Source organism: Lactuca virosa, chromosome 8, assembly GCF_052849685.1.
Source record: "Lactuca virosa cultivar CGN04683 chromosome 8, Lactuca_virosa_CGN04683_v6, whole genome shotgun sequence".
Taxonomy (NCBI): Eukaryota; Viridiplantae; Streptophyta; class Magnoliopsida; order Asterales; family Asteraceae; genus Lactuca; species Lactuca virosa.
In genome coordinates this window covers 229,538,782-229,610,870 of record NC_136433.1, presented here as the reverse complement: position 1 = coordinate 229,610,870, position 72,089 = coordinate 229,538,782, and the positions used below count along the sequence as shown (strand labels likewise).

The following is a 72,089-nucleotide window of genomic DNA, read 5'->3' as shown; positions in this document are numbered from 1 at the left end:
ATTGCCTAGGGCTAACCCCCGGTCTTCCTATCATACATAATAACATACTATGTGCCAGGAGCCTCCTCCTGGTCTTTCATGCATGATGCCTAGGGCTAACGCCCGGGTCTTCCTACCATACATAAAATAAATGGGCCGGCATTGTGGCCGTAGACCCATACAAACAGTGAGGAGACTCACCTCGCACTGCTGAAGACTAGCTGAAACACTTCTGACTGCAACCGACAACTTCTGAACTACTGATCCTTCGGCTCTCCGAACAGAAAATGATGAGATTGAGAAGCTACTTCTGGATCCACAAGCTTTTCCTTGAGCCTTCCAGTTCCCTCTTCTTCTTCTTCTTCCTCTTCAAGAGCAATCAAACACACAAAGGTGGCTCAAACACTCACAAGGTGCACTAGGGTTTCGTGGGTGATGGTTTGGGGTCTGGAGGCTGAAGATGAGGCTGAGGGAATGAGAATATGATGCTTAAATAGGGCACCAAGTCCCAAAATTAGGGTTTCCCAACCCAGATCAGACTCACCGAGTCAGTCCCCGGACTCGCCGAGTCGGCCACTTAATCCGCGACATGGAACTCGCTCCGACTCGTCGAGTTCTTCCTTGGACTTGACGAGTTGACTCATTGACTTAGGGTTTTTCCTTCCTTTCCAGGTCTTCTGAATTCGGGGTGTTACAACTCTCCCCCACTTAAACTAGACTTCGTCCTCGAAGTCCGCCACTGTCAACTACCTTAAAATCCCCTTACAGCTTTACCACTAGTTACACACTTCGCCCGTTCGGTTCAATCCTTGGAAATATCATCTTCAGAACAATGCAATTATTACTACCCTCGAGTACAACGCTCTTACTCAACCGGTAACCCTACCGGTACTTCCCGAGCACCCACATTTGACGTACAAGGGGTTTACCCTTTTACCCTGCGTTGGCAATGGCCTCCCCAAGGAAACTCGACCTAAGCAACAAACCTCTCCTATCATCATCAAGACCAACATTTTGCTGAAACTGCAATCCCGACCACTCCTAGTGCCGACCATCACGCCAATACTCGCTGAATAATTCCACTTACTATGCTTTAAAGATAAAAACTCCCGCCCAGCGGGTGAATCAGATAATTCTTCGAGTAGCAGATCCCTCTCTGCTACGGTTGAGACTCAAATGAGGGCTACATAACAGAGCCAAATCATTTACTCTGACCCCTCCTGGCCAACATAATCTACCACAAAGGGCGAATGCTACTCGAATCGTTGTAGTCTTATATCACACCTGGTCTCCCACGACCTATCACTTTCCGAATCCGATCATACTAAGGCCTTCTTACCTTCGCACGGCTGCCCCACTGTATCTTAACCCTCTGAAGGAATCCGTGAGCGAATCACGCAACTGCCATGTTCTTACTTCCGAACTAGGGTCGACGAATGCTACGAGCCACCTCGCAGTCTTACGCTTCCTAAATAACTGACCTCTAATGAGTGTTATGGGCCACCCCGTAGTCTTACTGTACCAATATACTAACGGCTAACTGACGAGTGCTACGGGCCACCCCGCAGTCTTACAATACCAATATACTACTGGCTAACTAATGAGTGCTATGGGCCACCCCGCAGTCTTACAATATCAATGCTACGGTCCACCCCGCAGTCTTACTATACTAATGCTACGGGTCACACCACAGTCTAACTATACTAATATACAAATGCTACGGGCCACACCATAGTCTTACAACGTCCTTACGCTATCTGCCAACTAATGAACGCTACAGGCCACCCCATAGTCTTACAACACTCCTACATTCTCTGCTAACCATTGCTACGGGCCACCCCGCAATGTTGCCACATTTCTCCTGCTATCTGGCCTCTGGCGAATGCTACGGCTAACCCACAGTCTTCAACACTTCCCACGCTGACCGGCTACTAGTGAATGCTACGGTTATCCTGCAGTCTTATATCACTTTCCTTACTACTCAAATGCTGACCATGGTCTTTCGATGCCTACTAATCCGAACTCACTCCAAGGTCGAGCATACATGTACGATCTATTATCCCAAGCTGAACTCATGTCCTGACTGAAATCCCCATCCTGATTTCTTAAGACCTGCTATCAACCATTACGAGAGCGAGACCTCAATGTTGGCAGGTTTTCTGAACTTCCAACTCATACTACCCTTACTCCATACAGCTGCTCGGGGCTGCCGTGCTTCCTGGCATGAATGCGAAACGTATCCCAATTTCAAAACCGCTTCTGCTTCTGAATCCCTGGGCGATTCTCCCCCACTTAGATTCGACTAAATCCTTAAAATATGCGTGACTTGGAGGATCCTCATTCCTTTCTTCCTTACACGATAGGCATGCTAACTACCAACGTCTCAACCTTGCTAGCGATCCGACACTAGCCCACCCCAAATTCCGCACGATTACCGAATACTAGATGAACACTTTCTGCATCCCCAATACTAATAATCCCCTGAGTTCAAACTGACGTCCTTAAGGTCCGAATAACTAATGCTCAGAGCAACCTCTTCAGTGATAGACCACTTCCTTTGATGCTTCCAAAAGCCATCCCAAACACCAAGACTAAAACCACCGAATCCTGACGATGGTTGATGACCGATCCATGGACCCTGACCACGGACCCCCACGTAATACCCCGGAACCGATTTCGGCTGTAACCGAGATAACACTAGACACTTCAAACCATAAGTGAGAAATGACCCTACACCAGCTACTAATAATTCCTGGTATGCAATTGGCATGTGACAATTTCGAAAATACAATCTGAATACAAGCGGAGAGATAACTCATACATACTATCACCTGAGACCGAGGTAAGAACAATCATAATGCATATAGAATCGAAAATAGCCATCGATACATACCTGCAACATTCCCTGCTGTAATCCGGATCCCCCTCGTCTGTCACTGCAAGGCCCTACCCTCTCGCCCATCCGTAATCCTCAAGGTAGTCGGGGCAGACGCACTCCCTGCTCCTCCCTTCATTGCCGGGCAGTCGGCCTTCTTGGGGCCCACCTGATTGCAGTGAAAACATAATGGGCTTGCCCCCTGAGGGCAGTCCCTGCTGACATGACCATCACTGCCACACTTGTAGCAGCCTGAACCCCTGTAACGACAAACTCCCTCGTGCAGTTTCCCGCACGTGTTGCACTGACTTCGGCCCTGCCGACCTACCAATCGCTAATCTGAAGTCTTGGGTATCTTCCCGGGACCCTCCAAAGTATACATCTAATCTGACCTCCTCTTCGTAATGTGCTCCAAATCAATCTCCCTTTCCCGCGCCCTGGCAATCATAGAGTCCAAGGTCGGGCATGTTGAGAAGCTGACATGCTCCCGAATATCAGCTCTAAACATGTCATGATAGCGGGTCCTCCGCATCTCCTCATCCCCTACATACTGAGGCACCAATAAAGCCCTCTCCCGAAACTTGGCGGTAATCTCCGCCACCGATTCTGTCGTCTGTCTCATGTCTAGGAACTCCCTGGCCAGCTGCTGAAGCTCCACAGTCGGCGCAAACTCCGCCCTAAACCTGGTCACAAAGTCGGACCAGGTCATATCCTCAATGGCCGAGGCTCCCAAGGAATCACCAACTGACTCCCACCAGTCTCTAGCTCTGTCCCTTAAGCATCCTGCAACAAATCGAACCTTCGACCCCTTAGGACAGAAGCTCGTCAACTGTGCAGACTCAATGTCTGCAATCCATCTCCTGGCAACAATGAAGTCCTTCACCCCGTGGAAGTCTGGCGCGCCACTCCCCCTGAAGTCCTTGAATGACAGTGTGCGCGATCCTGACTGGCTGGATGTCATATCACTCCGGAACGCCCTAAGGCGGTCCTCCATCAACTCGATAATCCCTTCCTTGATCGACCCGAAAATCGCTGGGGTCGCCTCAAGAATGCCTCTCGTGATCTCCGACGCGATAAACTTGCGCAAACCCTCATCAACCGGTTCGGATCCCGAACCTGAACCTGATCCTGATCCTCCTGCTCCGTGTCGCGTAATCATCACCATTCTGAAACGAAACACATAATCGCCAGGGTCGTACGTAACCTCAGAAGGTCTCACTTACTACAAGTTTCCTGGTTCTATCTTGGCCCTCCTTGACTCGAGTACGAATCATCTGCTTTCAGTAGTACGGGCCCATACTACCTTCCACATCTATCCGTACTTTCCTCAAGGATTGCTTCGACTTCACCAAGTCCCTTCTACTTCCGTTGCACTCTGCTACTCTCCTCCTAGGCTTTCCTAGGTTTCCGAACCCACCCAGTCCTCAGCTGCTAAAAGACTCTTCATGATGCCAATTAACCACTACATGAATACCATCACATGTGACGAGGCTCGGATAATCCTTCGAGTAAAGGACTCATCCCTACAACGGTTAGACTCAGACAAGAGCTGCGCAATAGAGTCAAGTCCAACACTCTGAGATTATTCAACCCTGATCACATATGACTTAACGTATTCATCTAGTAGCCAACTCCCATCACTTGAAGTCCTACAAAGCAGAAAGCAAGCAACATTCAGACAAACGAAAAATCTAACCAAACAAGCCATTCTATCCTCTTATTAGGAATCTACAGTAGCATGCAATTCAAGGGCTCATACAATCAGGCATAACCTAAATAGACCATCCTACTAATGGCTGATCAGTTCTAGCATGCAATTCTACAAGTTCACATAAGCATACAAAGGCATCTCTCCTAGATCCTTAGCCATAATCTAGCATGCGAATCACATAATCATATCATATCACATATCAAACATGTATTGGTATTTGGGGAACCACTTACTTAAGTTCGGTCGATTGCACGCATCACACACCTTGTTCTTTTCAAAGTTCTTTTCTCTTTTCAAATACTTTTCAAGTTCCTTTTGAAAATTTTCATATCAAGTCCTCAGTTTGAGTCCAGACACACCCGAGAGTGTGCCCGAATCCCCCAAACCAAGGCTCTGATACCAACTTGTAACATCCCAAAATTCAAGACCAAAAATTTTGTTTTGATTAATTAAAAACGGCTTAATAAATTTTGCTCAATCATTTAATAGCATTCTTAATAAAACAATCATCAGAGTTTTAAATCCCAAAGATCATCTAGTGCGGAAAACATGGTGTGATACGCAACGATCGCCCCAAGCTCCTTCCTTGGAAAAACATTAGTACCTGAAACAAATAGCTGAAAGCCGTAAGCACGAAGCTTAGTGAGTTCCACAGATACCACATACCATACATATCAACTGATCCATACATGTCATACATAACCATGAGCCATACATATATCATACCAAATAAAATGCTATGTGCCAAAACATAGTCTTGCCATAATGCCACGGGCCGCCACGTGGTCTTTCTTGCCAAGCCGGGGGCCACTCCCTGGGTCTTACAGACATGTGTCAAGGGCCACCCCCTGGTCTTCCATACAAGCATCACAAAGACAACTAGCATACATACTACTCTACTTGGCTAATCAGCATACAGTGTGCCAGGAGCCACCCCCTGGTCTTTCATACAAAATAGCATACAGTGTGCCAGGAGCCACCTCCTGGTCTTTCATACATATTGCCTAGGGCTAACCCCCGGGTCTTCCTATCATACATAATAACATACTGTGTTCCAGGAGCCTCCTCCTGGTCTTTCATGCATGATGCCTAGGGCTAACGCCTGGGTCTTCCTACCATACATAAACTAAATGGGCCGGCATTATGGTCGTAGACCCATACAAACAGTGAGGAGTGTGACAACCGTCAAATTTCGGTCAAGGCAAAGTCAAACTAAGTCAACAAGTCAAACCGGTCAACTCCCTTAACCCTTGTATGTTAGGGTTTACGTTATGTAATAACTGTACAATTCGCTACTTTAATGAGAAAACATCATTTGGAAAATTCGTGTGTTTGATTTTCCTTAGCCTTTACAGTGCTAAACAACATTGGAAATTTAATAAACCCTACTCAAGATTACTTGACGCTAATAGGATCAAAACCCATACACTACGATATAAATTGACGTTAATAGCAACATAGTATAGTACAACGTTATAACTATAATCCAATTAAATTATGATACCATATTAAAATCAAATCAAAGTATAATGCTCTAATTAAATTAAAAGAATCAAACTTGAATGCTATAATTAAACTTCAAATAAAGTAGATTGTTATAATCAAATAATAACCTATCTTTTATAAAACTCTATTTTTATAAACTTTACATTAAATTTTATAAAACTCTTATATTAATTATGTAAAAGATGCTTGTGTTAGTGGGAAATTATGAAGACCACCAAAAGCAAAAAGATTATTCCCATGGTCTCCCACTCACACCTCCCATCCACTTTCCTTTCCTTTTTCTCCCAACACATTATTCTCTTCACCACTTAAACCTTCTCTATTCTTTCTCTCACTCTCAATCTCGAAATTCATCCAAGAAATACTCATATTCCAGCCAAGAACAATCTATTATACTCCAATCTTCATCCCTCTTGAAGCATTCAACAAGGTATGTTGTTAAAAGTTTCAAATTCATACAAGAAACAAATGAAATCCACCAAACTATCTAAAACTCATTTTATGCATAAACCTGATTTTTCTCAGAATCCCATCAATAAAATAAGAAGTTCTGGAAATTTTCAGAAAATAACTTATTTTTATTGAATTACTATAGTTATTGCAATAAAGTAGGGCAATAATTCACATAAAATACTTTTTGCATTCAATAAATTCTGAGAAAATTCTGGGATGACCCATATATTGATTAAACATAATTTATGAAGTTTCATGCATTTATATTACTGTTTACTATTATTTATGGTTTTATTGATTAATTAATAATGAAATATATAAAAAATACTTCCCATAGTCACAAATATCCGAAACTTATACACTAGGCTCTATATCATGTTATAAAACTATGGTTAATTTTACAGAATTTTTGCGAATCATTTATTATTTTTCCCGAATTTTGTTGTTGTTTAATCATTAAAGTATTAAATAAATACTAAAACAGTTCAGAAAAATATGAAAATTTTACAGTAATTAATATTGTATGAAATAATGATTTCCTAATAATTTCATAATTTTTCAATACTGTTTACTATTTAAAACCATTTTCCTAAGTATTTAAGCATGTAAAAATGCATTTTAATGATTATTTCATATAAATAATTGTTAAAATCTGTAAATAATTATAATTGGGCAAGTTATTATTTTAATAAGAAATTATTAAAATCTGGCCTAAATTGAAAATATAAATTAATTATGCAAAGTAATTAATTCAATTTAAAATTCATTTAACAAATGAATACCTTAATATTCTAATCAAAATGAATTATTGTTAATTCATCTAATATAAGAATATGTGTCTAATTATTTGTATTAGTACTCTATTCTCGTTTAGCAGTTCTAAACCAAAACTATTAATTATATTAGGTTCTACGCCATTTTGACCCGAACCGTCTATCGTATGACACACGCATGTCGTTTTGGGACTAATGTGAGTAATCTACCCCATATTTTATAATTTTCAATACTTTTGGGGTGTATCATGTGGTTCTAATATGTTCCAACTTCATTTTATTGTTTTATCACAATTGAGACATTGTTGGGACATTTATACGTGAGTCATTAATTGTATAACTATTGTTTGTTTACGCTACATGTACTTGTAGTGCATTACCATTTTTAGTCTAATCTCCATGACTATGCCCGTATTCTTGAGGTACGTTATGGACAATAATAGCGCTATTGGGTTGACCACCCCGCCTTGGGACGCTAAGGTGATTGATCGCACGTGGTTGAGTGTGTTTGATGATTAGATGCTCCATCCTATATATATATATATATTTATATATATATATATATATATATATATATATATACATATGTATATATATAGGGTGAGGACTTATTGTTGTTGTTATCATTTGTTAATCAATTTTTGATTTATAAACCGTTATCTCAAATACAATTGTTTGCCGACTTCAAAAGAAAACAAATTTCAAATTATAAATGTTTCAACTTCACAATTTTCTCTACTAAAATTAGATTACTCACCAACTCTCGTAGTTGACCTGTTTTTACCCATGATGCAGATTTGAAGAATGAAGTTGATGAAAAATAGGTTGTGCCTTAGAAATCCACAAGACTATTTAAATTTGATGTAATAAATGTTGTTCGTATTTGGATTTGTATTTGTATGTTGTGGATCTTGTTTGCATACTTAGTACTTAATTGAATCTAATCATATTATAACATAGTTGTCATGAGACTTTGAACAATATATCACGCCTTGATCGATTCCGACAAGGATCGGGGTGTGACAAGGAGACTCACCTCGCACTGCTGAAGACTAGCTGAAACACTTCTGACTGCAACCGACAACTTCTGAACTGCTGATCCTTCGGCTCTCCGAACAGAAAATGATGAGATTGAGAAGCTACTTCTGGATCCACAAGCTTTTCCTTGAGCCTTCCAGTTCCCTCTTCTTCTTCTTCCTCTTCAAGAGCACTCAAAACACACAAAGGTGGCTCAAACACTCACAAGGTGCACTAGGGTTTCGTGGGTGATGGTTTGGGGTCTGGAGGCTGAAGATGAGGCTGAGGGAATGAGAATATGATGCTTAAATAGGGCACCAAGTCCCGAAATTAGGGTTTCCCAACCCAGACCAGACTCGCCGAGTCGGCCACTTAATCCGCGACACGGAACTCGCTCCGACTCGTCGAGTTCTTCATTGGACTCGACGAGTTGACTCATTGACTTAGGGTTTTTCCTTCCTTTCCAGGTCTTCTGAATTCTGGGTGTTACAATGCATGTCCATAAAGTTTGCATTTTCGGGATCATTAGGGTCCCTAAAGTGAAACATCCCAAAAATCAAGGGTAAAATTTTTATTTTTATTTTAATAAAAACAACATTGTAACTTTATCCAAACATTTTCGAGTATTTCAAAAATAAGATAATTATCAGAGTTCATTCCCAAAGATCACACTTTGTGGAAAAATACGGGTTGATGCACTGCGATCAAGTCGGGCCCTTCCTTTTCGAATTAGAAATACCTGAAACCATAAACAAAACAGTAAGCACAAAGCTTAGTGAGTTCCCCAAATACCACATACCATACATACCAATCGAGCCATAACTATCATTCATAACATCAAGCCATACATATCATTCACATATATCACAATTAATAAAAGTGTTATGTGCCATCCATAGTCTTGCCGTTTTCCACGAGCCGCCTCGTGTTCTTCCTTGTCAGACCGGGGGCCAAAACCCTGGGTCTTACTGACAAGTGCAAAGAGCCACCTCCTGGTCTTCCATGCAAGCATCATAAAGACAACTAGTATACAATTTACAACTACTTAACTAATAACTGCTAGAGTTCAAACTCTGTTCTTGCATACAGATTGACAGGAGCCGCCTCCTGGTCTTTCATACAAAATGCCAAGGGTCGCCCCCGGGTCTTCCTACAATACATAAACCAAATGGGTCAGCATTGGTGCCTTTGACCCATAGAACGGTGAGGAGGCTCACCTCGAATATAGAAGCTCACTGAAAGAATTCCCTAGTTGCTGCCCTGACGACACCTCCAAACTACCAGATCAAAATAATACCCAATTAGCAATTGGATTCCATTCCAAGGCCTACCAACCATACTTGGGGTAAAATGACCCTTTTACCCCTGACCCAACAAGAACCAAAACTGAGGCCCAAAACCAAAAGATCCACAAAGGTCCACTAATGGCCCAATTTTCCAAATTGGGGCCCAACCCCTTATGGGCCTTATCCTAAGCCCATGATTCCAAAGCTATAAATCAGATTACCTCAACACTCCTTGGGACAAACTTGGACAAAGACCGAAGTCAAAAAGTCAAGATCCATAATCCTCAACGTCCCAACACGACGAGTTGACGAACCAACTTGTCGTGTTTCTCCATCAACTCAGAAACGGGGAAAACCAAAACAACTCGCCGAGTTTCCATGAGACCCAACAACTTAATTCATTAAGCTGCCTTCACCGGATCCAAGAACTCCAAAGCTCAAATCTCGACCAAAATGATATCTAAAAGGGTAAAGTTTCCAAATTTACCCCTAGGAACCACCTAAATGGGTCCAAACTCAAACCATAGACTTAAAAGAGTGAGGGCTTAACCATTAAGCACTTAATCATCAAAGATAACCCCCAAAATGCAGATCTGACCCCATAAGGCTAGATGGCCACATAAAATTTCCAACTTTACGTTTAAGCAAGACTAGGGGGAGCTCAAAAGCTCAAAAAGGGCTAAATGAAAGACTTAATGAATGCATGAAGCCCTTAAATCCATAAAGTTGGCACCTTTATGCCAAAAGAGCTCATGAAGACCTTAGATATGAAAGAATAATCATTTGGGACGTCCTAATCCCCAACATCCACCCAACCATGGCTAAAAAGCATAAAATCTAACCCAAGAAGAGATCTAGGCAACTAATAAGCAAGGTGAGAACTTGATACCTCAAAAACTTGGCAACTGAGACAGAGATTCTGGATCCAAGACTTCTTCTTCAAGCCAAGCAACTCCTAATTCCTTAACTCCTTCATCATGCACCAAAAATGAACACTCAAGGCTCTCCCCAACTCACACTCTTAACACTAGAAGATAATGCTCGATTTTAGGGTTTCTGGACAAAGGAGGCTGGTAAGGAGGCCAGCCAAAGAACTTAAGGCCTTTAAATATAGTGAAACACCCTAAAAATTAGGGATTCTCAATCAGCGCCTAACTCGCCGAGTTAGTCCATAAAAACGCGTGTCCCAAAAGCCTCCAACACGTCGAGTTTCCCATCATCAACTCGACATGTTGGTCCCTAGGAAAGGGGATTTATTTCCACAATTAATCTTCTAGATTCTGGGTGTTACATAAAGCCTTTCTAGAAGTTATGGATTGAATACTTCATGAATTAAGTGCTTAATGGATTATTACATGCTTTAAATTTGTCATTAAGAACCTTGGACTCGAGATCTTGACTTAGATTGATGTCTCAATGGATAAAGTTGGAAACTTTATCCATTAAGACCTTGGGGCGAATCAGATCTGAGAATTGGAGCTTGTGGAATCGATGGTAAATGGCTTAATCCATTAAGGTGGAATGTCCAACATTCACGACGTGACACCCTTAGTGTCACGACGTGAGGACTAGGGTCTTCCCCGATTATTTTGGATTGATCTCCGTCACGACGTGATGACCAGTACATCACGGCGTGACAACGAGTTAGATCGAGACTGAGTTGAGCCGAGTTAGGTTAAATCATGATTGAGTTGGGACCGGGTTGAGTCCCACCACGTGACCTTGAGCTAGTCACGACGTGAGGGTTAGCTAATGGAAGAGTTGACCGTTGACTTGTTGACATGGTTTGACTTTTGGTCAAAATGGCTAGTTTTAGAGGTTAGACTAAGGTGAAACCTTTTTTTTATTCAATAGGTGGGTCGTAGCATCGTTCGTGTGGCAGCAAGCTATGTTCTTAGTTGATTTCATGAGACAGGTGAGTTTTCTCACTATATTGTGTATGTTGCTAGTAGTTTATGTGATACTTGCATGGACGACCCCAGGGGTAGCCCCGTGACATTTGTATGAAAGGCCATAGGGGTAGCCCATGACACTTGTGTATAAGACCTTAGGGTAGCCAAGGCACTACAAGGGAAGACCATGTGGGCGACCCATAGCAATGGTATTAAAGACCATATGGGTAGCCCATGACAATGTATGTATGGTATGTGGTATTTTGGGAAACGCACTAAGCTTTGTGCTTACGGTTTATGGTTTGAATGTTTTCATGTACTTCCAGTTCTAAAGGGAAGGGCCCGGCTTGACTCCACAATATTATCCCCTGGTGATTTTCCGCATTGATGACTATTATTGTACTCTGATAATTATGATATATTTGATACTACATGGGTTTTTAGACAAATACTATGTGAATTGATAAATTAAAAATGAAAAATTTTATGTATGTTTTTTGGGACGTTGCATCGTCAGTTGAAGGTGCATAAACTAAACTATCTGACCCATGATTGAGAATTAGCAACTTCCATTCATCCTTTGAAGATATGGATTTTCTTGACTGTGTACTCATGCCTATTTGTGCTTTAGTAAGTTGACTTTTTAGAAAGATATTTGGTGTGGATCCTTCTCTCTTGTTGTTGTGTTCCCAAGGTTGTTTGCTCTTGATTCTTGATTACGTGATTGGTTGAACGGTCGCTTCCACGAATTTATGCCATAGGTTAGGCTTTACTTTATAGAGTCGTCCACCAACCTGTTTCTAAGATGGGTTGGCGTTGAGTTAGTTTCAAAGTTATGTCATGCTAAAAGAACTATTGTTTGCAACTTTGCATCAATGGGCCATTTGCTACACATCTCAACCGAAAGACTATTTCCCTTGGTGATGGCATTGTTGTACACTCAACAAGAAGTGGTCACAATGATGTTTCATAACCTTATTGGTTGCATTAGCGGGTCTACCGAAATAATTTCTCAAACTCATAACTTGCATCATGTTTTAGGTGGTTGTCATGATCTTGTAAGTACCTTATGGGTAGTCATAACGTGGTTTTAGCATACTTTTTAGCTTGCATTTTTTTTGACATATAGTCCTACAACATCTTTGAATTGATTGATATAAATTTTGTTTTAATAATTCAATATTTATTTGATGTCAAAATGTTGCATATTTAATCTTTCGAGGCATGAAAACGCTATTTCTTGTGTCATATATATAGTCATATAACATATTATGCTCGGAAAAATGTTTTTTGAACTCTTTAGTCAAAAACTCAGATGGATGTGAATTTTCGGGGAAAAAAATATGTATTACCAGAACATTACTTACTCGATAAACCTGCTAAAAATAAAAAAATAAAAAAATAAACGTTAGAATTTTTATTAAAAAATAATTTTATATTTATACCCTAAAAACATCAAAACATATGAGTTTTTTTTGTTTGTTTTTTTATTATTATTATTTTATTTTATGGAATCAACCCAATTTACATCACCAAAAATTTACATATCAAATTTATAATCACTCGGACCCATCTTTTTTATAAGATCTGAACTGAAAAATATAGTTGATATACTTAACGAACAAAAAACTTTTAGTTATTAAAGTGACATATTTAGGTAATTGTTTGTCAGAATTTGACACCACGTTTGTTTATGAAAGGTCAGAGATCTTAAGCCATGGCTTGCCTTTCTTGAAAGCAACTTTTACTATTTGCCTTTCTATAAAGCTACTTAATTAACATTTAACACCACGTTGTTTACTAAGCATCACACTCATCAATTAACAGCCGAGACTTAAAGTCTTAAACCCACCCTACCAAAAAGTCCCAAATTAGTTGACAATAGAACAGAATCACCCTTGACTGCTTAACTAATAAGGTTATAAAAGTAATTCACAATAAGGTTACAAGGATATAGCAGTCCTTTCACATTAAAGGATATAATAAATTTCACATCAGTAGTGACCTCAAAGCAAACTTCAGTTACAAACAAAAGCCTACCAGCACTCCTTCAGAAACCCACCACCATTACAAAAATATACATAAAGCATACCTGGTTGCTGCTGTTAGAACTTAGAACACCACTACCCTCTACCCTCTACCCCCTACCCCTACCACCCACCCACCCACCCCCCCAAGATATGAACCACCTTGTTCTTCTACTGTTCATTTTCTGCATACCACATCTAACCAATGGCATCGAGTTCAATTATCCAGCGGTTTTTAACTTTGGAGACTCGAATTCCGACACTGGCGACCTAGTCGCCGGTGTCGGTGATAAACTCGAGTCCCCTAACGGTCAGACTTATTTTAAAGGACCGTCAGGGAGGTTTTGTGACGGTCGTCTTATCATTGATTTCTTAAGTTAGTTCTCTATCTATATGTATATCTATATCTATATCTATATCTATATATTTTATATATCTGTATTGTATCTAAGAACATATATGGTGTTCTTGTAGTGGATGCGATGGACTTGCCTTTCCTAAACGCGTACTTGGAAGCTCTTGGTGTGCCAAATTTCCGCAAAGGATGCAATTTCGCAGCTGCTGGATCAACTATTTTACCCCCGTCCGTAAACGCCGTTAGTCCGTTTTCATTTGGGATACAAGTGGCTCAATTTTTTCGATTCAAGAGTCGGGTTCTTCAGTTGCAAGCCAAGTGTAAGTCATAATACTATACTTTCTATGGTTTGAAATTTGAAAATAGATATAAGATTTCTCTTTTATGACCGAAATTCCATATCATACATACATGCATATACGTAAATACATACATGGATAGACCAAGGAATGGACGAAATTATGAGAAAAAACGTTAATTTTTATCTCGTCCATTGGCAGCAAAAAGGTTCAACAAGTATTTACCTGATGAAGACTACTTTAGCCATGGGCTTTATATGTTCGACATAGGCCAAAATGATATTGCTGGTGCATTTTACTCAAAATCTTTCGATCAAATTGTGGCTTCGATTCCATTGGTTTTAGCCGAATTTGAAGCCGGAATCAAGGTTAGTTTCAGTTTCTTTTGACCAAATTGATATCATCCACTTACATCAATAAATAATTTCGGATTTAAAACATGATGGACTAGAAGAAATAGCAATGTATTTTCATTTATATGTGTTTTGTAACATCATAGCTTCATATCTATTTTTTGCATTCAACCCTTAAAATACCATTGCATTTTGCTCTTCTGATTGTTAAGAAATAGAAACATACTTTCATATATTTGTGCATTATCACACCAATCCTAGTTTCATTTCTTTCAATTACAACACTGTACTTTCAATAATTTTTCATAATTACAAAATTGTACTTTTAATTTTTTTCTTATTAGGACATCATACTCTGAAATTTTGGTCCATTATAGCCGTGAAAATTGTTTTGCATCCGGAGATAAAAATTGTTTTGTGTTTGGATTCTCTAGAAGCATTGTTATAATAGGAAGAAATGAAGATAGAATAGTATAATGCATAATACAATGAAAATACATTGCTATTTGTTACATTTAACAGTCAAAATACAAATATACATATGTTCACACTCGTATATATTTTTTTTTCAGAAATTATATGATGATGGTGCAAGAAACTTTTGGATTCATAACACGGGCCCACTTGGGTGCTTGGCCCAAAACATTGCAAAGTTTGGGACAGATCCCTCAAAGCTCGATTCCCTTGGTTGTGTTTCTACACACAACCAAGCGGCTAATCTATTCAATATACAACTACATGCACTTGCCACGAAATTGCAAGGGCAATATTCAGACGCAAATGTCACCCACGTCGACATCTTCAAAATTAAATCTAATCTCATTGCAAATTACTCGAAATACGGTTAGCGCTTCTCTCTCATAAATTCACGTTTAGTGTATTATTTAATAAGTGACATATATATGACAAAATACATGGTAATTAATAAAAAAAATAAGCTGATTAAAAAACCAGTTAAATCACTCCATATTCCCCCCACGTGGGAGTGTCATGGTGAAATGAAAGAAAACAAATATCGAGTCACATGGAGGATATGAAACAGTGCAAATTTCAAAAAAAGGACAAACATGTGAATATGTGATATGATTTAGTTTCTGTAGGTGATACGGATTGGTTGATATGCAAACATGATTATTATGTGATTAAGTTTATAAAAAATTACAAATTATAAGTTTATAACATAAACAACTGTTAATATTTTATATATATATATATATATATATATATATATATATATATATATATATATATATATATATACACGATAGCAGCGTAATATTAATATTTTTTATTTCATGATAGTAACATATTTTCTTTTCCTTACGATATTAACAACATACTTACAGAACATATTTAAGTTAATGTACTTACATTTTAAATAATGTATTTATAGCTTCATTTCTTTACAGATGATATAGTACAGTAATATGTAACATGATATTTTACTGCTTTTAAATTATATATTGCTATTTTTGGAAATTAAATATAAATATATTGTTATCATGTGTAAAAGATATAAATATATGAGTAAAAGATAAAGTATATTAACTATATTAAATAAGAGTAAATATGTTAATAGTTTCTATTTATAATCAAAGTTTTAGGTATAAACTTGTAGACCAAAGTATCTTTTTGTCCATACAGTATCGAATATATAGTTCAGCTACTTTATTATTAAAACGAAACGATGTAAGACACAAGATATCCATGTCAAAAGACTTAAATGCCCCTATTCAAGTAGCTTTTAACTTTTATGTAAGACCAAATTATAGTTTTGCCAAACATACTCAGTAACCTTTTTGTGTTATGTTTGAATTTGTAGGTTTTGAACAACCAACGGGTGCATGTTGTGGGTACGGCGGTCCACCACTAAACTACAACAGCCAAGTGGCGTGTGGCCAAACAAAAACCATAAACGGTACCTCGATTACAACAACAGTTTGTAATGATACCACTGAATATGTGAATTGGGATGGAATCCACTACACCGAAGCTGCAAATCAACACATTGCTTCACAAATACTCACCGGAAAGTTTTCCGATCCACCATTTGCTGATAAAATGCCGTTTCTTTTAAATCTCAAGTTTTAAAAGCTCAGATTGTAATCAAGACGTTATCAAATAAACCATAAATTTATCGAAGTTATATTTATATTTCATTTTATACAAATTGTATCATATGTTTAAGACTAACGGTCTCCCCTAGGTCCCGCATAACATGTTGTATATGTTGTACTGTGTTTGACATTAATGACATGACATGTACCATTTTTTTTGTCATGATACGACATAAGATAAGATACTGTGTCTCTTTAAAATTGCAATCCCCATTAAATTGTAATTTTTTCGCACCCAAAAAGTCCAAGGGAGAGTGACTCTCTCTCAATTTTCCATATGTGCAAAAGACATGAATGCCCTCGATCCCACTCTCACTGTCCCATTGACATCGATCTCAGTCTCGGTTCAATGCACGCCAAATGCAATAGAATTTGTTTATCATATTGTGTTTTGCATAACAAATGAGGCCTTAAAGTACATTGCTAGAGCAACTAACAACAAGTGCATTTCGGTAAACAATACAAATCCACATTTAAAATATCAATTTTCTAATTACATTCCTCACTTGTATTCCATGAACACGATTTTATACGACTAGACATGCATAAGCATAACTACTTTTTGGAGACATAGGCGTAGTATTGTGCCATAGGAACAACAAAAGCAATAGCCAACAAACCTCCGACAACAAGTGTAAACTGATCTCTTTTCTCGGCTGTCTCTTCCTTAGTTTTAAAGTTTGATTCCCTTTTGTTTTCCTTAGCTTCGGGCCCACCAGGATCCGGAAGGCCGTCGATTGCGGCAACTAGCCGTTTAGCAGTACTATAAACCGCTTCATTGTACTTTTCGTCTGTCGCCAACACTACAAATCATACAAAAATGTCAGAAATAGCAACGTACTTTACTCTTCATGCCTAAAATCTTCACAATTTCAATAAAGGACAAATTTGTGGGAAATAGCAATGTACTTTACTCTCTTTGCTAATATGAATGATAAAGTAATTATAAAATAATGCAACAAAAACAGTTATTGGTATAAAACATCAAATAAGGTGCAAATGGAAGAGAATAGTTCAAACGAATATGATCGGTTAAAAAGAAGATTATATGGAAAAAAAATGTATTAGATATTTAATTTTGCTCCTGTCGTGTGATTCAAATTATATTTGATCACTTTGATATTAAATTTAGATATGATCACCATATATCATCTTTTGATTTTTTTTACTAGTCTTACTTTCTAACCAAAGGTTGAATTTTCCAGAAATATAAGTATATAAATATAAACAGACAAAGAAACATATATGCATATTTTAACGACAAATCTAGTAAGCTATATATGGGTGTTTCTTTTTAAATTAAGGCAGAAAGAACGATTTAAAGAGTAAGTTAGGGAAAAGAGGCTTTTCCCATTAAGTCCTAACTTCTTACATATTTATCCAAATAACACTTAATAGAAAAATAAAACAAAATAGGGCCTAAGTATCATTTTTTTTTCAGGGGTGTTCACATATAATTACATACATATTTTTTTAAAAGATAAAATAGACCTACTTAATATTAGAAAGTTAAAGTAAAATATTTCAAATTCACATTATCTCAAACATTAAAATTCCTGACCAACTAATCAGAAATCCCACAACTTGACTTCAAACTTTTTTCTTGCACTGAAATCCCAAAGCTCCACTAATTTTTCTTTACTCTTTTTCTTTTTGTTAGTTCAAATATAATATTAATACTAAAATAATTAGTGAAAATTACTGATTAACATGAATCAAAACAAATTCAAAGTCTTTTTGTTTTGTGTATAGACAGATTAACCCGCTAACCTAAATAAAGGTTAACCACAAAATGAGGATGAAGTTTAAAAAGCCTAACCACATTTGTGCTAAGGTTCAAGGTTCTTAAAATTTTAAGGTTATTGAACCCCAAACACCACGATTTTTTTTACCAGAAAATCGTACAAATAAGCAAATATTATTAAAACATAAGGTACAAATTCTAAAAAGGTCAAATGTTTGTTTATGCTGTATTGTTTCAACTTTTTTCCTGATTTATGCAACAAAGTGGTTGTTTCAACAAAATATGCAACCAAGTTCCATTGTCGGACAAAAATATGCAACATTTTAGTATTTTACCTTAACTTGTTTAACCTGTTAGGCGTTAGTTGCATAATTCATGTGCCAAGTGTCATAAGGTAACTGGTCCAGTTACAATGTTGCATATTTGGGTCCTAGAATGAAATGTTGTTGTATAAATGGGGAACCTCAAAATCATCATTGCATTAACAAGCATTAAACACATGAATATTTTATAGTGGAGAGAAGAATTAGATGGATACCAGGAAGGTTCTGGGATACAGTGGCATCAAGAACAGTATCACCAACAGCCTTAATGAATTCAGGGCCTCCAGACACTGCTCCTTCTTTTTGACTTGTTACAAGCACCACTATCCCTTTGTTGTTTCCCTCTTCTAGTGTTGGATACCAACGCTCCAAAACTTGGTCAGCATACTCGAATGCATCGGCTTTGCTCTGCAAACCCAATGTCAAATCATAAAAAGTTACTTCGTTTTCATACATTAGTGTTTTTGTATTTACAACACTGAATAAATCTTTGTTATGGTAGAGCGACATTCAATCGAACACTTGGTGTGCACTAACCGTGAGTTTGCGAACAGTAACGAAATTAATGCGAATTTTCTTCCGGTACTCCAAATCCGACAACAGATTCTTCAAATCCGATTTAGTTACCCTGCTAAGAACACCGGCATCATCCAGCACATAACTTTCTTTGGGAGGACCGTCATTGAGGACATCAAATTCAGATGCAAATGCAGACCCGGCAGCCAAAACAGGGGTAAAATTTAGTGCTAATGAGATCGCTAAAGCAGCTAATCCACGCTGAACATGAGAAACCCAATTGGTGGTGTTGGGTATTGCTGAAAAGGATTGAAAAACTGAATCCTTCTTGAGATTACAACAAATGGGTTTGGCGTTTGCGAGAGTGAAAGCGTTTGAGTTTGATTTGGGATTTTGTTGTTGTTGGAGAGAGGATTTAAGATTGAAAAGCGAAGAGAAGGAGTGAGGAGCTAAAATGGTTTCCATCTGCAGAGATTTGATGACAATGCGTTTGTTCTTCTCATCATCTAATACTTTTGTTGGGTGAAGTGGAGTGATTTATGAGTGGTTTGGATTTGTTTCTTATGGATTGGTTTCTTGAGCGTTTTTTGATATTGTGGATACTGGATAACGTGTTGTCTATTTTAGAAAGGGAAATTTGTGCTTATACCCCTATAGTATGGCTTAATGGCATTTATGCACCCATATTATTGTAAATTGTCAAATGGGCCCAAACCCATGGTCTTGCTCTTGAAATTCATCTACCCATGTGAGCCATTAAGGCTTTGCATGTGTAGGTTCTCGGGCTTTCCTTAGATGCTAAATCATATCAATGTATCGTTCATTTTTACCATAATAACAATGTACTTATATTTTTAATCATAAAGGTAACATATTTCATTATCAATATGGGCAATATACTTTGTTAAACATTCCTATTATCCATAAACAAATACGTAACACACCAATTTCCGAACCCAATTTACGCTATTCTAAACTTTTGAGTCTTAACTTATGACATGCCATATAATGAAATCACGTTGAAGCTAGCCCTAAAATAATCAACTTTGCATCAATTAATATTTGGGTGTCACTAAACCCAAATAATTTTCTATTATGTATATTACTTTTGACATAAAATTTTACATAGAAATAAATAGTGCTACTAGACATGTCTCTGGAAGTATAATCCTAGTATATTCGTTTGATCTTCTAGTCCAATCTTGTGACTTCTCAATCAAACTCTATTTCAACATATGATATGTGAGAAAATGAGCCCTAATTAACATAAAAACAAGACAAAACTGCAAAAATGGTCCATGTGGTTTCTCATTTTATGTGGCTACGGTCCAAACGTTTGAAAAGTTGCAGATTTGGTCCTTTTCAACAAGTTTTGTTGTGGTTTTAGTCCCTCATCCGTTAACTTTCCTAAAATGACAATTTTAACCCCAGAGACCATTTTCGCAGTTTTGACTTTTACTATACTATAATGACCATTTTTGCATACATTCTTTTTTATTTTAATGAAGTATTATATATTAATAGATATTATTTTTAATATATAATATTATATATTAATAAATATTTTTTTATTGGATTATTAATTTATTTTAGTTGGTTTTTTTTTAAAAAAATTGTTGGAGTAATTATTTTTTATTGAATTATTGTATATCAATACATATAGTTTTTAATATATAATATTTATATCATAATAAATATTATATTATTGGATTATCAAATTTTTAGTTAATTTTTGTAATTTTTAATTATTTTTTATTGTATTATTACTTTTAATTTATTATTTTCTTCATATACTAAATGTTGTTTTATTGTATTATTAATTTATTTTAGTTAATTATATTTTGTTTAATTTTTTTGTCGGAGTAATTTTTTTTATTGAATTATTATATATCAGTACATATAGTTTTTAATATATAATATTTATATCATAATAAATATTATATTATGCGATTATTATATATTACAAAGCATTATTTTATTGGATTATTAATTTCTTTTAGTTGATTCTTTTTATAATTTCTTTTTTGTTGGAGCAATTTTTTTTATTACATTATTATATATCAACAAGTATTATTTTTAATATATAATATTTACATCATATTAAATAATACATTATTGGATTATTAGTTTTTGTAATTTGTTTTTTTGAATTATTAATTTGTTGAAATATTACTTTTAATTTATTATTTTTTAATACAATAAATATTATCTTATTGGATTATTATTTTATTTTTAATGTATACTATTAATTGTTTTTAATTTTATTAGTTTCACCACAAAGTCGTCGAAATACGTAAAAGTGTCGCTTATCATCGTCAAAAATTGGCAGGATCACCTCCAAACACCTTCATTGGAGGTTCAATAGATACCATACCCTATTCCACCTAGCGTTTATGGTAGCCACATGCGACAACCTCTTCATAATCCACTGGAATCCTTCATATCCCACATAATGCGCAACAAACCCCTATAACATTTATAAGTGGTGGTGGTGATCGAGTGATGGTGGTGGTATTTTCCCTATGGTTTCTCATTATAAGCTAGATGAAATGAAAGTATTTGGCAGCGATCCTAACAATTTCGATGATGAAAGACGACGATTTTGCGTATCCCATGACTTTGTGGTGGAACCAATAAAATTAACAAGAACTATTATTATAATTACAAATAAATTAATAATCCAAAAAAATAATATTTAGTATATGAAGAAAATAATAAATTAAAAGTAATAATCCAATAAAAAATAGTTTAAAAAAAGAAATTACAAAAATTAACTAAAAGATAATAATAATCCAATAATATAATATTTATTATGATATAAATATTATATATTAAAAACTATATTTATTGATATATAATAATTCAATAAAAAATAATTACTTCGACAATTGTTTTTTTTAAAAAATAATTAACTAAAATAAATTAATAATCCAATAAAACAATATTTAGTAAATGATGAAAATAATAAATTAAATAATCCAATAAAAATAATTTAAAAAAATTAAAATATTAACTAAAAGAAATTAATAATCTAATAATATATTTATTATGATATGAATATTATATATTAAAAACTATATGTATTGATATATAATAACTCAATAAAAAGAATTACTCTAACAAAAAAAAATTTAAAAAAAATCAACTATAATAAATTAATAATCCAATAAAACAATATTTATTAATATATAATATTATATATTAAAAGTAATATTTATTAATATATAATACTTCAATAAAATAAAAAAGAATGTATGCAAAAATGGTCCTTATGGTATGGTAAAAGTCAAAACTGCGAAAATGGTCCCTGAAGGTAAAATTGTCATTTTAAAAAAATTAACAACCAACCAGTTAAACTTAACGGATGAGGGACCAAAACCACAATAAAACTTGTTGAAAAGGACCAAATCTTCAACTTTTCAAATGTTTGGACCATAACCACATAAAATAAGAAACCACGGGACCATTTTTGCAATTTTGTCTAAAAACAATCAATCTATTATACACTTCTATGATTTATATATTATATATATCCGGTGGAGAAAAGAAACGACAACATACTAAGTGCTTTTTTTTTTCCTTTGAGTTTTGAACAACTAAATTTACCAAATTGGAAATGTTTTTTTCGTCGATAAAACTATGCAGACTAAAGTTGTTTGTTCCTTTTTTGAACCAAGCCTGTGTGTTTCTTTTTTGAACCAAATGAAATGTCCACATTTAAATAAATGACTATTTTACCATCATTTAAAACATAATATTCAAAGTGAAAATTTATTGCAACAAAATAAACATTACATAATAACATAAAGGACGTGTTCAACAATCTAGTCGACAATTAGTAGCTGGAAGCCGAAATCTATAACTTTTATTTGTATATTAGTGTTAAAAAAAAGTAGTTCAAAGCTTTTAAAATATATAAAACTACCTAAAAGGACTTATCTAAAAGACATCATTGGTTTTAAAAAAAGGTAATTTAGTTAATTTGCAAAATTATAAAAAGCTTTTGTTATGCTATTTGAAGTAGCCTTTACATTTGGAGTCCTTTGTTTTAGGTAAAAGTTAGAAGCTCCTATTATCGAACAATTTTTTTTTTTTTTTCTGATTTTCTTATAAACTAAAACTAAAAACTCCAAAAACTATATGGCATGCGGAAAATGCTCAAAATCCAAAAAGAAACATCCATAAATACACCTAAGCAAACATTGATATAATGTTATAACTTTCATAATACAAATAAACAATGTACAAATCCTACTTAGCAATAGTAAGTTTTTGTACCTTTAGGTTTTTGCCATAAATCTTTAGTGACTTTGACATTTTTCGTCCTTACAGTGAAAACTTTTACATTTTGACATAAAAAACACAAAAAAAAAACCTCATTTAGACTTTTGCCATCATATTTTCCCAACTTTGGCAACTTTCACACTCTTGCCACAACATTTTTGGATTTTCTCCACCAGTGTCCCTTCTTTTGGTTGTTGTACACTTTTGGCATCTAATTTTAGGGGTTGTTGATTTTCTCCCCTATTTGTGGCGATTTACACTTTCAGCACATATCTTTTAAAGTTTGCCGATTTTTCCCATATTACCCCAAAAGCGGCATAGCTACGAGTTCTTTACTAGTTCAAATTAAATCCATTAAGTTAAAAGAAACAACATCTAATAAAAACTACACCAAAATAAAGCCTAAATATTACAATAAGAGAACCAACATGGTCCATGATAATAGAGATTACAATGAGAGAACCAACCAAACTCTATGACATTGTGTAACACCCGTTTCGAGAAGGTACATATTTAACCCTAAATTTTAAAAGATTAGCATTTTTGGTCTGTACGGCGTGCGTACTCGGCGTGTACGCATGGCGTATTCATGCATGAAGGAAGCGGGTCTTGCACGCGTACGCCCGACGTACTCCTCAGGTACGCAGCGCGTACGCTGTTCAGACCCAAAACCTTAGTTTGAGGGTTTGCACCCTATATAATCCTCTTTATGGCCCCAAGACTTTCGCCCTCATCAGCCTCCACCTAAAAATCGTCCCTCTAGCTAAACCTAAGTGAGAAGAGTGCATTTTGAGCTCATTTGTGTGTTTTGGTGGTGTTCTTGAAGAAGAAGAAGGTGGTAGAAGGACATTGGAGCTTGGAAGAAGCTTGGATCTGAGATTCTCTACTTGCTAGCAACCTCCAAGAGGTAAAAAGCTTCTAGCTTGATCATCTTTTCTCATGTATCTAGTTATTCCTTCATTTAGGGAATTTTTGGTCCCAACCTTTGTGATTCTTGAGCATGACATGCTCTTAACCAAATAAGTCGTCCTTTCAGACCCAATGAGTGGTCTTGAGTCATAAAAATGAGATCTTGATATTTAGTTCTTCCCCATGCATGCTCTAGAACGTCTTTAGGTGTTAATAAGTTAAGTTTGTTGGTATTAAGCATTTAATGGACATGCAAAGTCATAAAGTTGGAAGCTTTATGACTCTCAGTGGTATGTTGGCCTTGGATCTACAATTGGAACGTAAGAGCTTAACGCATTAAGCTCTTATTAAGGAAAAAGGATTTCGATGCGTACACAGTGTGTAACGCAACATACGTAGTGCATACGAAGTCAACCTCCCGATCCCGGTGAAGGCCCGTGTACGCCCAATGTAGGAGCTGAGTACGCCCCGCGTACTCAGTTGAGTTTGACCGAGTTGACTCGTTGACCTTGACCTTTGACCAGATTTTTGACCAAGTTGGACCTAGGGGTATTTTAGGTATTTTGAGTTGTTAAATGAGATTAGGTCCTTGGTTTTAGTTAGGTGATCGCTGAGTCAATTTTTAGGAGTAGAGATTTATTCAGTTTGCATTCAGACTGAGAGGTGAGTTTTCCTCACTGTACCTATGAGTCGAAGGCACCAATGCCGACCCACTAGATTATGTATCCTGGTTATAGGATAATTTATGTTGGTATGTGGTTGATTAGTAGATCTGTATGATTATCTGTATTTGCTGGTTTTGTGTTTATGTTTATCTGTTACATATGTCGACATCTAAGAAATGCTAAAATAAAGCCCAAAGATTACAATGAGAGAACCAACATAACTCCATGACGTTGATATATATAGAAATTACAATGAGAGAACCAACCAAACTCCATGACATTGATACATATAAATAAGAGATTACAATGAGAGAACGAGCAAAACACCCTGATACATATAAATAACTAAACAACTAATAACAATGGGTTCATCCAACTCTATTTGCAAATGTCTTGAACCAACCAAACTCCATGACATTGATACATATAAATAAGTGATTACAATGAGAGAACGAGCAAAACACAAATCTTCAATACACTAACACCAAGTTAACTTAAAGTAAACTTGGGTATCTATGCACCTTTGAGTAGCCTTAACATAATAACAAGTATGGATTGTAAGATCTTTAGGCATGCCATAAATGGGCACCAACAAAGTAAAATCCTTTTTAAGCTAATCACATTTTACTTTGCATTTATATTATATTATTGAACAAATTAAAATCATTATTTAAAATCCTTTTGAGTTGTAGTTAAGTTGAAAACTTATAGGGTTTTAAATCAATATGGTTCAAGAAAAATAGATACTACGTGAATGTCCTTGCATTGCACGTATTGAAATTCTGTACACAAATTTTTGATAAATATATTTTTGAAATTCTGTATCGAAGATTACTATGTCATTTACATTAACTATAAAATTCTTAAAACTATCTGAAATATAAAATTATATTTTTTTTAAAATGATATCATAATATAATTATGTATTAGAATCATATTGTTTAATGACATCTACCCATAAATTACATGCGAATCAAACTAAACATGAATGAGACAATGCATGTCAATACTTATGTGACAATGTTCATTAAAGTAGCAATTCTTTGTCAATTGAATATTTTTAACTCTTAGGATGTGGTCTATAAAGTTATTATTATTATTATTATTATTATTATTATTATTATTATTATTATTAAATAATATTTGAAGCACCATGGGTTTCCAAAAATAAGAAATAAACTATTCAATACTTTAAATATCTGTTATAAAAACTTGGCTATTCTCTAATTTCTTAAACATGATATTTCTTGTCAAAAAAATTATCTACAAAAATATCCTTCTAACTTATAAAATGGTCATTGTTTTAAGGGAAATTATCAGAAAAGTCTCAATATTTTTGAAAAAGTTTCATTTTAATCCCTAAATTTTTTTGAACATAAAAATCCCGACTATTTCATTTTGGCTCAAATTGATAAAAAAGTCTTTTTTTTTTCTTTTAACAAAAAATGACATATTATTATGTAAAATCAAATAATTAAGATTTTTCTGTTCAAAAAATAAAATTTGGGACTAAAGTGAAATTTAAAAAAAAAACAGTGAGATTTTTTTTTTGACAATTTCCTTTGTTTTAATAAAAAAAAACAAAAATATCTCGGAAACCAAATTACAAAACAGTCCTTATAATTTACAAGAATAAATCTCTATTCAAAGTTATTTTTATAGGAATGATCCCTATGAAACAATTACATAAATGGTCCCTTCTAATAATAAATTTAGAGAAACAATTTATATGGTTCATAAAATTATAGACGTGGTCTCTGCCTATTAATCAATTTACATAAATGGTCTAGGTATTTCAAAAAATTATAGAAATGTTTATTATTTTCATAAAATTACAGAAATAATCCATGGCAAAAGCGAAATTACACAATTTGTCCATATGTTTTACAAAACTAAAGAAATGGTTCCTCTCTAATTTAAAATTTAAGGAAATGTTTCCAATACAAGCGGAACATTAGAAAAATTTGTGTAAAAAATATAAGATTAATAACACGTTGTAAGACATCCCACTAATTTTAAACAAAAGGAAAATATACTAAAATTAATTATGAAGCAAATAAAAGAAAATATCGGTTATTCTAAATATTTTTTTTTACAAAACCGGTGTTATTTTAAACAAAAGAAAAATACTAAAATTAATCACAAGTTCATATTTTGTTTTAGGACGTAAGGGATCTTATCCTTTTTAATGGCCACTTCCAACGATGAACGATCCTTCCCTCTGATCCTCTCAAAACGCCAGTTTTCATGGCCAGATTTCTCTCTTTGACTTCACAATCACATCCCCCTAAACCTTCTTTAAACCCTTGTAATGGTATAACAAACACTATCTCTGAACATTCCTCTTCCAGAAGAGCATTTGCTTCAATTTGCACTGTATCATCCTTAATAGCGCTTGTTCAACCTCAAATTCTCGTAGCTCAAACTACTTCATCTTCTGCTACTAACACGATTCTTTCAGGCCTTACCAGCACTAAATCATGGTTTCGATTCTTCGGTAGTGGATTCGCCATCAGGATCCCGCCTGATTTTGAGGATATTATGGAGCCAGAGGTCAGATTTTCTTATCGTTTTCGTTAATTTTTCCTTTAGGCTTTCGTGATTATACTTGCAATGTAGAATCAAAGTTTGTTTAATGTTTATGAGTTAGGTTGCGGTTTTTAAACTAATTCCGTGATATTAAGTTGGCGCTGCATCATCAAGTTGTAATAATCACTTTTCATGGTGTTGTATTTGTAGAGTTCTTCTTATATAAGGAATTGATAATTGTATTTAAGTAATTTTACTCTTAACAGTTTGTAGTTTCAAATTTGGTTATTCAAAATTGATTATCTGATAGCTTCAGTTTTTCGAATTTCAGCTGAGAAATTGAACTGCATCTTTTTCAGGACATTAATGGTACTTTATTCCTGTTTTGTTTTCATAGGACTATAATGCTGGTTTATCTCTATATGGAGATAAAGCTAAACCAAAGACATTTGCAGCACGTTTTGCTACACCTGATGGGTAAAACTGTAATTTAAGTTTTATCTTTGTATTGTTTTGTGTTAATAGTTCATATGCTTTCTGCCTATCTTAGGCCCTGCTTCTTTTTCCCTATTACATCAAATGTTGTATGAATAGTAATTTGTAACAATTAGAACATAAAGCCTCGTGTTCTTGACTTACTCTATTAACTTGTTTTTTCTGCATCCATTGTAGTATAAAACTCTCCTCTTTGTATAGTTTCTTACACAACATATGAATACAAAAGCCTCTTTGATAACAAAATGGAACAAACTATTCATATCATATGTAAATACAATCTATAGTAGAACTGTAGAAATAGATTGTAAAGTTATATACCTAAGCAATATGCCTTTATTTGTTGTGAAATTGAGGTTTTGGTTTTCTACTAAATGTGAATGTTACTATATGATTATGCAGTCTCACTTGGTTAGCAATTAATACAGATCCGAAGTTTTAAGTGTTGTCATCCGCCCTTCTAATCAACTCAAGATCACATTTTTAGAGGTTTGTGAGACTTAAAAAGCTTTAGTGTTTAATAAAAACTTCCATATCTTAGAGATCCAAATTCCAATGCAATGTTGGAATGTTAATGGTATAAGGCTGGATATCTGGATCCTTCATTTTGCTACATTTGTTGAAAATCAAACCCATTGTTGGTTTGGTTTATAAGGAAATTCACATTATCCAAATCCAACCTTATACCACTAAAATTCCATCATGAAATAGTATGGTTATTTCTGTCATTTGTTATAAATATAAGATTAAATTATACCAATGCCTGGTACCTATTAGTCCCATGAATATTGCAACAATATTCTTTTTTGAATGTTAGTTGATATATACTGTTTCAGGCCAAAGATGTTTCTGATTTTGGGACCTTGAAGGAAGCAAAAAGGATTTTTGTTCCAGGTAAATTTGAATTTTGAGCATAGATTAGAGGGGAAAATTTCAATTTGTTAATGTGAAAATGGGTTGATTTGGGTTATATTAACGGGTCAAATACGTAAAAATTCAAGAACCTATCAAATTAAGAAACGGGTAAAAAGTTGTTCATGACATAATCAAGTGTTTACAACTTTTTAAAAGAATTGGATCGTTATTTTAATAATAGCTTATGTGATACAAATTTTTTTGAAGTATTTTGTCATGCTTATTAAAAGTTTATATAAATTTTGCATCTTGTTATATCTTATTTACAATTTTTCATTGGTTTTTGATAGGTGGGACAAGTTTATACTCAGCACGTGCCATAAAAATAAAGGAAGATGAAGGTTACAGGTTATATTTTGCATTTATATCATACTGTCTTTTCCCATGATATGGGGTACAAGAAAAGGTTGCATGCAAGAAATAGCAACATACTTTCATTGATTTGTTTATTATAGCATCCTATTTTCATTTCAAATTATGACAACATTATACTTTGAAAAAGTTATTCACTGTTATAATTTGGTAGAATTTTCAAAATATGTCGTGATAAAAAAAATTAAATAATAGTACAAGGTAAAAATTGGGTAAGATTTTTCCTAGTAGAATGTTGTAATAGAAAGAAACGAAAATAGAATGTTATAATACACAAATATATGAAAGTATGTTTACATTATTTGCGTTTAACCTATAATAAAATAATGAAAAAGTAATAAAACATGATTGATATTGATTCTATTCAGGTCGTATTATTTCTATGAATTTGGGAATGATGATCAGCGTGTTGCGTTAGTAGCTGCAGTCAATAGTGGAAAAGTATGTTTACTTTATTACTTACACTCACCACTCTTTTTTTTTTTTTTTTTTTTTTTTTTTTTTTTTTTGTGCTGAATGCAAGAAATAGCAACTAACTTTTATTTACTTGTTTCTTATAGCATTCCACTTAAGGAACTTTCATTTGTCTATTAAGGCACTGTACTTTGAAAAACATACCCAGTTAATAGCATTGTACTTTCAAATTTTCTATTAGGAAAAATCTTCCCAATTATATCAATGAAAGTATGTTGCTATTTCTTGCAGACAATTATTGCTGCAGCAACTGCACCTCAGTCAAAATGGGTGGATGAGGGCGTGAAGCTTCGTTCGGCTGCTGTTTCATTAACGGTTTTATGACAAAATGAAGATTTTGTTGAGGATGTTTATGAGAGAGTGTAGTAGATTTTTCAATCAAGAATCTCAAATGATGTATAGAGATTAGTTTTTGAAATGATAGGAAGGAAACAATTGTTAATGCCTTATTTTGGTTTATATTTTCTTGTAACGTTAAAAAAATCATTACTTTTGTTTTCATACCCAAATGAAGTTATGTAATTATATGTTTAATTTTTATTTCTCAAAAAAAAAAAAAAAGATAAGGTAGGTGGATGGATACATGTGATACAGTGTCCTTGTTTTAATGATAAAATTTGTTAAAGATAATTAAGTCTTTTTACATCTATGACCAAAATCGAAACAAAACAATACTGTAAAGATAGTCCGGATTTAAATAAAAAAATTAGGGACAAGTATGTAAATTATCCCAAGCCGAAGGGACTATTCATGTAACTTACTATATATGTTATTTATATAGAGACTTAAACAGATAAAACGAAAAACATATTTAAAACGATTGTTTCAATAAAAATAGTCTGGGATAATATTTTTATCTTTCTTACATTAAATGGTGGCGAATTTAATTTAATATTCTAATATGAAGAAGCTCATCATCTACCTACCTCCTTTTCCCTCATTGTTTCAGCAGACTTAAAATTTCCCAGTTTCCTGTAAAATTTGATCCAACTACCACCAATTTTCTCCGAAAATGGCGATTTCATCCACTGCTTCAAGTTTAATATCACTCTACACGCCAACAACTCCACAACGTACACCATCAACCTCTCTATTTTCGTCTTCGAATTCATCCTTCCTCACCACGACATTCAAACCCTTGAATCTCGTCCAACGACACAGATCCATTCCGGCCAACACCAAAAAAAGCGGTTTCTCTTGTACTTGTATGTTCGGACTTGGTATGCCGGAGCTGGTAGTTATCGCTGGCGTCGCCACCCTTGTTTTCGGCCCTAAGAAGCTGCCGGAGGTTGGTCGTAGCATCGGAAAAACCTTCAAGAGCTTCCAACAGGTTTGATTTCACTTTTTAATTCTTAGTTTGGTTAAGATAAGCTTCATGTTCATTCTATTTGATTCGATGGGCTCCCTCAGAACGCATAAATAAATATTTCAATCAATATGACTGCAATATGACTTCATGTTCACCTTCCTATCTTCAGATGTAAATTATCTGTCGGTTTAAAAAAAAAAAAAATTGGGTTTAAGAAGCCTGATTTGAGCTCATATACGCCAACATTTAGTGATAAAGAAGCTCGATCCAAAATCATACATCAAAACTTAACGATAAAGTAGATCTAGTTTGCTGACATTAATTTTTTCAATCAATTTCCCCAAATGTGACGTGAGCTTCTTAAATTATTTTTTAATTATTTATCTCGACATTTGCAGGCAGCAAAAGAGTTTGAAACAGAGCTGAAAAAGGAAAGTGAACCTATTGAAGAGTCGAGAACTGCTTTAAATGAGATCATTGAGCACGAAAATGGAGACGCCAATAGCACGAAGGTGAGTTTGTAGAAAGCTTCTAGATTGTTGCATGTTAGCGACTGTTAGCTTATAAAGCAAAATTTAATATTCCAATTCGACATTTTGTAACATCTTTGATCATCAAGATTCAAGAATAAACTTTACTATTTGTAGTGGCGTGAATTTATGTCAAGGTCTATAATTCAGGTGTTACTTTTAAGTGATATACAAGGGTGTTTTGGATGTGTATATCGAAAGTGATTATCTGATATTTGAATATATTTATTTTATTTGAATCCATGGTTTACAAAGTTGACTTTGTCAAAGCTTTTGACGCCATCAATTGGATTGGGGTTTCTTTCACTCGGTGATTGAGCAAATGGCTTTCGGGGACAAATAGAGGAATTAGATAAAAGGATGTCTTTGTAGTGGTGGTCTGTGGCTCTCCTACCAAGGAGTTCGAGTTCGAGATTAGTAGAGGGGTTTGAAATCGGGGAAAATAACAGCTATAGACATTTTTCGGGGTTGAATTCCAAAAAAATAGACAAAAAAAATTGGATTTTCGGGTATAGACATGGATTCCGCGGAGGTGAGCTATGAGGGCTCCGCGGAATCCAATGTAGCTCTGCGGAATGTCAAAATCGTAATTAAATCAGGAATATTAACGAAAAAAACCTCGATGAACAGTTCTACGAAGGTGCCTCTGCTGACCTCGTTAGCAGCTACGCGGAACTGTTCATCGAGTTTTTTTTTTTTTTTTTTTTTTTTGGCGTTTATACCCCTGATTAATCGTATAGGTTATAATTATTACAATCCTCCTCATTATACCAAAAGAGGGAATAATCTCATTATAATCCTCCGATATCAATAATTGATAAACCTCCTCATTATATTAATCAATTTTATAATTATTATAAAGAAAATAATAATAATAAGACATGTTGACTTAGTGGGACCAAAAGAGGGAATAATCCTCCGATCTTAATTTGGGTATTTATGAAAAAAAACTCGATGAACAGTTCCGCGGAGCTGCTAACGAGGGTCCGTGGAGGCACTTCTGCAGAACTGTTCATCGATTTTTTTTTTTTTTTTTTTTTTTTTTTTTTTTTTTTTTTGCGTTAATATCCCTGATTTAATTATGATTTTGCTATTCCGCAAAGCTACAGTGGATTCCGCGGAGCCCTAATAGCTCACCTCCGCGGAATCCATGTCTATACCCGGAAATTCGATTTTTTGTGTCTATTTTTTGGAATTCAACCTTAAAAAATGTCTATAACTGATATTTTCCTTTGAAATCGGACTATGAATTACTGAATATATATATATATATATATATATATATATATATATATATATATATATATATATATATATATATATATATATATATAGGTTCAGGTTCATCTAAGACCATGCTAATTTTGTGAGACCGTGAGACCAAATCTAAAAATAATTTTAAAATGCAAAATAAAAGGAAAAATCCAAAAATTCTTTTTTTAATTATTATTTTCGGAACTTTATTTACCTTAAAAAAAATAAAATAAAAAATAAAATAAAATAAATTACCGTTTTTTTTTGAAAAATACGTGAAATATTCTAATAAAATATTACACTGTACATATTTTAATATGATTTTTAGAATGTTTAGAATATTCTACTAGATTTGCCAGATATGTAGAATATTCTAAATATTCTACTAAAATATGTAAAAAATGTATTTTTTTGTATTTATTTTTTATTTTTTTGGTATTTTATTTATTTATTATTTTTTTTTTGGAAAATATATATTCCGAAAATAATATTGGAAAAAAAAAATTTCGAAAATTTTCAATTATTTTGCATTTTAAAAATGTTTTTGTTTTATCTAATAAATGAGTGGCTAGGATTGCGTCCAACGGTCTCATAAAATTAGGCTGTCTCACATGAACCTAACCCTATATATATATATATATATATATATATATATATATATATATATATATATATATATATATATATATATATATATATATTGTTTTTTTGATTTTTAGAAAGCTATTTTTATTGAAAAATTATTTTAAATATATCAAAATTCATAAGTTTTTATTTTCTATAAATAAACATCTATATTGATATAGTTTTAAGATAAAATAATTTTTTTTAGAGTTTCAGCTCTCGTTATTCATAAATAAATAAAAAGTCATCAGATTTCTATTACAGTACATTCGTTATTCATTTATGAATAAAACGTATGCTTAATTTTTTTTTTATAGTTTGAGTATCGTTCATATATGAATATAATACCTAATAAAATTTTATTACTTAAAATATATTTTTTACATCATTTTTTGTCATATATTATATTTATATATGAATAAAACGTGTATTAGTTGTCGTCATATTTTATATTCATGTATGAATAAAACATTTATCAGATTTTTGTTACATTTAATTTGTTATTCATATATGAATAAGTAGTATAAATGATTCTTAAACCGTAAAAAAAATTAATCATAATTTTTTATTCATAAATGAATAACGAATATATCGTAGTAAAAATCTAATGCATTTTTATTCATTTAGGGATGAGGGAGTCATTCCCTCCCAACCCACTGAACCCACTGTCACATCATTTTATCTGTTTTATTTTTTTTCATCTTTCCCAACCCCACAACACACGGAAATCCTATCTTTCTCAACCCACTCATTTAAAAAAAAATACAAAACAACTAAGATATAAGTTTTAAAACACATGATACAAGAGAAAATGAGAGAAAGAAAGTAGATAGATATGATGAAGTGGGTTGGTGAAACCAATTAAACAACCCGCTGAAGCGGGAGTGGTACCGGCGGTAACTCTAGTGCTAATTAAGATTTTACCTTGATTGTTTTGTATTTTTTTTAATTGAATGGGTTGAGTGGGTTCAAAAAAATAGGGTTTCCGTGTGTTATGGGTTGAGAAAGATAAAGAAAAATAAACAGTTCTACTTCTCTCTCTCTCTCTCTCTCTCTCTTATATATATATATATATATATATATATATATATATATATATATATATATATATATATATATATATATATATATATATATATATATATATGGGAAAAGTGAATATACCCTAGAGGGTATATAACATTAGGTACCCTATATCCAAAACGGTGTCGTTTGCTTACTGATTTCGTGTGAAAAGTTGTTACGTGAATAATTCTTAAAATAAACTACCGTATCCTTCCTAAATACTTTCGTTTGTTGATTTTTGTTGACTCCCAATTGATTAACCCTTATACGAATTGCTTGTAGTTTTTGGTTTGGATGTTCGATTAAGAATTCTGATTTCGCATGGAATGTGTGTATAGCATCTATCACTAGCCTAATTTCCTGTCCTAGTTCGTTGGTTGCACTCTTGTATTCGACTCCTTTTGTGATCATCACCGTTTTTGAAAAAAAATAGCCATATGTATTCTTCTTGGTTACGATTTCGAATTAGAACACATAAAATCTGATTTTTCAGGTGAATTCCGATTTCACATAATTCACTAAAATCCAATTAAGCATGGAGATTAATTTTATATGATTCAAGAATTCCGATTTCACTTAAATCAATAAAAAAAAGTTCAAGAAGATGAAGTTTTATGTAGATGTTGTTTGTGTATTTTTAGATCCAGATGAAAAGATTTTGGATACAAATAACGATGTGTGTGTGTGTGGGCCGGGGGATCAATAAAAAGGGTTTGTTAAATTTCCCCTGTTACTGTCATCTTGTTACATAAAATAAAATCAAGATGATGATGTTTGAGATTGGTCCCAACAAAGTTTATGATGATTGTGTGGGTTTGATAATGAAATCTGATGCAAATGATTATAGTATGAATCAGCTGATATAAATGATGACGAGAATGAAACTTCAAAAGAAGAAGATTTTGAAGATGAAAATTGATCTTGATGTGGAAATAAAAAGTTGGATAATTTTTTGTGATAAGAGATTAAAGATGTATGAAGGATTCAATGTAGTTTTGATTGGTGGCTATAAAGCTCCTCTCCAAAAATGAAGGTCTACATGGGGCTATTCGGGTCAGACGGACTGCATCAAATTATAAGATGATGCCAAACATCAACAGTAAAGATGTATTTCATTATACTATTGTGGGTAAAGATGTGTGTCGTTATACTACTGCAGTCAAATAAGGTTATAAGGCAAAATGTTTTTTGTTTAGGAACAAAGTCGCCAGTCATGCTTTGTGGGTAACCTCATGGACTGATGGTTTCTTAAAATATGTCAACATTGCATTAAGATTTTGCTGCAAAATGTGTAGTAAGTTCATGGGTCTTTGGTAAAAAAAAGGAAAAGGTTGCAACAAAAGACAAAGGAGTACATGGTTGCCTTAATTCAAAACAAGGGTATTATGGTCTTTTGAACAAAAAGCATGGTTGGGAATTTTCTAAGCTTAAATGAAGCAATCGTAAAAGGAGTATAATGGTGAAAAGATTACTCTCATCAAAAGTACATGGTGATATATCCTTTTATAAGATGCATGTGTCGTGGTTTGCAAAGGTGATGATGACTTTTTTTTCTTGAAAAAAGCTTAATTTGAGGAAGTTATACAGGTTGAGAAGTTAGTGATATCCAAAATGAGTTTAATGAAGATGAAGACAAAAGTTTAAGTGGTAAATGTATGTAATTACTTGTGGAGTTTTTCATTGTTAATTTGTTTTTCTTGAACAAAGTAATCACCTTTCTTCCTCCTATCTTCGTGTTTTTTTCTCCAACAATTTTGAGTAACTCTCAAATCCATCTTTTCCTTGAATCGTGATAAGTTTCAGTAAAAATTAAAGAATGTCTAGTATATATATGGAACAATTGAAGTTTATTAGAACAAAAATAGGTGGCATCCATATGATCAATTCTGTTGTACGATAGGCTGTTTTTTTTTTTTTTTTTTTTTTTTTTTTTTTTTTTTTTTTGGGAATGGAGATACATGTTTATTTAGAAAACATATCCAACCCACTATTGGATAAATTTTGATCAAGCACATTTGCAATATCCAACCTTTGGTTTTTCCCCTTCTTGGACGATTTTACCCCTGTCCCAAAATAAAATGACAGAGACATGGGTTTTCTTGTTGATTTATCTTAGTTGGATTGGATGTAATGAAATTAGAAAGGAGTGGAATCAATAAAGGTAATAGAACTACACCAACATCCAAATTTATATATAAGTAGACTTTGGTTAAAACTTCAAACTAATACAATTGATAATTCATAATAAAGAACATGGTTATTAATTTCTCAATTAGATGATAAATGTCACATTTCACTCACCATTCAGATGAGCAATAGACAAAAGACATGAACAGGCTAAAAAAGAAACAAGTGCCAAGTTTATATTATGATATGAAATAATAATCATATCTATGCATAAGCAGCAACACCCAAAGAAAAAAGTGTTTGTAGGTCTTCACATGGAAGAGTTTCAAGAGGTATGCCAGGTGGCGCAAAGCCTACATGATGATGTAGTGGTCCTTGGAATGCACCATGCTGACTAGGACTAAACGGGCCCACCGAAGATGCCCGCCAAGAATTACTTGGTGGTCAGAATAAGTAGTTGGACTACCCTACATCTCAGGGCCAGATAGGGTACCAATACTAGAAGAAGTGTCAAATTTGGAATCAAGAAAAGATGATGTGTTATGATCAGAGGAAGATCTTGAACTTGATTGTTGATCTTTACCGATTAGTGAAATTTCCATGGGATTTGATATAAGTTGTGAAATTATGGATGCAAGACCATGTAAAGGGGTGGTGTTAGCAGGTCTAATGATTCCAAAACCTGATGACCAACTACCTGCTAGGTGGCATTGGCAAATGGAAAAAATCAAAAATCAAATTAATAAAAATAAGGTCTTAATGATAAAGTATAAATTTTTTATAATACTAACCCGGTGGAGAGTTGATGATAGGTAAACCAACATGGTGTCATAAAGCTGGAGCTTATGGTGTCTCTTGTTTGGTGTTTCCCTGATCTGTTTGTTTTTTTGTTTTTTTTTTTTACAAAAAAGTCAAAAATTTTATTACTTTGTATAGTAATAAGAAAAATGGGTTGATTAATACTACTTGTGAGTTGTGACACCATTGATTATAGGATTCCCTGATATTGAGACTCTCAGACATTTCAACGAGCACCTTATGTGCACAACTTATCTTCTTCCCCTACTAGCCCATTTAAATTAGTAAAGTACCATAGCTGAGCAACATACACAATCAAAATTGTTTAGCCATTTGAATATCGATGCAGGTTTGGGAATATTTGTAGCCAAAATGATATGCAATCAACTAACTTTAGTGAGTTTATAGTTGTCCTTGTTGTGATTTTGGATCGATTTCAACTACTGAAGTAAAGGGACAACAACTGTTTTCTAATTTAGAGAAAACGCCATTTAAACAGTGGAGAGGGGATTAAAACAATAATAATCGGATAGGTCAGCAACAATAGGTGGAGACCGTCGACACTTGATTCTAATTCACGTTTGATAAGGCCAATTGGTCGTATAATCAATTGATTAGTAAAATCTTTTAGCAGGAAGTACAATCAACAAGGCCAAGGACTAATCAGTGGAGATTTGAGATTGAAGGAATAGGTTCGATAGAGTGCTTCAGTTTGATCGAATAGGAAGGCACCCGTACTTGTCGATAGATTTTATTTCCACCGGTATGAATTCCTGTAAAACGACATAGTTTTAACTATATGGGTACCCAATCTTATATACCCTTAAGGTATATTCACTTTTCCCTATATATATATATATATATATATATATATATATATATATATATATATATATATATATATATATATATATATATATATATATATATATATATATATATATAACAACATTTGTTATAAATGAACATATATTCATCTTTTTGTTATGAACATACCATGTTTAGAAATAAACATTGGTTATTCCATTATTGGCAACTAATGTCAAGTCCATACGGAAGTCCTGTCCAAAACACAAATACAAGTGACTATAATCGACATTGTGGAACCTTCTTCACTCGATGCTAATTATTAATGATAGCTATCATCTAAGATTACAATTGTATTTGAATGCATTTTGAATGTGCTTATCCTTATCTAGTGGTAGGACTTTTGTTACATAAATAAATACATATTGATGATTAATGTGAAAGGCAGTGAATATCGATTACCTTTATAATCCTTGTCAAAAGTAAGCCCTACGCATGCTTCAATCTTGCGTTTGGAATACATGTCATCAAAAATAATTTACAAAAGACAAAATGTCTCGTGTAAGCGTCTCCATTGAGAGATTTTGTGAGATTAAATATTAACAAACAACTTTAGAAAACGTTTTTTTATCATTAAGAGTGAATTGTTTTTTATCAATAATACCAGTCACTTTTATTCAACTAAATACTTTTTTTTAAGTTTCATTTTTGTACAATTAAGCAGACATTAATGCTCAATTTACTCACATTAACCTTCAAAGCTTTATTATTTTTTGACTAATTGTTTTTTTAATCCACAATATTGAATACTAAATTCGTAACAGATATTTTTTTTCATATTTTGTAACTATATACGTAGTGTTGTATGCGAAGATAAAAGCAAAATTTATGCTTCAGATTTAATAGTATTTATTTTAATTTTGTGTATTGTAATATATTGATTTTTATTTGACAAATATGAGGCTAAGTTAATTTAAAAAAAACATTTAAAATGGTCAATGATCGTAAAATGTTTAAATTAATATCATTTTGTTTGATAAAATTATTCAAAAAATGATATGCAAATCAAATATCTATTCATGCAGTTGATGGCAGGAGATTCTTTAAGCTCCATAGCTTTTTGACACAAAGTTATAACTTATTAATATTTAGACTAAACTGCAAATTTGGTCATTGTGGTTTGCAAAAATATGTGGATACGGTCCAAAAAGTTTCCACTTTGCATGGTTGGTCCAAAATCAAGAATTTTACATGGTTTTGGTCCCAAAATTAAGATATTCACATGGTTTTGGTCCCTGGAAAACCTGAATGGACGTTTTTGCCCTTTTAATTTCTTTTTTACATTATTTTTACAATTTTTAATGTTTTATAATTACAAAATAAAAGGAAATATACAAATACAAAAAATACACACCCACCATTACCCCACCCCCACTTCACCGTATCATCTCTCTCTCTCTCTCTCTCTCTCTCTCTCTCTCTCTCTCTCTTCTTCTTCTTCTTCAAACCTGCAAAAAACAGAAACCCACTTGAAGATTGAGTGTAAGCTTCATTGCAACCCACCATTCTTGCATCCCTATTTCTTCGTTGGAAAACCCAAACAAAAACAACCCCACCGGGGACTGCCACCTCCAACCTACAACCTGATCAAAAACACCCACACACATTAAGAATCGATCTGTCAAAAAATGAACAAAATCTTACCTTAAAAGCTTTAATTCGTCTGTGATACAACCAAATCGTCGATGGTGGTCGTCTTATGGCTCTCCAACGTACATATCTGGTGGTTATCTGAATAATGGTGGTGGTGGTGTGGCTCTCCGACGACCAAATTCTTTACCTTTGATGAACAATGGTGATGGTGATGGTGGGTTTGATTTTCTTAGTTCTTCCTGATTTTAATATTGATTTCACAACTGGGTCAAGAACAAATCAAGAGGTGCACTCGGTTCTCGAAATCCCATACTTCACTCATACATATGTCCTTATAAAAATCAGAACCCTAACCCACCCTATCACTCCACCTATAACCTAGACTGGATTAACTCCAAATCAAACAATGGATTTGTTTGATTATTTTGAAAGCACATCTAGCCATCACAAAGTGAATCGAACAAAGAGAAATCATAGGGCGTATCACACCAAATCGAGCAACAATAAGGATTAACTCCAAAATCGTAATAGGTTCGAATCAAGGGGCAGCAGAGCAGTTCGATTTTGCTACATCTGATTTTCGATTGGCTGGGTTTTCACAAAATCGCAATAGGCTCCAAAATCTTAACAACCGATCACTTCATCTTCCATGGGTTAAAGTTGTTAATAGTTAGAAGGGTTTTCTCAAAAGCTTCATGTTTTGGGTTTTTGATTTGCTTTGTCTGCATTCAAAATTTTGGGTTTCTAGAAAATCTAGTTTATCAAGAAGAAGAAGAATGGGGGGGGGGGGGGGAGGGGGGGTCCGAGTCTGGTGGGGTAGAGATATGGTGGGATTTTTTATTTTTCTTAATTCTAGAAATATAGAAATAAATATTAGAAAATATAAAAAAGAAATTAAAAGGGTATGATAGTCTTTTAACATTTGTAAGGGACCAAATCCACAAGAAAAATTTCATTTTGGACTAATGGTGCAAGTTGAAATCTCTTTGGACCTCATCCACAGTTTTTGACAAACCACAGAGACCAAATTTACAGTTTTGTCTAATATTTACTAAAACTTTTGCTTTACTTTAACACTATAACATGTTTTCATGCTTTCATGTTATTATGGAATGTAATGCAATGCATGGTTCAATCAAGCATACACTGTGAAATGTGATTTTGCATTCTGAATCATTTAGTTCTCTAGCACCATAGTGAGTAGAACAAATCAACTCACCATGAACATATCTATTATGCCTAATTGGCCTTATCCATTTATAAAATATTTATGTATGCATAATGCATGTATGTATAAAAGAAAAGGTAAGCGACAACGTGTTCACGGCTTGGGCCGAACCTGTCCCATGGCATATCACGTGGGATAAACTGTGGAACACTAATGATATTTTGGGTGTGAATGGTTTGAAACTTGAATTTTTTGTAGGAATTTACACCTCAATCGTCAGGCTCCCATCATAGGGGCTATGCATATATGTATGAATATGGGGGCTATGTATATATGTATGAATGCAGGGAGTTCGTTGATTTTGAATGCCTTATACAAAAAGTAAATATTGGCCCATAAAATTTTAGATTAGCAATAGATTAATGGCATATAAGGATGTATAGGGATACAATAGAGATAGATTAGCGACAGATTATTGACGGAACGATGATGAATTAAAATTTTGGGGCCCTCATGACACGTGCATGTGCGGTAGGGGTGATCATTTGGACATGTGGACCGGACTTGACAGATGAACCGGACCAGACAGTATTTTTGGACTCTCTGGGCCGGTTCTCGGTTCTAGGATTTGACCAAAACCGGTTCGGTTCGTCCGGTTCTAGGTAAAAACCGGTTTTGGACCGGCTTATTTAAAAAAAAATGTATTCTGTGAAATTCTTTATATAAACATATCTCATTCGTTTTAAGTCAGAATGACTTGTGGTTTTTTCCAACATATAATCTAGAGCTTGTAAATGATTTTATACTATAATTTTATTGATTTGGGTGTTATATTCGATGAGTTACAATCTTTCAAAGATGAAATATCAAAGCTGAAATAGCTTTTCAGCAAAAATTTTAAACTTTTGTATTCTGTGAAATTCTTTAAACAAACATATCTCATTCGTTTTAAGTCGGATTGAAATGCTATTTTTCCAACGTGTAATTTAGAGTTTGTAGATGATTTTTAACTATAATTTTGTTTTATATTCGATGTGTTACAATCCTTCAAAGATGAAATATCAAAGCTAAAATATATCAACAAGAAATTTACACTTTTGTATTCTGTGAAATTCTTTAAACAAACATATCTCATTTGTTTTAAGTCGGATTGACATGTGGGTTTTTCCAAAGTGTAATTTAGAGTTTATAGATGAGTTTAGACTATAATTTTATTGTTTTTGGTGTTATATTCAATAAGTTACAATCAAGGCCGACTCTATGTGTTATTGAGTTAAGTTATAGCTTAGGGCCCCATTTTTTAAAGGGCCCCACTTAACCCAAATACCTCAATGTCAATATTTCTCTTCTCCAACTCCATTTGCTGATAACTGATACGGATACCTCCTCAAAAATCAAAAGAGATATTCTGACTTCTATTCTTCTTCCTTTCTTCTCCATTCTCGATGTGGCTGATTAGGCTTCTCCAATCTCGATTTCTGGACAGTGAAAGGCTGCAGGGACCGCTAATCTCGATTCCTTCCCCATTATCGGCTTTTCTGATGAATTTCTTTGATTCTCCATTGTTGAAAAATCTCTGATGATTCATTCAACTGATTGAAGGTATGTGTAGTCACTGTTTTTACTTGATTTTTCCATTACCTGATTATCTATTAGGGTTAATAGCGGATTAAGGTTAATTTTTGCCATTATTCGTTTTTCCATTTCTCTTTGTTCATTGATTAATACTTGATTTCTTTGTTTTTGTTTGACTTTTTTTTTTACTTAGTGTACCCACTCATTTTTTGCGTTGGCTTGCTGCTTGATTTTTATGTTTCCCTTTTTAATTATAATATCATGCAACTTGAGTTCCTCTGTTTTTACATCACACCTAAGCAGACCTGAAGCTAAAAAATGTTGGTTATTGATTGATTTCTATGTGGCTTGTTCATTGATTTATGTGTTGAGTTGTGCATAGATTTGACTTAAAATAATCCTGCAAGTTTGAGTTCCTTAAAAGTTAAAGATAAATTCTCCTTTTAAGTAAAACACTGCAACTTCACTTTTATATTAGTTTTATTACAAAATATAGAATGAAGGTTGGAACGAATTTGAGTTTTTCCACTTTTGAGCTTTCTATTACCTTCTAAGGCAACAAATATTTCTATTAATCGATAATTTATTACTTCAAGTTTATTTTTTGTTCATTTGTAGTTGTATCGGTGATTGTTAATTGTTATTATTAATCAAATAATTAATAATCATGTTTAGAGAAAATATGAATCAATGGCTTTAAAAAGGGAAAGAAAATGCAACAAATATAGTAAAGACCAAATCCCCCCAAAATTTTGGTTCGCTTAGAGCCTCAAAACTGGTTGAGCCGCCCTTGGTTATAATCCTTCAAACAAATAGTATAAAGTATAAACCAGTGGCGAGTCTAGAAAGTAAAATCACATGGTTCACTAAGTGGGTTCGGTAGACAATGAATATATATATATATATATATATATATATATATATATATATATATATATATATATATATATATATATATATATATATATATATATATATATATATATATATATATATATATATATATATATATATATCAGGGGTGGCTCAACCAATTTGGGGCTCTAAGCGAACCAAAATTTTGGGGCCCTTTCGCCTTTACTATACTCCTCAATTGTATTGACATACAAGTTCACTCTTTATGTTTTCTTCATGGATAATTTTAATATGGTATAAAGGAGCTTTCCTGTTGTAATAACCTAAATTAACAACAATTTAATGAAAATTTTTATATGATTCTTATAACACCTAATATAACAAAAGTATATAACAAACTTGTTACGAAAACCTATCATTCACTGTCAAGAATTTATGTATTTAGGAGTAGATAGCTCAATCACATAGCTATATTCTAATCGAAAAAGTAATTGAAAGTGACCAGACTAACGAATCAAATCACCCCTACATTGTGCTTTCTATAAGATGTGATTTTACTCATATCCTTTTCAATAAATGATAATACATGTAAAAGACTTCTAATAGAGAATCGACAATTGATATAAAAGATACTAGAATAGATTAAGGAAAGGAAAATAGCCTGACAGTAAAATAATGTGAAAAAGAAACACATACATATGAGGATTTGAATCGAGAATCAAGATAGAAGTCAGAAGAATAGAAGATGAATGCATATTTCTTCGGACTCGTTCATTTATAAATCGGAAACGGATGAGATAATGTGTCATAGAAATCAAAATAGGTAGAAGAATGCAACGTCGTTTTAGTTTCATGAGTCTAGCGATCGTTGATTTATTCTTCCGTTTGATTTATTTTGTAGTTACCGGATTGGGTGTTATAATGGACTAAACTTTTATACTTTGGAGAATATGGGGCCCCTTAGAATTGAGGGTCCTAAGCCCTCGCTTGAAAAACTTATACATAGAGTCGGCCATGATATATATATATATATATATATATATATATATATATATATATATATATATATATATATATATATATATATATATATATATATAGAGAGAGAGAGAGAGAGAGAGAGAGAGAGAGCAAGGATCATTTGAGAACTCATATTTTCCCAACAACCTGAGAACTAAAAGTGGACCGTTAGATTAAAAAAGTTAAGGGCTAAGATCTTTGATGGCAATTTTGTAATAAATAGAAAAAAAACAAGGAAGGGTATCTTAATAAAATAAGATAAGGGCATTTAAGGGAACAGGTAATTAGCTCCCCAAATAAACATATCAGATCGTGATTAGTCTTTCTATCGCTCGTTCCCTTCTCCGATTCTTCACCGACTCCATCGACCTCCTCCCTCTTCGTCGAACCCTCCCTCCTCCCTCTAAAAACCAACCTACCTCTGTCAACAACCACCGCCTTCATTGAAGATTCTCCGATGATTGATAGATTTAACATCGCGGTGGTTGTGTCATTCTTCCCTCTCGAAGTTTCGTGCCCTAATAAATCAGCCAGAGGTCCGATCGCTCCGAACCTCCCGATTCTCCTTCGCCTCTGAGCTTCCGGTCTCTGAGCCAGAGGACGACTCGATGTTCGGAAGCAGCAACACCGTCCGTTCAATCCAGAGTCGTCACTTTCTCGCCTTCAGATCTGGATCCACAATCGATCCATATTTCGTAGTCGTTATCATCAATCGACATGGAATCCAAAATCCTCCAATGATCTAGGCTTAATTGTCGTTGATCATCAACAATTCATGCTTAATTGTTGTATGAATCGTTACTTTCTTCCAAGTTCAAACCCTACACTTCTGTCGTCGACTATCCATAAAATCGACCCTGTGAGGATTTCGAATAAGGTGATTATCTTTCAAATTGGTGCTTAGTTCTTACATTTTTATTGTTATTTGAAGGTCCGATACAATTCTGAATAAGGTCTGATGCAATTCTGATTTATAAACCCGAACCTGTAATTTCTTTTAGGCAACGACTTATGAAACCAAAACCTATCAAATGTTCTTTGTCAGGAAGAAAAAGATTACCCCTTTTTGCAGAAATATCTACAATTTCTTACCAATTTCGCCAAAACTTGAAATTCAAATTATTTTTACTTTCTAATTTCTTACCAATCAAATGTTCTTGTCAGGAAGAAAAAGGAACTAATTAAATATGGACTCTTATATATATATATATATATATATATATATATATATATATATATATATATGGAATGGGCCAAGTTCATTGAGGTTGGGCTAAGCTTTCATGGGTACTCCATGGAGCTTTTAACCCATGGATCCTATGTAAATGAAAGATCATGGGTATTAGGGTTTACATGGATGTAACCCTAATCCTCCATAATATATAAAGGGGTCCTTGGCTCACAAAATTGGCACTAGTGTGTGTAAATAAGAGTGGGCCGATTTTAGTGTGCATACATATTCTCTCAAGTTCTTCCAAGGTGCTTTGGTGATTTGTGATTCCACTTGAGGCTTCCACACTATTGGGGCTAAGCTCTTAAAGCTTGAAGACATCAAGCTACATCAAAAGGTATGTCATCTAACTAGAACTTTGTAGTATAGATGGTTCATAATATGCTAGTTAGGATGAAACCTTGGAATATTTAATATTTGCATGTATAATAGAGAAAACATAGATCCAAGGTTTATAGGGTTGCATGTACACCATAGGAGTGTTAGAATGCTCAAATCCCATTAATACTAACATCATAAACAGACAGATAAGCATTGCATGGGTTCTGTATACCCTTTCGGTATATTTCAACCGGTAACTGCCTTCGGTATCTTTCAACCGGTATCTGCCATCGGTATCTTTCAACTGGTATCCGACATCAGTATCTTTCAACAGGTAACCGGGGACTATTTCACCCCTACCACTATCATATAATAACAGGATATAATCACACAGTCAGGCATATCTGGGGTACTGACCTACCCTTCGATCCTAACGACCGAGTCAGGGAAGAACTATTCCCTGCTACTACGACTGACACACATAGCATATCACATAAGCATATCTCATAAGCATATCACATAAGCATACCAAGATAATTATCACAAAGACAATTATATACCAACTACCCCTATTGGTGGGCCGGCATTGTGGCCTTAGACCCATCCCTACTGGAAGGTAACTCACCTCACACTGCTGAAGTCCCGTACACACAATCCCACACTGCTGAAGTCCCGCAGGCTCAACCCCAGCTGCTGGATGACAGATTCTCGAACTGCCAACAACAAACATCACCCAATTAATAATTGGGTTCCACTACATAATCATAAGTACGTTCTTTGGGTAATTACCACATTACCCCTAACTTGGTTTATTCAAGCCCAAGGCCCAATCCATAGGCCCAAAGTCCATTAGGAATCAAAGCCCAACACATGACCCAATTTTCCAAATTGGGCCTAGGCCTATACATGGTCTCATTCTAAGGCCCAACATCATATAATCATTAAGGCCCAAACTATGGCCCATCTATGGCCCAATTTTCCAAATTGGGCCCAAACCCCTTATATGGGCCTTACCCTAGGCCCATTAATAACACAATAATCAAGGCCCAATAGAAGGCCCAACAATACACCCATGTGAAATTAGGGTTTCACATAAAATGACGATTAGGGTTAAGTGTTTCTCACTTAACCCATTAAGGAATTTATCCATTAAGGACTTAATCCATAAGTACATCATTCTTCTAAATAAGTCATATGGTGTGATTGGGCTTAATCACACAATTCCATTATTCCAATGGCCCAAAAGTGGGTCCTAATAAATCCAAGCCCATGAATCCAATATTAGGGTTTTTCTAAACCCTAATTAGGGTTTCCAACCCCATCTTAGCCCATTAGGCCCAATTGATATGTCTTTTAAATCAATTAAGGTTCACTAGACTCATTAAGGTTTCACTAGGCCCATTAGTCATCTGTTTGGGCTTTTAGGTCCATTAATCTTCACTAAGCCCATTAGGGTTTATTAGGCCCATTAAGCCTCATTGGGCCCATTAGGGTTTGTTAGTCCCTTTTTCCAAACATCCAAACAAGTCACGATCCAACAAGGCACACCGCCACCCGACACGGCGGCTGGTGGTGGCAGCCACCACCCTAAGGTGGTGGTTTTTAGTTTCTTTCCATTATTCAATTTGTAATTTACACTTTACAATGCTGAAACTCAAAATAAACACATACACTAAACAACATAAACACACACACATCCACCCTATGGTGGCCGGTGGTGGTAGAAGGTGGCAGCCACCACCTCATGGTGGTGGCGGTGGCCCTTTTCTTGCTTTTCCGGATATACAAATCACACCCAACACACACACTTCCACAGAAAGCACACCCACGCCTATGCCTTGCCTGGAACAGGAGCACCTCCACTCTCTTGGTGGCGTTTGGCGGCGACAGGGGTGGTTTTACGAGGACAGCCACCACCCCACGGTGGTGGCGATGATTCCTTTTTGGCCTCCAACCATTCAGCAACACAACACACGCACCCATGCGTGAAATAACCCACACATCACTGCCATGAACGGATGCAAATCGGCAGCCCACACCCGACAAAGAAAACGCAGTCGCAACCTTCTTGGCGACAAGCAACGGCCGGACGCGACAGCAGCAAGGCGGCGACGAGCGTAGGTTTGGGCAGTAGCAGAAGAGACGTGAAGAGAGAGAGTGTTCGACCACCCACGAACCGCAAAAGCACCCATAAACCATATTTCCCGATCTCGTCGTGCCTTCTTTGTCTTCGCCGACGACTGAACATGGCGGATGCTCCGATAATCCTTCAGTGGTGGCGGCTGGTGGGAGGCATAAGGGGGGTAAGGGAGTGACGGCTGCACACCTGGTCCTTAGGTTTAGGGTTACATAACCTTATATACCCGATCCCATTATAAGAGTTTTCCATAATGACCAAAATGGTCCCTCCAGCTCTAATTAATTTCGAAATAGATCCATATTTTACATTTTTAACCTCACCTATGTAAATCCCTTACAATTTAAGTACACAATTTACCAAACAGTCCCCCAATGTCTTAATTATAACATATTCCGCCCCTCCACCTCATTTCGTTTTAAAATAATTCCCGATAATTACCACGGAGCCCCTGTCTTCATAAATATTTATAAAATGAGTCCCAAACTCACGCTTTTAACCCCCAACTTCTAAAAATGTGGCAATTAACTCCTCGAACCCAACACCCTGCATATATAATTATTTATTTTAGGCTACCATTCGTCCAATAATTTATTTATTTAACTAATAAATAAACGGGTGTTACAACTCTCCCCCACTTAAATTATATTTCGTCCTCGAAATCACTCCTTACTATTTCTTATATGCCAAACCACTTCTAGTAACATGATCACCGTCTTGGGCACACCCTAGCCTTCCCAGGGTAGCTGTGACCAATCTTCGCAAAGCCCTAATATCCTTATATGAACGAATTCCTCGCAACAGCATCACATCTACTTCGTCTGAATCTACTATCTCGAGATGGTCTGATTCCATGATAGACCACTCATATTGGTTCATCATCGACGAATCCAATCCGTTTATCCCTCGACCAAGTACTCAACTTTTAATAGCTTGAAGCTCCCACTATAAAACAGGTTCATAGACCTAATTATCCCTGCAGATCACTTATTCTTGGTCGAGGCTCAGCTAATCCCGCTGGGAGTGACTTGTCACCTCCCAATCAACCAACTTTTCCGTCCGAACTTGCAACTTATACACAAATACTAATAGTGGCAATCGTTAAAACTGTCCTAACATTGAACTACCTGAAGCAGTATGTTGCCACATGGCTGCTTCCCAACATCTAACGAGACCTACCTGGTCTCAATTTGTTTGCCAATCATCTGAAATATTGGGTTCTGACCCGGCTGCGGAGCCAAAGGACTCCCACTTAGTCGCCTCACACGACTCCTGAACGAAATCCTTCTCTGAACTAGTTTCCACTAGTTATCATGTCATTGTGGCTCTAACAACCTCCTAATACAACCGATTGGGCCCATGCGTCGAATCCTGACGTCATCCAATCCAAGACTAAAAGTGATTGCTACCTAACCAATGGTAGTCTTACATCACAAACGACCTTAAGCAGTCCATTGCTTCCTTGATCTCATAACTGTAGTGGCGCTCCTACAGTCTCGTCATTGGCTCAACCAGACCTAATCCATCTGGGTAATTCCGAATCCAATCCGTGGATTTCCATATCCTCACTGCTACACCCGAACTGGTGGGTACTACTGTTCCTTCCGCGTCCTAACAACGCACTCAAGCTATCTACCAACCTAGTGAATGCTACGGCTACACCGGCAGACTTACAACACTCTATCACTATCAGGCTGCTAGTGAATGCTACGGCTACACCCGCAGACTTACAACACTCTAATATTATCTGGCTGCTAGTGAATGCTACGGCTACACCCACCGACTTACAACACTTCCCATGCTAACTGACCACTAATGAATGCTACGGCTACCCCCGTAGTCTTACAACACTTTCCATACTGGGTCGAACACGCACTCGACCTAACACACAATTGAACTTGAGTCCTAACCGGAACTCTAACCTGGTTCCCGAAACCTGCTATCACGTGACCCCATTGTATCAGTACCGTACCCATGCTCTTGATCAAAGCGTCACAGCAAACCACGAAATCATCTACACCCTATGGCAGGGTGAGAATCGGTGCCTCGCACAACCGATGTCTGAGAGTCTCGAAGGCTGCCTGCTGCTCAGGCCCCCAACGAAAGGCCACCGACTCCTTGGTCAGTCGGGTCAAAGGAACCTCAATCTCGGAGAAGTCTCGTATAAATCTCCGGTAATAACTTACTAGACCCAGGGAACTCTGAATCTCAAATGGAGACCTCAGAATCTCCCACTGCATCACGGCCTCTATCTTGGCCGGGTCAACTAGAATACCCTTCTGGTTGGCAAGGTGCCCAAGAGATTGCACCCTGCGCAACCAGAACTCACATTTGGAGAGCTTTATAAAAAGTCTCTCCCCCACTTAGATTCAACTAAGTCTTCACGGCATGCGAGAATTGAGGGATTCCCAATCCTTCTCGCTTTCTAGTATCCCAATGACGACAACCTGTGCTTACCAATGCTAGCGATCCATCAGCAAACAAACCTTAAGATTGCCCATCCTCTGAAATCTTGAAGAGTACTCTTGAAATCTGGTCCAATATGACATCTCAATCCATCTCCCATGCTGTCCACTGAAGACCTTACCCTTCACTCTGGCTGATTAATCCTCGTTCCCACTTCCACTCTTGTAGCACCACTGAACTCTAACCGAACACAGCCCATGCGAAAATACAATTCTCTTGAACATGTTATGACCAACCACTTATGCATCTAACACCCGCGACTAACACTACCCTTTTCATGTCACCAGCTCTGTCCTAGCAACAATAGTGCCTTGAACTCCAAAGTTCATCCATAGACAATTACCGACCATACATGAACAATGATAGAACCCTTGAACGCTGACTTCACTGGAGAACTATCACTTTAACCCTGACCAAGGATCTTCCAAACAATACTCCTGCACAGATCTCGACAAAGATCCGGAATGATAACGGTACGCGCGGAACCCACTCCGCAAGATGCGTCCCTCTGTGGGTTCATCAAGGACCCTTCGGCATGCAGGATGGCATATATGATCCTTGGTAACCCAAACACTAGCAGAAAAACCGACCCGAGGTCTGACTTATCCAAACTCACTCATGATTCCCAAGCGGTACGTAATCCAAACATCCACCTAATAGCATAGAAGATGACATACCCGCAACATCTGGAGGAATACTGATCCCCTTCTGCTGACATGACCAACCCCGCTACCCTGTAGCAGCCTAAACCCTTGGAGTGACAAACTCCCTCGTGTACTTTCTCGTACGCGCTGCACTGACTCAGGCCCTTTCACCCGATGATCAGAAGTCATGGGTCTCTTCTCGAGACCCTCTACTATACGCACCTGGCACGCACCTCTCTTTCCAGGATGCTCCCAAGTCGATCCCGCATCTGCAACTCTTGGAAATCATAACCTTCAGGGTCTGAAACCCTGTCACGCTCACTAACTCGCTTGCCAATAGCTAAGCTGCAACACTTGAACATCCTATGTCCCCAAACCGGGTCACAACTTCTCCCCGAAGCTTCTCAGATTCGCCAAGACTCTCACCGATTCGAGTATGGATCCTATGCTTTCAGTAGTACGGGCCCAAGACTACCTTCCACACCTATCCATACTTTCCTCAGCAATCCTCCTGAATCCTCCAAGTTACTTCCTCAAACTGGTAAACCCAAGTCTAACTGAGCCTCACTACTAACCCACTGAAACATATCCTAGGCTTTCCTAGGTTCCCGTACTCACCCAGTCCTCAACTGCTGAAAGATTCTCAGTAATGTCAACTAGCTACCTCATGAATATAGCTAGCTCACATTACTAAGATTCCCACAAAGCACAAAGCAAGCAACATTCAGACAATGGAAAATCTAGCCATTATATTCCAATCAAACCATTCTATCCTCTACTCATGGATCTGTACATGCACTTCAAAGGCTCATACAATCAGGCATAACCTAAACAGGCTATCCTATTACTGACTGGTCAGTACTAGCATGCAAGTCTACAAGCACCTACAATAGGCATATAAGGCATCCTCCTAGATCCTTAGCCCTAATCTAGCACGCACTTCTCATAATCATATCATATCATACCATAACATAACATGTAGGGGTATCTTGGGGAAAAACTTACTTGAGCTCGGCTGATTGCACGCATCACACACTTTGTTCTTCTCAAAGTTCTTTTCTCCGTCCAAATTCTTTTCAAGTTCTTTTTATAAAATGATTTTCATTCGACAATTTTCATACCAAGCCCTCAGTTTGAGTCCAGACACACCTGAGAGTGTGCCCGAATCCCTCAAACCAAGGCTCTGATACCAACTTGTAACATCCCAAAATTCAAGGTAAAAAATTTCATTTTTAAATAAGTTATTACATAAAACCATTAGTATAAAAACATTCATAATAATGTCTCATGTCAAAACCAAAGTGTTAATAATCAAATACAATATCATGAAACCATATCAGAGTGTAATACCAAGGATCTCGTGTGTGGCAAACATAGTGTGATGCGCTGCGATCGAGCCGACTCCTTTCCTTTGAAAACAAAGCACCTGAAACCAAAACTGTAAACCGTAAGCACGAAGCTTAGTGAGTTCCCCCATCATACCACATACCACATAATACCATCGGTATCTTTCAACCGGTAACTGCCATTGGTATCTTTCAACCGGTAACCGGGGACTATTTCACCCCTACCACTATCACATAGTAATATATCATAAACATACTGATCACGTACTAACATCATAAACATGTTGATCACATACTAGCATCATAAACATGTTGATCTCATACTTGTTGGATTAATGTCTAAGTCCATAACTATATTTGGTATGTACTTAACCCGACCCGACATGGTCCATTTGGGTTGCACTTCACCGGCACAATTTATATGGATAGTCTTTTGAGAATAGTATATTTATGATTTATATTAATATATTATAAGTTCTAATATATTAATATGGAATCATATTATTTAATTAGTATTGATCAAGAATTAATTTAGAATTAATTAAGTGATCAAAAGGAACTAATTAAATATGGACTCTTATATATATATATATATATATATATATATATATATGGAATGGGCCAAGTTCATTGAGGTTGGGCTAAGCTTTCATGGGTACTCCATGGAGCTTTTAACCCATGGATCCTATGTAAATGAAAGGTCATGGATATTAGGGTTTACATGGATGTAACCCTAATCCTCTATAATATACAAAGGGGTCCTTGGCTCACAAAATTGGCACTAGTGTGTGTAAATAAGAGTGGGCCGATTTTAGTGTGCATACATATTCTCTCAAGTTCTTACAAGGTGCTTTGGTGATTTGTGATTCCACTTGAGGCTTCCACACTATTGGGGCTAAGCTCTTAAAGCTTGAAGACATCAAGCTACATCAAAAGGTATGTCATCTAACTAGAACTTTGTAGTATAGATGGTTCATAATATGCTAGTTAGGATGAAACCTTGGAATATTTAATATTTGCATGTATAATAGAGAAAACACAGATATAAGGTTTATAGGGTTGCATGTACACCATAAGAGTGTTAGAATGCTCAAATCCCATCAGTGGTATCAGAGCCTAGGCTTGTTTTCTTGTTATACTTGCAAAATCTGCTTAAAAATCGAAGTTTTTTGCTGTCTGAACAGCAGACTCACCGAGTCCATAAAGGGACTCGACGAGTCCATGCCTTAAAAGTGTTCAAAACGATCCAACTCGTCGAGTTGGTTCATGCACTCGACGAGTTGGACCCCTGACAGCATATCTTCGAGTTGTTTTTGGCTAGAAATGGACTAGGAACATTACCATAAGCTGTTTTTGAACCTATAAACATGTTTTGATGTGGTAATGTTCATGCTAATCCAATTTCAAAGATAATTGTCAATAGATTCATGTTTTGTATTAGTTTAAAAGTTATGCTAATTACATGAAAAAGTTTGATCCTTGTTCATATGAGTTGCTTAGATTAATAGAAAAGTTAATTGATTATGTGTTTTCAATCCATTTTAATCTAAGAGTTGATTCTAAATTGTGTTTGTGTAACTTGTCCTCAAGTTACAAGAAATGTCACATTTAAGTTTCTTAAAACTCATAAAAGTTGGCAAATGTTACAAAATGAAGAGTCTTGTCCTCATTAAATGGTTTTATGACTCCATAACTTGTCCTCAAGTTATGGAGGTTCAAGAGTCACTTCATTAAATAATAAAAATGTGTAACCTTAATTAGTTCCATAAGTTACAAAAGAAGAAGAGTTACATTCTTTAATAGTTTAAAGTCTTCCATAACTTGTCCTCAAGTTATGGAACTTGAAGAGTTTTAATTAAAACTACTTTAAACACATAAGTTATGGAATTAAATGGTTTTGAATATTTTCAAAACTTTCCCTCAAGTTTTGGAATTTGTAAAGTTTCTCTCATGAATACTTTAATTCCAAGTTAAGCCCTTAGAATTTTAAAAGTTAAAATTCAACCCTTATACTTTATAATATTATAAGTTAGTAATATATATATATATATATATATATATATATATATATATATATATATATATATGTATAAGAGCAAGTCAGTCTTACCATTAGTAGGCCTCATTCACGAAGCCGGTCTATAAGGGGGGTATAAGGTTGTTGCCTTTAAAATGGCAGCTTAATGGGTGTCCACTCTCACCCACCGCTTCCTTGACTGGTGGAGGGTCGTTAGCTGAACAGGTAGGACAAGGAATATAATTCCCCCTTCATTAAAAGTATTAATGATAAATACTAAGTAACTAAAACTTTTATTAATTCCCAATCTTAGTTACTTAGGAAAATGTGAATAAGGTGCTAATCCATGAAATTACACTTTGCACTTTGTTTAAACCGTTAGTGGAGCGTGTGTGGTTAACCGACACACTAACCTGGACTTAACAAGGTAGGCAAATGGTAACTTAATGTTTATCATAGTATCGGTGGAGCGTGTGTGGTTAACCGGCACATCGATTGAGGGGTAAATATTAAGGGTACCAAGTATATTTGCATGGTTACTTCACACCTTTTTTTGTGATCCTCGGCATCCCAGTCATAAAACCTGAAGGGCACACTCGAGATTGAAACATGCCTTTGAATAGTTCAATGAATCTCAAAAGATCTAGGAATTTCAAAACCAAGCAAAACCTAATTAAATTATTTTGTTTTCATGGTGGAAATTGGTGAATCGTCATTCGCCTACCTTCAAATATTTTATAGCTTGGATTACGGCATCCCTCTTCCAAGTTATAAAAGTATTGTGTTGGGTCCTAGCCTTAATATCTCATATTGGGTGTTATATTAAGGACTTAAATCAACTATCTTGAATATCTCCCAAAATATGTCTAGTTCAGACATCTACGATCTTCCCAAATCTCTTGGAACTTCACTTCCTCCACCTCCTCCAATTATTCTCCCTAACCCACAAGTTCAAGGTCACTCAAGCCCTATTGGCAAGCAAGGTCTATGTGTGATCGCATCTTGGAGATGAAGTCACATATTGACAAGCCGGGAGAGTTGGGTGTCAAAGTCTTAAGAAAGTTGGATGCTCAATCACTTTCTAAGTCACATAGTAAGTTCCTTATGGAGTACCATGTAAAGGACTATGATATGACCCTTAATGATCTTATCTATTTGCTTTGGGGTGCTTAATCAGCAATGATTTGGAGCACTGGCAGAGCAAATCTGATTAGAAGATCAACTTCCCAAACCTTCAATGGACACTGACAATGGTAACATTGGATACCCAGTAAAAGCTTTCTCTTCCCAATGGAAAGGGATTGCCCATAGTCAACTCAGTTGACCAAATGGTAAAGAGAAAGTCAAGTCTGAGATAGTCCAGTGCATCATTTCCAAAGAGCCATATGTTTCTCTTGCCAAAGGAAGGGGCATTGATTGCAAAGCTTCCTGTTTACCTGAAAGATCATAAGGTTGATCAAGTCAAGAAGTTTGACTATTCTTCAGGTAAAAGTCCACTATCTAACTCTGTTAAGTTTCTATTCTGAGATTCTCATTACATGATGTGACTGGGTCACATGTTGATGTTTTAAGAATCAAAGAAAAGTGAAGAAACTTAAAGGAAGTGTATGCTGATTCTGATCACGAAGATGGATCTCGATTGCTGGTTCAGTGATCAGAATCTTGAGATTTTGCTTAGGAGTTATGATATATTTCTTAGGAATAGATAACAACAAGCTTTTCATATGCTTTTGCAGTGTAAGGATAAGTTTTTCCGTAAAGTTTTGAAATAAAATAAAAGGTTTTAATTTTATATTTATTTTAAATATCCTTACAATGGCATTTGTGAAAAATTGTTGCTTATATGATTCCATTGATAGCAATAATGGAAAATGGTTTTGATTCTTTCATTTGTGGTAGTGTCTAAATTTACCAAATAAGGAAAGCTTCTCATCACCCAAGTTTCAATTGGACCGAAACTTGGAATCATGCAAGTTGTGAGTATGATGAATGAGAATTTTTTCTTGGATAAACTAAGACTAATTACTTGTTCACATGGATGTGTGAGTCAAGTAAAGGACTAAGGGATCGAGTACACATTCTTGTGCAATGGTCAAGTCCATCACAAAAGATCGATAAGACTATTCGTCATGATTTACTAAAGCTCAATAAATATGGTTATACTTACAAGCTTAAGTATAATTCTGAGACATTGGAAAAAGTTCCAATGTATGGCAGAGCGAATAAGAAGAATCAAATTAGGCAGAAGGATAAAAGTTTCTCAAATCTAAAAAGATGGGAGAGTACTTTAGTATCATGATATATGATCATCTTAATGATTAAGAGACCCTATCACAATTCATCCTCTAAGTGCATTCTGATAGCTAAGAAGAGGAGTTATGAATTGTTGAAGTGATTAATCAAGAAGATGATTCATACTTCGTTTCAAAACAATTCTTAGAGTCATACTCAAAGATTGTAACTTGAGTGACACTTCTTAAAGAAGGTTTATTAACACTAGTCAAATGTAAGAGTAAAAGTTTTCTACTATTGTACATTTGAGTTTGGTAAGTTGTGATGTTTTGGATAAAACAAAGACCAACTAAGGCCAATTGTGTGAAGTGTTTGTCTTGATTAAGAATCCACACTACTTCTTGAATATTTGGCAAGAAAGTCTTATTGGTCAAGAAGACAGTGGGAGTCTAAAAGATCCTGAAATGGTTTCAAGAACTAATCAAGCATAAAACCTGTATTACATCACTAGCACACAACTAGAGGTTTATAACCTATCGTGTTGACATTTCTGTGCCCATTCCAGTTAAGTTGGCTATAACATTTGAGTTCTACAAGTTCTCAATTGTGTGCATAACTACTTGGACGCAATGGCAGGCCCTTGTGCTGCCAGGTGGCAAGAGGTTAAGATTGCACAAGTTCAATCCATATGAGTTAGGATCTGTCACTAACCTAGTCTTGTGATTATGGGTTTGACAAATTCACATGGATAAGAACACATACACCATAAAATCTAAGGGTCATAAGGTTTCTCTCCGATTCATGAAAATGAGGGTGAGGAAACACTTCCACCAAGTAGATTTTAAGTAAGATAGCAATTGTAATCTTTGCATATGAACCAACTCAAACAGAGACTTATGACAACTAGCAAAGATCTAAACAATTGAGACTATGATTACGGCATCCCTTTTCATAGTTATGAAATTGTTTAGACACACCTGTAAGCTATCTAAGAGAAGGTGTATGATTTTGATAAAGTCTTATAAAAGCAATCTAGTATCACGAATCTAAACTTTGGTAAGGGAGTCAATACAGTGTTGATTTCTAGAAGTCCAGCTGTTTTCTGGATACATGTCAAAGCTAGTGGGAGCATAAGTGTTATGCTGATAATCATCATGTTAGTGGGAGCATGATAATTATGACAAGTATTGCAAGATTAGCAATGTTAATTATAGAAAACAAAAGACTTTCAAATCGTGAAGTTGCAAGGGTTGGAAAAGTTGTTTTTCTATAATTAAGAGAGAGGAAATTATACTTCATTTCAATTCTAAAAGGCTTAGCTTGAGTTTTTTTAATCATTCTAAAAGGTTTAGATTGAGATTTTAATCATTTTAGTCAAGAATATATATATGAATTTCAAGTTGGGTTGGTTTAACTTAAGGAAATTCTATATATTGCGTTCTCAAAATTCGATTATGATTACGACATCCCTCTTCATAGTCAAATTTTGAGAAACATGGCAAATAAAATATTGTAGCAAAAGACTGGTCTAGAATCATGTCTTTATGTGAGACATCATGTATCGTGTCCCATTTGCTTTCGGTACAAGATCGATTACATGTGCTATAATATTTATCCTTTCTAAGTTTTCCAAATGCCTTGGGGCATTAAGGAGGGAAAATGTCTAGAATTGGATATGACTAAAGTGATTAAGCAATTGTCGAGGACAATCTAAGGTTTACCAAAGATTGGTTGCTCAGGGACAGTTGGAAGTATAGTGCTAATTTTGGAAGGACCATATTGACATATTCTGAAAAGAGGCATCTCTTGTTCAGAAGTGATAGTCAATATGAGAATATGAAGTTGTCTCCATAGGTGTAAGTTATCTGTGTAAGATTAGAAAACTTAATGCAAGAAGCATGTTCAAAGCAATGTACTTTGAATATAAGACTTAGTTTCCATGGAGTTGATCTCCATTGGAATACCTTATAATGACTGTTGACAAGTCTCTGTGACTTTGTACATATTCATTACAAGAGGGTCAGTGCATATAAGTTTAAAATCTAATCATATTTCGATAAATGATAGGAATTTGAAATTCTCACATTTTTCGATAAGGATTTGCGAGTGTGAAAAGAGAATCATTGAAAGTATGTTCAATCGATCTAGTTCACAAAGTAAGGATCATAGACAAACATAGAGTGCATACTTGGTGTATGGCAAAGCTATTGTTTTGAAAAACATAGTGTACTTGCTTGGAGCATGGGACAACTAGTGTTTTTAATTCAAGTATAAAGTTGATAAAACCGAAACAATGAATAATGAGTAATCAGTATGGTGATAAATAAAAGTGGTCTATTTATATTCATAGGGCTTGATACCATATTTGATTCATTTATTCTTGTGTTTCATTATGCATGTTTTGACTTCCAGAATAAACTAGGTCATTCTTTCCGAATGACTAAGTTATTCAAACCATCCACAGTCGGTCATATGTTGGAAGTAGATATGAATCAAGACTGTCATGAGTTGGCTTGTAGAGGTCCAAGCTGGTGGACAAAGTGGTGCTACAACACTCATGAGTGCTCATTAGTTCTGAGTATTGGATTCAATCCGCGCTCATTTGAATCACTTCATGGATTTTATCACGAGTGATCATGAGACGATAATATCGTATATTCTTCAAACCTAGAGATATGAGTTGTTACTATGAGTTGGTTATACATTGATTGCAAGAAACCGCATTCGGTAACTCGATGTTATAAAATGTGCCTTTGTGTATGATTCAACAAGTAGTAGGACAAGCCATATGAGTCGAAGTTTATCCATTCCTTTTACCTTCGGGATAAAAGCGATATCTGTGGGCCCCTCGATGATTTAGTGATGACACATGTGAGTGCTTGGCCAAGCCAGGACTGATTTGATTTGTTCAATTAGTCAGTCGTCATAAATCGGAAATCGGGAAACAACAAATGGACTGAGAGAATGATTATAATCCATGTATCAGTCCATATGATATCTAGAATGGAGGAATATATGATCGCTTATCTAATGGACAAGTCTTTGACAAGGTCAGAGTTCGACAGCGGCTTTAAGAGCTACGATTGCCAGTTAGGTTTTGAAGTCATACTCAATAATAGTTTTAGACTTATCCAAGTGGGAGACTGTTGGATTAATGTCTAAGTCCATAACTATATTTGGTATGTACTTAACCCGACCCGGCATGGTCCATTTGGGTTGCACTTCACCGGCACAATTTATATGGATAGTCTTTTGAGAATAGTATATTTATGATTTATATTAATATATTATAAGTTCTAATACATTAATATGGAATCATATTATTTAATTAGTATTGATCAAGAATTAATTTAGAATTAATTAAGTGATCAAAAGGAACTAATTAAATATGGACTCTTATATATATATATATATATATATATATATATATATATATATATATATATATATATATATATATATATATATATATATATGGAATGGGCCAAGTTCATTGAGGTTGGGCTAAGCTTTCATGGGTACTCCATGGAGCTTTTAACCCATGGATCCTATGTAAATGAAAGGTCATGGGTATTAGGGTTTACATGGATGTAACCATAATCCTCCATAATATATAAAGGGGTCATTGGCTCACAAAATTGGCACTAATGTGTGTAAATAAGAGTGGGCCGATTTTAGTGTGCATACATATTCTCTCAAGTTCTTCCAAGGTGCTTTGGTGATTTGTGATTCCACTTGAGGCTTCCACACTATTGGGGCTAAGCTCTTAAAGCTTGAAGACATCAAGCTACATCAAAAGGTATGTCATCTAACTAGAACTTTGTAGTATAGATGGTTCATAATATGCTAGTTAGGATGAAACCTTGGAATATTTAATATTTGCATGTATAATAGAGAAAACATAGATCCAAGGTTTATAGGGTTGCATGTACACCATAGGAGTGTTAGAATGCTCAAATCCCATCAATACTAACATCATAAACAGACAGATACGCATTGCATGGGTTCTGTATACCCCTTCGGTATCTTTCAACCGGTAACTGCCTTCAGTATCTTTCAACCGGTGTCTGCCATCGGTATCTTTCAACCGGTATCCGACATCGGTATCTTTCAACCGGTAACCGGGGACTATTTCACCCCTACCACTATCATATAATAACAGGATATAATCATATAGTCAGGCATATCTGGGGTACTGACCTACCCTTCGATCCTAACGACCGAGTCAGAGAAGAACTATTCCCTGCTACGACCACTGACACACATAGCATATCACATAAGCATATTTCATAAGCATATCTCATAAGCATATCACATAAGCATACCAAGATAATTATCACAAATACAATTATCTACCAACTACCCCTGTTGGTGGGTCGACATTATGGCCTTAGACCCACCCCTACTGGAAGGTAACTCACCTCACACTGCTGAAGTCCCGTACACACAATCCCACACTGCTGAAGTCCCGCAGGCTCAACCCCAGCTGCTGGATGACAGATTCTCGAACTGCCAACAACAAACATCACCCAATTAATAATTGGGTTCCACTACATAATCATAAGTACGTTCTTTGGGTAATTACCACATTACCCCTAGCTTGGCTTATTCAAGCCCAAGGCCCAATCCATAGGCCCAAAGTCCATTAGGAATCAAAGCCCAACACATGACCCAATTTTCCAAATTGGGCCTAGGCCTATACATGGTCTCATTCTAAGGCCCAACATCATATAATCATTAAGGCCCAAACTATGGCCCATCTATGGCCCAGTTTTCCAAATTGGGCCCAAACCCCTTACATGGGCCTTACCCTAGGCCCATTAATAACGCAATAATCAAGGCCCAATAGAAGGCCCAACAATACACCCATGTGAAATTAGGGTTTCACATAAAATGACGATTAGGGTTAAGTGTTTCTCACTTAACCCATTAAGGACTTTATCCATTAAGGACTTAATCCATTAAGGACTTAATCCATTAAGGACTTAATCCATAAGTACATCATTCTTCTAAATAAGTCATATGGTGTGATTGGGCTTAATCACACAATTCCATTATTCCAATGGCCCAAAAGTGGGTCCCAATAAATCCAATCCCATGAATCCAATATTAGGGTTTTTCTAAACCCTAATTAGGGTTTCCAACCCCATCTTAGCCCATTAGGCCCAATTGATATGTCTTTTAAATCAATTAAGGTTCACTAGACTCATTAAGGTTTCACTAGGCCCATTAGTCATCTGTTTGGGCTTTTAGGTCCATTAATCTTCATTAAGCCCATTAGGGTTTATTAGGCCCATTAAGCCTCATTGGGCCCATTAGGGTTTGTTAGTCCCTTTTTCCAAACATCCAAACAAGTCACGATCCAACAAGGCACACCGCCACCTGACACGGCGGCCGGTGGCAGCAGCCACCACCCTAAGGTGGTGGTTTTTAGTTTCTTTCCATTATTCAATTTGTAATTTACACTTTACAATGCTGAAACTCAAAATAAACACATACACTAAACAACATAAACACACACACAGCCACCCTATGGTGGCCGGTGGTGGTAGAAGGTGGCAGCCACCACCTTATGGTGGTGGCGGTGGCCCTTTTCTTGCTTTTCCGGATATACAAATCACACCCAACACACACACTTCCACAGAAAGCACACCCACGCATATGCCTTGCCCGGAACAGGAGCACCTCCACTCTCTTGGTGGCGTTTGGCGGCGACAGGGGTGGTTTTACGAGGACAGCCACCACCTCACGGTGGTGGCGGTGATTCCTTTTTGGCCTCTAACCATTCAGCAACACAACACACACACCCATGCGTGAAATAACCCACACATAACTGCCATGAACGGATGCGAATCGGCAGCCCACACCCGACAAAGAAAACGCAGTCGCAACCTTCTTGGCGACGAGCAACGGCCGGACGCGACAACAGCAAGGCGGCGACGAGCGTAGGCTTGGGCAGCAGTAGAAGAGACGTGAAGAGAGAGAGAGTGTTCGACCACCCACGAACCGCAAAAGCACCCACAAACCATATTTCCCGATCTCGTCGTGCCTTCTTTGTCTTCGCCGGCGTCTGAACATGGCGGATGCTCCGATAATCCTTCAGTGGTGGCGGCTGGTGGGAGGCATAAGGGGGGTAAGGGAGTGACGGCTGCACACCTGGTCCTTAGGGTTAGGGTTACATAACCTTATATACTCGATCCCATTATAAGAGTTTTCCATAATGACCAAAATGGTCCCTCCAGCTCTAATTAATTTCGAAATAGATCCATATTTTACCTTTTTAACCTCACCCATGTAAATCCCTTACAGCTTAAGGACACAATTTACCAAACAGTCCCCCAATGTCTTAATTATAACATATTCCCCCCCTCCACCTCATTTATTTTTAAAATAATTCCCGATAATTACCACGGAGCCCCTGTCTTCATAAATATTTATAAAATGAGTCCCAAACTCACGCTTTTAACCCCCAACTTCTAAAAATGTGGCAATTAACTCCTCGAACCCAACACCCTGCATATATAATTATTTATTTTAAGCTACCATTCGTCCATTAATTTATTTATTTAACTAATAAATAAACGGGTGTTACAATGACTCATCGTATCCCAGGAATACAATTTGGTTATACGCACCCAGTTGGTTTTGAGATTTCAAAGTAAGTTTAATGTTGCACACCAACTGTTTGATAAAATGCTTAAATCAGATTTTTGAATTACTCACACAATACCCATCATGTTGCATCTCGATTAACACCATGTACTCATGTAGTACCATTTAAGGTATCTGATATGACCAGTACCAATTAACTTCAAGCATAATTGATCTGTAGGATCCAATTCCAACATGATTAATAGCAACCATCAACCATCAGACAATGAAAGGTTTGTATAATATTTTTTTTAATTATTTAGAAAAAAAAGATTATTTCGTCATGCAAACATTTGACAAGTATATTTTGTTATTCTATATTATTTTTTTTATAAAAAAAATGTAACATCTTTTTTAACAAAGTAACCGCATAGCTAGAATCTCATATGCAGACGGAACAGTGATAGGATGGATTCTCCTTCCGGAATTGAGGTACATACTATTACTCTAATACTCTTTACTTCTTGCCAATTACCTCAAGAATCAGTGATTCCAATGTTCTCTTTTTTTAGAGACAGATTACTAACATCCGACGGAGTTGATGTATTGAATGGCTATCATGAGATGTGGATAAAAGCGCATTTTTGGTAAAAGTCTTCTCATTTCACATTTTTATTTACTTTTTTTATAAGAAATAGCTAAGAAAGCTTCCAAAAGTATGTCACTTGCATAAAAAAAAACTAACTATCTTCAAATCCTTCTCCTTGCAACCCACCCCACAGGGAACAAAAACAAAATGCGCCAAGTTGACACTCTCTTCTCTGTTTGATAGTAAGCATATGATTAAGTGTTTGATGGGAATATGGACCAATAATAATCATATGATTAAGGAAACTCTAAGGTCTGTTTCTCTTTTTTCTTTATTGAGTGTTATCTGTAAATGGTGTTTCTTATTTGAGCTGAATGAACCGTCACTGACTATTTTACCCTTTTGTTTGGAACTAATGCGAATGAAAAATGGGTTATTTGTTTGAGAACCGGTCTGAATGTAAATTCTAGCTGACAAAAAGATTACAAATTAACGAAATATCCAAACAAAAGTTATCTGATATAATAATGATATAGATTTTTAAATATTTGATATGAATAATTATATATTTCTGAAATATGTAAATAAAAAAGTATTAAATATAACAAGTAATTACAACTTAGCAAAATTCTAAGGTTCCGAAACCGCCATAACTTAGGAAAAGATTTTCATTGAGTACATAATGCTGGATGGTGTGAATGATGAGGAGCAACATGCCCACCAGCTTGGTAGATTGCTTGACACATTTGAAGTGGTGAGAATGAGATTCAAATTTGTTTTTAGAGTAAATTACAATTTTGGTCCCTGAGTGTTGCTATTTTTTTCAATTTTGTTCCCAAAAACTTTTCTCTTGCAATTTTTGTTCTTATTTACACGTGATTCACATATGAATCACATGTTATTCACATGTAAATCACATGTTATTCACATATGAATCACATATAAATCATATATGAATTAGATGTGATTCACATGTAAATCACATGTTATTCACATGTGAATCACAAGTAATTCATATATGAATTACATGTGATTCACATGTAAATCACATATGAATTATATGTGATTCACATGTAAATCATATATGAATTAGATGTGATTCATAGATGAATTACATGTGAATAACATGTGATTACATGTGAATCACATCTAATTAAAATATGATTTATATGTGAATAACATGTAATTCATATGTGATTCACATGTAATTCATATATGATTCACATATAAATTACATGTAATTCACAAGTGAATCACATATCAATTATATGTGATTTACATGTAAATCACAAGTGAATAACATATGAATTACATGTAAATCACTAGTGAATCACATATGAATTACGTCAATATGCACACATGCATTTTGTGTGAGTGGTCTTTGTTAATTTTTTTTATTTTACTGTGAATTTCACATTTGAATCTTAAAAGATACAATCACATGTGAATATCACATTATATAATCACATTTGAATCTTACATGATATAATCACATGTGAATCTTACATGATATATACTTGTGCATTTTTCTGAGTGTTCTTGCATTAATCAATTTTTTTTTAAAATTTTCTTGTAGGTTTTGAAGAATTTGTTGAAAATATTAAAGATGTGAAAAATGATAAATTGAAGAAAATATAGAAATGCTGATATGAACAAATGATAACATTGTGAATCTTTGTAGTTTTTTTATATTTTATTTTGTATCGAATAAAATACTTGTATTATGTTTATAGATTGATTAATAAAAATGAGATTTTTATAATTTACTTACAAATATTATAGTATAAGAAATATGCATATATGCACCTAAAACGTTGATTTTTTTGTTAAAAAAATGTAGTTTTGAAAAAATTGCACTTTTTTTTATAAAAATTGCAGTTTTTTTTTTTTTTTTTTTTTTTTTTTTTTGAAAAAAATGCAGTTTTTCTAAAAAAAAATGCAGTTTTTTTCTAGAAAAAATGCAATTTCTTTTGAAAAAAAGATGCAGTTTTTTAAAAAATATTTTTTTTCATTTTTTTTAAAAATTCATGTTTTTTGAAAAAAATTAAAAAATCTCCATTTTTTTAAAAAATTGAAAATTATTTTTTTTAAAAAAATAAATCCGAAATTTTGAGTTATTTTGTTAATTTTTAGACATTTATATTAATATATTAAATAACACAAAAAAGTTAAACATTAAATGAGACTGGTAAAATGACGATCATGTCCTTAACGAATTACTTTTAATCCAATGCTCCACTTTTAGTTCTCGGGTTCTCGGAAAACTTTGAGTTCTCAACCGATCTGAACCGTATATATATATATATATATATATATATATATATATATATATATATATATATATATATATATATATATATATATATATATATATATATATATATAATACTAGTTGCGGATCCGACTCGGATCGTATGTCTAGTATAAAGCGGGAGATCAAGAAACGACGTGGTGAAAACACCTCTTTGTTTTGCCTTTTTTCTTTTATCTATGTTTAACTTATTTTGAACTATTTTTTATTGGATTATATCTTAAATGAATTGAATATTTGGCCATAGAATATAAAATGTGGCCTTTAACAATCTTGATTTATACCTTTTTTTTTTTCGAAAACATAAAATTGATTTAAAGTAGTTCACTTTAAATATTTAAGATAGACCACAATATATATTTATCAATGAACTCTTATAAGGAAAAGAAAATTAGGCGGGTCAAGTGACCCACCTTCAATACATGTAGACTCGTCCATGGTATAAACAATCAAAGTTTGATCGGTCCAAAGGGCACAAGAAACGAAAACGTATTTATTTTTACGAGTTGTACCGTATCAAACCCAAAAAAGTATTCATTTTATAGAGTTGTAACGTATCAAACTCAACAACATATTCGTTTTAACGAGTTGTATCAAACCTAAAAACGCGTTTTAACAAGTTGTATCGTATGCATGTAAAGTTGTACCGGTCCAAATGGGTCTAAGAACCGGAGAACCCGGACCCGGTAAATCTCATCCGGTCGGGTCTACGTCCACAATATTCTTCGAAACCGATATGGTCCAAAAGCCGATCCGATCAAAATGTTCACCCTATTATGCGGTTATACATTTGTATGCATGTATGTGTGTTTCTTTTACAATTTTCAATTGTATTTTCGAAAAGTTAACTAAAGAGAAAACAAAAAGTCTACACCGTGATAAACGTGGTCAACTTTTTTAAATCGAAAGTGTAGTTTGGTGAGCTGTAATGACACCTCACGTGTTACATATACTATATCATACAAGTCATGTTTTCAATGAGAAGATACTGACGATTTGTATTTTATATGGTCATAAAATTTTTGATATTTTCATAAAAATATCTTTGTATAATCATGTGTATAATATTCGAATTATACTATTATATATATATATATTAAAGTTGTGGACGAAAGGAACAGTGAAATTGACATACTTTGTCCAGGTTTGGTCCCTTGATTTACATATCCGGTCCCTGTACTTCTTTAATTAATTTATTCATATCCTTTTGTTTTTGTTTGTGCGCTCGATCTTCCAGATCATTCCCACCGCCTCGCTTATCAGTTCCTTCCATTCCCTACCGGCCTCCAAATTTTGTTCCCGATCCTTCCGCTCGCTTTATCTTCCTCATCACAAAACCTCCGATCTTCTACTATCTTTCCGATCTTCTACTATCTTCTTCTTCACCCATCCTGGCTACTTCATCGACCTCTATTACAACCTCTTCTCCTCTTCTCGCCTGACCATCTTCCCTCCGCTTTCTTCGACGTTTCTTCTTCTTCTGAGAATCATCAACCTCCACCAAGTCCTACCCTACAAACCGAATATGCTATTCAACTCTTCGATTCTGCTATAGCCGATGCCGGCGAGTCCGCTTCTACTACAGAAGACTCCGACGAGTTCTCTATATCTCTTCTTTCATGGATGTTTGCCGATTTCATCGTCGTGGTTAGCCCCCCTTTGGAAATTGCCGTCGCCTCCATCTTCTCAGGTAGCTTAATGGCTTTTAAACCCTAATTGGTTGTAGATCTGTCTCTTACCCACCAATCATATCTGTCCAACTGTGCGTGTGAGAGAACACATGGAAAACGGTGCAAATGGTTTATTCATTTGTGTAATTTTTGTTGAAATCTCGCCACATCTCAACGTGGTTGAGTGCATCATTTTAATTTGTGTTGGATTTTGCTTACAGATTGCAAGAGGATGAATGGCAGGAAGGAGAAATATAGGGCTTCTTCCTGACAGAGTTTAAAAGGGTGTGATTCAAGCCAAGGAACACATCTGCACTTACAGAGCTTACTTTGCTTACTCTCTCCATGGTATCGATTCTCTCTTCCTCTCTTTCTGTCTACATGTTTGTACGTCAAATATGTTGTTGATCCACACCATAGTTGACAAATTTCTACAATTTCTCATCCATTTCGATTTGGAATGTAGGATTTGTTATAGCTTCTGATGACATGAGTTGCCATTGTGTACAGTAATTGAAGACTATTTGTCTTAACCTCAATTCCAGCCACCACCACATAATTTTAGGGTTTTTTAAAGGTAACCTTGCTCTTTCAATATATGATTTCTATTTAAATTCTTCAGACTTTTAATCAGTATATGAATTTTCTTTTTGTTTTTCTTTTTAATTATTTCAAGGATGACTTTCACTTTGCAGTACCTTAACAACTGCACTATTGAAGGTTTGCTAAACCAAAGTTTTTTTTTTGTTCATCTTCTTCTTAGGAACATGTCAGAAACAAACTTGATGCAGTTTATGAAGAGGCTGTAGGAAGAAGACAGTTGCACTGAGTTGACAGTAAGAACCCATATCCATTCATTAGAGTTTCTATCTCAGTAGTCAACATGTGTTTCATATTTGATTTCTGTTATCTCTTGCACAAGTTCCGGAGGAGGTTGCAGGGGGTTTATAGAACACGCTACAAATCTTCTGTTGAGGTAATTTTCAATCTTATGCTTTTAATTTGACGTAATTATTGACAACAGGTGTTTTTTTTTGTACAAATTTAGAAAATTACATTGGTGCAAATTTACCTTTGTTTTCTTGGATCCTCCGTATGTTTCCACCTGCTCCAATTTATATGGAATACCATTACCATTTTGTTGTTCTTTTCTTTGATTATGATTCATACATATTGTTCTTTCATTTTCGTCAACTTTTTTTCCCTTTATTCTGCCATATACAATGCACGCCAGGTATTTGTTACTATTCCTGCTATTACATGGCCTACTTATCTATTGTCTGGGCATTACTACTCCATCTACTATACATTGAGTTGTATAATTACTAGAATTTTTCTTGCTTTATGAATCTTTGTAACCCAGTCCTTGTATGCATCCGGTGATGAAATCACCAAAGCTATCTATATTGATACATGCATCAGTAAAAAAAGACATGAAACATCTGATTCCACAAATTCCATATTGTATCAAAATTGACCATTATTGTTAAAGCAAGTCACAGTCTTATTGGATTCTACTTGGTTCTTTTTCAACTGTGTTGTCCAAATAACTATTCAATCTTTTTCTTACCTCCGACTTTTGACATCTGCATTAAGATGATCTTCATACTTTCTGTGTGTTGTCCAAATAACTATTCAATCTTTTTCTTACCTCCGACTTTTGACATCTGCATTAAGATGATCTTCATACTTTCTGTTAATTGCAGATGGGAATAACTTCTGTCAGAATTGTATCTGCAAAGGGGTATAAGATGAAAAAGCACACGGTGATTCCCTGTCTTTTTACCTTACTTTCTTTGTATGCTCATTCGTAGTAGTTTTTTATGTTTGTATGCAATCAAACAGTGTCCATTTAAGTATAGGCTGAAATTTTCATTTGCAGATAAGAGTCCGATTTGTAACTTTCCAGTTTTTTTTTTTTTTATTTTATAGTTTTTTAACTTTCCAGATCTGATTTGTAACTTTTTTTTTGGTTATCAGGGAGATTGTTTTCTGTGATATTGCACAAAGTTGAATAAGATCAAAAACCATTTGATCGTTTTCGATTTGGGCAAGGGTGACCTTCCGGTGGGTATATGCATTTATTTTCGGGAAACTAACTAAACTAATCATGTTGTAAGTTAATAATAAAGAAAATATTCCAAAAACATTTTCGTTTTTGAAAAATAATCTTTAAGTGGGTCATTCCGGACTATTATGAACACCATACATTTCATGTTGATATTTCGGCGAGTTTCGTCAGCTGACTCTGTTGTCCATTGCTGCAGCTGCTGTTGCTTCTTCTAACCGCTTTTGCACATCATGTGCCAACTGCTAGGTTTCTTTCCTTCATATTCATTTGATTAACTAAAAACCCCATTTGAATCAACTATTGTTTCAGAAACGGTGCCAATTAGGATTGTTCATCTGTTCATCTGGTCTTCCTGCAGTTGCTGATGTAGCTGCAGCTATTTAAGCTGGAATGTATGATATCAGTGAGTACATTTTTTTTCAATTACTTCTCAATTATTATTCAAAAATTAATAAATTGATAAATTGATAAATTGTTTTTCATTATTTATTACCGGATTAACTTATACAATTCCAAAACGTAATAAATTGATAAATTGTTTTTCAGTATTTGACAATTTACAATTTTGCTTATAGATGTAAAATAACCAAATTAGATATCTCTCATATTATTGACTTTTTTGTTATTTAAATTAAGGGCAAAATTGTAATTTAGCTTTCCCTATTTATAAGGACTTTCTAATAAGTTAAAAATTCTGATACCACACCGAAATAAATATTACTGGTATCATCCCGCAATAAGCTAATAAACATTTTAAACAAGCAATCCGAAACACCCTCTAATTCATGTCATTCAATTGATTCTTCAACTTTTCCTATATATAATGTCGCATTTAATATCGACACTCTTTTCGTAAAAAAATGGAAATTGGGAAAAATGGTCCCAAAAGTTTCGTTTTTTTTTTTAATTTTTAAATAACATATTCTTGATGGATAAGGGTAGATATTGTAACCTTTTTATTAGTATGCACAATTGCATCTAACAAAAATGTCAATACGATAATAATAGAAAATATGTTCTTTTTTTTTTCTTCAGGTGGCTTTATTCAAGTTATGAGGAATGAGATTTCGACTCGAAATGTTTTTACTATCAGCTAAAAGCGTTAAATGCAAAAAACAGCAACGTACACTAATTTATTTGATTACTTTCATTTCTTACATTTCGACATTATACTCTTCAATCTATCCTGCTGTATTGTATTTGAATGACATTATAGCATCCTACTTTCGTGACCCGCCAAACACCAATAAAAAAGATCCGACCCGTGCAACGCACGGGCCTCATTTCTAGTTTTTAATTAAAATTTTATCGCTTGGTAATTGCTATTACAACCTCCTTATTATTATTATTATTATTATTATTATTATTAAATAATAACAATAATATTGTCTTTACATTTGGAAATTGTCTTTGTTCTTTAGTAGATTTCAGTATTTCAAAAAATAATCGTTATGGTGTTTGATTTTTCAACCGTTATGGTGTAAGATTTTTCAACGTTCGAGAAATTAAAGATTGTGAATGTTATATATCTGTATCATATCACACTATATTATAAAGGAAACATTTTTCCTTTCACCATATCAATTTGAAACTCATAACTCTTCATATTTCCACATAATATACTTAATATATTAACTTAAATATGTTGTTAATTATAAATATTGTCATAAATGAAAGTCTTCTTGAATTAATAATATGATATACTTAATTTGTTGACTTCAATATAATGTTAAATACATAACATATATTAATATATAAAATAAACTTCAAATATGGTGTAAAATTTAAAACGTAAAGTAAAATATCAAA

At 34.9% G+C, this 72,089-nt stretch overlaps 4 protein-coding genes and 1 long non-coding RNA gene across 7 annotated transcripts; 4 read left to right on the top strand and 1 right to left on the bottom strand.

The window, feature by feature from the left end:
• Nucleotides 1-13,541: 13,541 nt before the first annotated feature.
• On the top strand, nucleotides 13,542-16,824 carry LOC145129514 (GDSL-like Lipase/Acylhydrolase superfamily protein). The gene is made up of 5 exons (XM_079064261.1): nucleotides 13,542-13,895; nucleotides 13,994-14,194; nucleotides 14,375-14,541; nucleotides 15,099-15,369; nucleotides 16,349-16,824. Exons 1-5 carry the CDS (start codon nucleotides 13,673-13,675, stop codon nucleotides 16,615-16,617), a joined length of 1,131 nt encoding a protein of 376 aa, XP_078920387.1. The 5' UTR covers nucleotides 13,542-13,672; the 3' UTR covers nucleotides 16,618-16,824.
• A 266-nt stretch (nucleotides 16,825-17,090) lies between these two features.
• TLP18.3 (thylakoid lumen 18.3 kDa protein) lies at nucleotides 17,091-19,800 on the bottom strand. Its single transcript, XM_079064262.1, has 3 exons — nucleotides 19,248-19,800; nucleotides 18,926-19,118; nucleotides 17,091-17,446 (listed from the first exon to the last, which is right to left on the bottom strand). Exons 1-3 carry the CDS (start codon nucleotides 19,689-19,691, stop codon nucleotides 17,199-17,201), a joined length of 885 nt encoding a protein of 294 aa, XP_078920388.1. The 5' UTR covers nucleotides 19,692-19,800; the 3' UTR covers nucleotides 17,091-17,198.
• Nucleotides 19,801-27,231: 7,431 nt separating this feature from the next.
• LOC145128295 (tagatose-6-phosphate ketose/aldose isomerase, putative (Mog1/PsbP/DUF1795-like photosystem II reaction center PsbP family protein)) lies at nucleotides 27,232-30,370 on the top strand. Of its 2 annotated transcripts, XM_079063102.1 has the most exons (8): nucleotides 27,232-27,637; nucleotides 28,011-28,090; nucleotides 28,537-28,597; nucleotides 28,945-29,002; nucleotides 29,314-29,371; nucleotides 29,764-29,836; nucleotides 29,956-30,016; nucleotides 30,101-30,370. In XM_079063102.1, the coding sequence occupies exons 1-7, from the start codon at nucleotides 27,332-27,334 to the stop codon at nucleotides 29,965-29,967; spliced, it is 648 nt and encodes a 215-aa protein (XP_078919228.1). In that variant the 5' UTR covers nucleotides 27,232-27,331; the 3' UTR covers nucleotides 29,968-30,016; nucleotides 30,101-30,370. The 2 variants fall into 2 exon arrangements, with proteins under 2 accessions (XP_078919228.1, XP_078919227.1); XM_079063101.1 differs by lacking the exon at nucleotides 29,956-30,016 and having other exon boundaries at nucleotides 27,234-27,637.
• Nucleotides 30,371-30,756: 386 nt separating this feature from the next.
• On the top strand, nucleotides 30,757-31,900 carry LOC145128266 (sec-independent protein translocase protein TATA, chloroplastic-like). Its single transcript, XM_079063069.1, has 2 exons — nucleotides 30,757-31,199; nucleotides 31,577-31,900. Exons 1-2 carry the CDS (start codon nucleotides 30,882-30,884, stop codon nucleotides 31,700-31,702), a joined length of 444 nt encoding a protein of 147 aa, XP_078919195.1. The 5' UTR covers nucleotides 30,757-30,881; the 3' UTR covers nucleotides 31,703-31,900.
• A 36,776-nt stretch (nucleotides 31,901-68,676) lies between these two features.
• Nucleotides 68,677-70,520, top strand: LOC145128462 (uncharacterized). Of its 2 annotated transcripts, XR_013716922.1 has the most exons (5): nucleotides 68,677-68,786; nucleotides 68,973-69,045; nucleotides 69,132-69,185; nucleotides 70,190-70,324; nucleotides 70,477-70,520. It is a non-coding gene; the product is annotated as an uncharacterized LOC145128462 (long non-coding RNA). The 2 variants fall into 2 exon arrangements; XR_013716923.1 differs by lacking the exons at nucleotides 70,190-70,324; nucleotides 70,477-70,520 and adding an exon at nucleotides 69,258-69,283.
• Nucleotides 70,521-72,089: the final 1,569 nt, after the last annotated feature.

What these genes read in the sequence shown, in the direction of transcription:
- LOC145128295 (XM_079063101.1), top strand. Translation starts at nt 27,332, where the DNA reads ATGGCCAGATTTCTCTCTTTGACTTCACAATCACATCCCCCTAAACCT. An exon ending in AGGATATTATGGAGCCAGAG is followed by an intron (nt 27,638 to 28,010) that starts GTCAGATTTTCT and finishes TTGTTTTCATAG; the next exon opens with GACTATAATGCTGGTTTATC. An exon ending in CTGCAGTCAATAGTGGAAAA is followed by an intron (nt 29,837 to 30,100) that starts GTATGTTTACTT and finishes TATTTCTTGCAG; the next exon opens with ACAATTATTGCTGCAGCAAC.
- LOC145129514 (XM_079064261.1), top strand. Translation starts at nt 13,673, where the DNA reads ATGAACCACCTTGTTCTTCTACTGTTCATTTTCTGCATACCACATCTA. An exon ending in AATTTGAAGCCGGAATCAAG is followed by an intron (nt 14,542 to 15,098) that starts GTTAGTTTCAGT and finishes TTTTTTTTTCAG; the next exon opens with AAATTATATGATGATGGTGC. An exon ending in TGCAAATTACTCGAAATACG is followed by an intron (nt 15,370 to 16,348) that starts GTTAGCGCTTCT and finishes TTGAATTTGTAG; the next exon opens with GTTTTGAACAACCAACGGGT.
- TLP18.3 (XM_079064262.1), bottom strand. Translation starts at nt 19,691, where the DNA reads ATGGAAACCATTTTAGCTCCTCACTCCTTCTCTTCGCTTTTCAATCTT. An exon ending in TTACTGTTCGCAAACTCACG is followed by an intron (nt 19,119 to 19,247) that starts GTTAGTGCACAC and finishes TTGGGTTTGCAG; the next exon opens with AGCAAAGCCGATGCATTCGA. An exon ending in TGTATCCCAGAACCTTCCTG is followed by an intron (nt 17,447 to 18,925) that starts GTATCCATCTAA and finishes TATGATTTGTAG; the next exon opens with TGTTGGCGACAGACGAAAAG.
- LOC145128266 (XM_079063069.1), top strand. Translation starts at nt 30,882, where the DNA reads ATGGCGATTTCATCCACTGCTTCAAGTTTAATATCACTCTACACGCCA. An exon ending in CCTTCAAGAGCTTCCAACAG is followed by an intron (nt 31,200 to 31,576) that starts GTTTGATTTCAC and finishes CGACATTTGCAG; the next exon opens with GCAGCAAAAGAGTTTGAAAC.